Genomic DNA, 70,840 nt, shown 5'->3' on the forward strand with positions numbered 1-70,840 from the left:
GGGTACTCAATAAGCCATATACTACTTCAAAATGTTGATAGATGCATATAGGATAGCTTCAAGGATAAGACTTTATGGTTTAGTTTTAAGCACAAAGCAATTTATGCATATATTCAATTGTGTCCTCTACTGTTGATTTTAAAACAGTTTAAACAATAATGCCAAGTACAAGGTATATCTGAGGGGCTTCCGGTCCTGGGAGAGGCTACACCTCGCTCCACAGTTCATTTCATTATCTCTGGTGTACCTCTAGTACCACACAGCTCTTGACGGATTGAGCCATCAACCTCATCACACGGACATCTAGTCCACACACTCACTCATCAAAACGCACACAACCGGAGTATAATCAAGCTGGGCCTAGCCACACACGTGTGTAGATGCGCGCGAGTTGACAGGCGAGCGCACGGTGGAGTGGAGCAGCAAAGGGGATCGACGGCGAGTGATTGCGGTGGCATGACACTGGAGAGCTCGTCGGAGCGGGGTTTCCGTTGGAGTTCGATGACCACGAATACATGCTGGCACGTGATGGGGATTCTGTTTGGGGGCTTATCGACGGCGGCTCGTGGTCGGAGCGGTGTTAGTCGGCGGCCGAGGTTTGACTAGAGCGACGGAGCATGGCTAGTAGCGGATCTTCACTGTCCACGCGCGATAGATACCCACAACCTACGTCTACAGCTGCTACGCAGCATAACGGCACGAAAGCCGACTCAGAAGTGTTGCTAAGAGGTCACCGGCTGTGAGCTTAGCGTGGTGATGGGGAAAAACTCCTGGCCGCATGCTGCTAGACGACAGAAGGGCTCTAGGATGATGACACGCTAGCTAGGAGGGTGCACGAGGGGATAGGTCCATTCGCCAAGAGCCCGACTGGAGCCCGCCCATGTTGGAAGCCGAGCCGCTCCGCCGCCATTGCTCCATCGCATCACCAGTCATCATCTAGCTTCTTGCCGTCTTCGAGCTCGGTGAGCATCGACGACGACATCCTGGTACTCCTCGACTGCTTGCGTGGGGGGGGGGGAGAAACGACGATGATGGAGCTACTACGGTGAGTAATGGTGACGGTGGCGGCACGGTGGCAGTGACGAAGGTGGGGAAAGAGAGGGAGGGAGGTCGAGCAGCTCTATTTATAGAGGGAGGGGGCGCACAATAAGACGGTGCGACACATCGCGCTGTCCTAGATGAACAGGATGGCAGGCGGTGGCGATATTTCCCCCGGCGTGCACAGGCGAACAGGCCAGGGAGGCGTGTTGGTGGGCCGAGCGTGGGAAGAGGAGAACAGCCGGCTGGCCCAATCGATAGGGCCATGCAAAAGGGAAGAGGGAGAGAGATTTGGCCTAGGGAGAAAGAAAAAGGGAAAAAGAAAAAATGGTTTTGGGATAAATTCAAATGGAGTTTTTAAATTTAGATTTGACTTTGGACTTGCCTAAATTCAAATTGAAATATTTGAATTATGATTTGGATTTGGATCTTGAGATTCGAGAGAGGATTTGAATTCAATTGATTCAAGCTAAAAGAAAACTAAGAAAAAATTTGAATTTGAGAGACTTTCAATTTCAAATCTCCACTCAAAGAACAATAAAATTAATAAACCAAATGCATCTGAATCAATTAATGGCTGGAGAAGTTTTATAAGTTAATTTAATACATTTTGGAATAGTTAGCCAAGTAATACTTTTTAATGTACACATATAACATTATTCTATACCTAAGGTATAGAATATTATTCTACACCTCGAGCCGGACAACAATGTGAACTACCTAGCTTCCTACCATCCCGACCGAGCCAGCGCCCCCGCCCGATCGCGTCCTCCTCCTCTCCTCACCGCATCCTCCTCCCGCGAGCACACCTTGACCGCATGTTCCCTTGAGAAAACCAACCGAACCAGGTGCATCATCTCCAAGCTCAGTAGCAAAAAAGTTACTAGTGAATCCATGTCGTAGCAAATCCCAAGTCATTGTAAATCTCCTCAGTAGCCATCCAAGTCATAATTAAATTATTCAGTAGAAATTTGCTATGACTTGGTATTATTGAATCTAAGTAATAGAGTACTAAAGAAGGAGAATTACTGAATCCAAAAATACTGAAGAAAAGAAAAGGTAACTACTGAATCATAAAATGGAAGACCACTGAGCCCATATCATAGCAAAATTCTTCAGTAGAACCGTAGAGTACCGAAGAAAAAAAGACTACTACTCAAGCTTGCAAGGGCGACTACTGAATCCCAACCATAGCAAATTGACAAATTCTAACCCTAGACTACTGAAGGAAAAAGATTTCTACATAATGAATGGAGGATTACTTACAAAAAGATTTCTACATAATGAATGGAGGATTACTTACAAAAATAAGAACTACTAAAGCTCAAAAGGATGACTATTGAATCCAGTTCATAGCAAATTTCAATATTTAGTATAATTTTTTGATGTCTCCGGATCATAATAAATTTCTTCAGTAGAATCCTAAGCTACTAAAGAAAAGGAAGGAGGACTGCTGAAGGAAAGGAGCAAGACTACTAAAAGGAAATGTTGACTACTGAATGAAAATTAGTGAAGGACTACTGATCCATGTTATATCAAAATCTATAACAAGAAAGATACTACTCACATTTCAATAAACTACTGAAACAATCTAGAGGACTATTTAATCCACACTAGTGAAAAAATCTAGAAACTATTGAATCCATGCTATAGCAAATTCCAACATTATTTCCAAGTCATATTAATTTTCTCAGTAACTTGTTTATGAATCTTACAAATTGTTCAGTAGTTATATGGGCAGTCATATGTAAATTTATTCAATATTTTCGATGATATGGAGCTACTGAATCATTGGTAAACTTTGAGGCTCCTGTGAGCCCATGATTCGTGACCTCCTGTGAGCCTCAACGAAAATGGTCACTACAAGTGCACCCAATGGCGCATGCTGAACCAAACATTCTAGTCAACTGCAACATCCATGTTTTGTGTTGGTCCAACATCAACGAGCGGTGAGCAACTCCGTGCATAGAAACTTGAAGATGCCGTCGCAGACGCTCAGAGCTCGCTGAGGCTGGCCACCTTGGATAACCAGTACACAGAGCTTGTAGATGTTGTTGGGTAGCCATTCTGGACGCGGATCCTCAACAGGGCGCATGTGATGGCAGACACAGGACGGGCAGGCTAGATGCGTCGCGATGGGCTCAGGACATGCGGAGCGATTGAGATCCTCTGACTTCACTCATATGTGAAGTCAGTGACGTCAAGTGGATCTGAAGATCACAGATGAACAGTTCAGATTTAGTGCTACAGTATTCGATAAACAGTAAAATCGTACTACAGTACATATAATACAGTACCAACTGCAAAATATTGTTCAATCAGACTCAGGGCCTGGATTCTGAAAAGCAGCTTATAAAAGCTGGATTGTTAAAAGCTGGATTGTGAAAAGCTTTTAGACTGTAGATTCTAAAAAAATTTAATGGACATTTTAGTAAAATGGACTTTCACAATCTATCAAAAGCTGAGGAAAACCAGCTTATCAGATTCTCACAATCCAACCAGCAGATTTTAAAAAGCTATAACCAAAAGCTGTCTGTTTGTTTCAGCTTCGGATTATAAAAGCTGAAAGCCAGAATCCGAAGCTGAAACAAACAGGGCCTCAGTTTATTGTGTGCTTCTGACTTCACGTTGCTGAAGTTAAAGAATCTTGATCCAGAACAGAGGGGGCGTGTTGGAGCTACCGTCAGCCAGAATCTCCTTTTGGTGCTTGTTAATGGATCTCGTAGCTCCATCATCACTCTCGTATGAGGCGTGCCGCTGGACACATGAGGAACGAAATGAGGTGGCTCAAGAGGGGAGCGGGTCGAACTGTCTCGTGAGTTTTAAGCTTTTCATCCATCCCTACCGGATATCCCCGTCCTCAGATCCGCCGCTAAGTGATGAGTGTATGATGATGTGGTGGGCCTGCCTTGCACGCCACGTGTCGGTCGGCTGCCACCGTTCCTCATACCGGTCCGCGTTCGTATGTGGAGCCCGCGTGGATAGCTCGGGACCACCACCACGTGGCCGCCGAGAGCTTGGTGGCCAAAACAACCGATCCGTACATTGCCGGATCCGGTCCACTCGCCGATGTTCCCACCACCCGCGCGGTGCACACCAATCACGCCATTTACAAGTCTAGGGAGATTTTTTTCTCCCGCAAACACGCGACGATGTGCCTCAGTTGCGCCTCATCAGTGTGCCGCGCGGAGAGCCGTCGAGATGCTAATCCATCAACGCAGGTGCGATCTGAGCCGTCCGACACGCGGCAATCGCGAAACCGATACCAACAGAAATATTTCTTTTAAGAAGGTCGCCGAGCTGCCGGAGCAGTTAAAGTGTCAAAAGCCAGTCGGGTCTCGACAGCCGATGTGCCGGTGGGCCCAGTCCCCAACAAATAACCAGGCGGTCCACAGACGCAGTCCACCCACCCCAGATCGTCCTTACGGCCCAAATAGTCTACTTCCACGAACCTTCCTCCCCGCAACAGTCCACCCCTCCGTGAGCCCACCCCCGTACACCGGATCCATCCGAGCCGTCCACCGCAACCACCCGCGCGAGATCGTACGCCGCGGACCGTGGACAGAGCGTACGGGCCGCCGGACGCGCGCTCGGATGGGTGTCGACATTCGCGCATCCGCTTAATACAATGCCCGGCCCGGGCCAACCAGCGCCTCTCGAAAAACGCTGGCCCGCGTCCGCCTCCTCCGTCGTTTCCTCTACCCCTCGCGTCTCCCCTCCCTTCCCGTCCCGAGTCGCTCGCGGTCGCAAGTAAGCACCTTGACGAGCTCGCGCATCTCCACGACTACTCCGTGGTCCGTACACCCGCTGATCAGCCGGATTAGTCAGCCCGTTTCAATCCGTGGACTTTGATGTCGCTTTTTGAGTTCGAATTCTGATTCTTTCCGTTGTATTTCTGTGCGTTTGCAAGGTCGCGGCGTGTGTGGCTGCATGCTCTGCGCTGGTGGTGGTGGTGGTGGTGGTGTTGCGGTGCGGGGTACTTGTCGATGGTCATGGACGCTGGGCTGCACGAGCTGTGCACGCTGCTGCCTGGATTCAAGCGCGACGGCCACCTGCCAATCTACCCCCAAATCGCGGCGGCCGCCAATGGGTTCACGGCGGAGGAGCTCGAGTCGCTGCTGTTCCTGCCGCCCGATGGGATTGCCGCGGGCGGCGGCTACCTGAATGTCGCGCCTACTACTGTGGTTCCACCTGCCTCCACCAACCGCGCGTCGCCGCCGAGGGATGCCTCGGCCGCGTCGGTGGCGGCGGGGCAGCCGGACGACTCGGAGGTGTTCTCGGACATCGTGCTGGGGTACATCAACCGCATGCTCATGGCCGAGGACATCGACGAGAAGTTCGAGCACTACCCGGAGCACGCCGCGCTGCTCGCCGCCGAGAAGCCGTTCCTCGAGATCCTCGCCGACCAGCCCCCGAGCTCCGGAGGGAGCGCGGTCGAGAGCCCCGGCGGCAGCAGCGTTGCCAACTCTTGCAACAGTCTCGGCTCCTGCAACTGCGCCGCGGCGTCCGATGCTGTCGGCGCGGTGCAGACGCCGGTTTCCGAGTTCCCCACGGCCGCGTTCCTGCAGCCGCCGCAGCTGTATCGGGATCTGAACCCTGGGAGCAGCGTGGTGGAGGCTGACGGCTCGTGGCCGTACGACCCGACGGAATTCTACCAGCTGCGGATCAACCCGGTGCCTGAGACCCTGCTCTCGCAGTCGCCGTCGTTCGCGTCATCGAACGGCAGTGGTGTTACATTATCGGACGGCTTTGAGTCGTTGTTGGGCTCGCCTGGTGTCATGCCGGATGTTGGCTTGACTTATTTTGCCGTGCAGAGCCAGCAGGCTATGCAGTTCTGCCGTGGGCTTGAAGAGGCAAGCAGGTTTCTGCCTGATGAGAGCAAGCTTGTGATTGATCTTGAGACGTCGGCATCTGTTGCAAACTTGCTGGCTGATGTTAAACGAGAGAGGAACTTTGTGAAGGTGAAGACAGAAAAGGCAGATGTTGAGGCAGCGATTCGAGGAAAGAAGCATTTCTATGGTGATGACTTGGATGCAGAGGAAGGGAGGTGCAGCAAACATTCAGCACCGGCTATTGACACCGACCACCTTGTGCGGGAGATGATGGACAAGGTCTTGCTATGCAACGGTGAGACGTGCTCGAAGGGCGTCAAGGAGCTGCGTGAGGCCCTGCAGCATGATGTCGCGAAGCATTCAAATGGGGGCCATGGCAAGGGCCGTGGCAAGAAACAGCCCAAGAAAGAGGTGGTTGACTTGGAGACGCTCCTCATCCATTGTGCTCAGTCTGTGGCCACTGATGATCGACACAGTGCCACTGAGCTCCTGAAGCAGATCAGGCAGCATGCATCTCCCAATGGTGATGGTGACCAGCGTTTGGCACACTGCTTCGCCAATGGCCTTGAGGCAAGGCTCGCTGGTAACGGGAGTCAGATTTACAAGTCCTTTACAGTGACACGGTTTGCATGTACTGATTTGTTGAAAGCCTACCAGCTTTATTTGGCAGCTTGCCCATTCAAGAAGATCTCACATTTCTTTGCCAGTCAAACAATTATGAATGCTGCGGAGAAGGCCAAGAAAGTTCATATTGTTGACTTCGGCATATACTATGGTTTTCAGTGGCCGTGCCTCATTCAGCGGCTATCTACTAGGCCTGGTGGCCCTCCAAGACTTAGAATCACCGGGATCGACACGCCTCAGCCTGGTTTTCGCCCAGGAGAGCGTATAGAGGAGACAGGAAAGTATCTAAAAGATTATGCTCAGACGTTCGGTGTCCCGTTTGAGTTCCAAGCCATTGCATCTCGATTTGAGGCTGTTCAGATAGAAGATCTCCACATTGAGAAGGATGAGCTGCTGATTGTCAATTGCATGTTCAAGTTCAAGACGTTGATGGACGAGAGTGTTGTAGCTGAGAGTCCAAGGAACATGGTCTTGAACACAATCAGGAAAATGAACCCACATGTGTTCATCCATGGGATCATCAATGGATCTTACAACGCACCATTCTTCGTGTCACGCTTCCGGGAGGCCTTGTTCCACTACTCTGCTATCTTTGACATGCTGGAGACAAACATTCCGAGGGACAACGAACAGAGGCTGCTCATTGAGTCAGCCCTGTTTGGGCGAGAGGCAATCAATGTGATCTCCTGTGAGGGACTGGAGAGGATGGAGAGGCCGGATACATACAAGCAATGGCAGGTGCGGAATCAGAGGGCTGGCTTCAAGCAGCTGCCGATGAACCAAGACATCATGAAGCGTGCAAGGGAGAAGCTTAGGTGCTACCACAAGGACTTCATCATCGACGAGGACAACAGGTGGTTACTGCAAGGGTGGAAAGGGCGCATCTTGCTGGCGCTCTCGACATGGAAGCCAGATCACAGATCTTCTTCCTAGTTTCTTGAGCTTACATGATTGCAGAGTAATGTAAATGGAGACTTGTTCATATTTTTGGATGCTTGGGCTGATTGTTCCTGGACTGCAACATGTAGCTAGGTAATGCTATTTGAACTACTGATAAACTCAAAAATGTTTTCACTATCTTATATTGGTGACATGACCCATATATCTCTTTTCATGCAGATGGACCTGACTATTCCTGTGGTCTATGCGTGTTAGGTATGGCCAATATATGGTTAGTTTTGGCCAGGAACAGTTGGTGCATTCTTTGATGGAGCAGGCTAGGTATGTTAATTATGCGGTAAACCTAGGATTGTTTCATATATGGACCAGTCTTGTATTATATTTCCTCCCGATTAATCAGTGCTGTCTGAAGTTTTCGGCTTGTTTGGTTCTTCAATCTTTCATGCACCTTATAAGCTACTAGCCTTTGACTAGTTAGGCAAGTGATGCTATCATGGACTTTCTATTATCGGTGAAACATGACCAGTCAAATGGAAACACTTGACATTTGGATGAACACAGCCATGTGCGGAATTGACAATTGGGTGTGTTGAGACTGCATGGATCTGCTTCGCTCGAGGCAGAAATGGAGTCATGGCTGATGGTTACATGATTGTACCTAGAACCTTGGCCACATGTGCAGAAGACTAGCATCTCAAGCTAGAAGGATTCAAATTACTTCGTCATACTGAAACGTCTAGCCCAGACGGCAGCATATGGCCGTCGTTTGAGCATCTACAATATTGCTCGGTAGTCGGCAGTCTGAACTGTCGACACGCGTGAGATGGCACGCTTGTTTGGGCTTTGGCACCGCTGATGCCGATCGCCCGCATGGACATCACTGTCTTGTGATGAGTCCAGAGCAACTGCTGAGTTGGAGCAGCCAACTCTGCCGTATGTATCGTCGTGTCCTCTGTCGTCATCAACAGGAGAACAAACAGGGAGAAAAAGATGGGTCCAACGAATCTACGCACGCCTGCATTACAAGGAAGAAAAACGTAAAAAACAATCTAACAGCGATAGTTGCTACAGTGAGTTTTTTTAAAACGAAAAGGTAGGATATCTGTCTATTTTATTGAGTAAGGAGAGATCGAGATCGGCCACGGTTTATACAGATAGAGAGTTACATTGGCTCAATCGATGCAAGATGTTTTGCACCATCAAATGACCATAGTCTGAAGTCTTCTTTAATTTTGGCAAATGTTGCGGCCGAGGTTGAAGCCTTGTGCCTGAAGATGCGTGTGTTTTGCTCATTCCATAGGATCCAAGTGACTAGCATCAGAGTGTATTTCATGGCTTTCTTAGGAGAGCCAGTGTCCTTAGTGATAGTAGTCTACCAAGCATGCACAGTCCCAATAGGAATCCAAGAGTCTGGAGCAAGACCCGGTAAAGAGAGATACTGTGCAATGGAGTCCCAAACTTGTATGTTGAATCTGCATTCTACGAAAATGTGTAGTGTCGTCTCAAGAGTGTGCCAACATATGGAGCAATAGACATTGTTCTTCCACTATTGTCTAGCTAGTCTGTCAGAGGTTCAAAGGCGATTCTAAAGGGCGAGCCAAGCGAAGAGCTTACATTTTAGGGAGCCCAAACTAACCAGATTAGCACATGGAGGTTTGTCTTTGTTGATTCGACAAACTGTGCCTTAGGTGGAGCTTGTCGTATACTCACTTTTGCCCATTAGCTTCCAAGCGATATCATCTTGGCGGTTTGGCCGCAGTTGAGTAGCGTTCACCTGCACCCATAAGTGCACTAACTGCTGGAGTGCTTAAAGGTTCAGACGATGTGATGGGACGTCACGTAGCCATGACTCCTCTAGTAGGGTGTCTTTCACTAATTTGTTCTTGGCCTGGAGTTGTTGTAGACATCGAGTGCGATGTCCTTTGGCATTCAACCTCGAAGCTAAGCTGCCTGCCAAAAAGAAGTCTTGGAGCCATCCCTGAGTGTGATGGTAGTTGCCGCTGTAAAGAGGTGACAATCAGTTTGGTCGCACGGGATCTCTATGCCCACCCAGGGTTTATGGTCCGCCTTCCATTCTTGCCAAAGCCATCGCAGCTGAAGGGCCCTCGTGAACCCCTTCAGGTTTAGGATTCATATGCCTCCCGAAGTCGTTGGTCGTGTGCACCGCTTCCAGTTGACCTTACATCCACCCCTCCCCCCCCCCCCTTGTGATGGCCTCGTTACCAGCCCACAAGAATTATTTCCTTTTTATCGATTAACTGGAGTGTCCCCTTTGGCACCTGTATGGTGGAAGTAAATTGGCTGAGAGGATAGGACTGACTTGACCAAAGTTAGGCAGCCTGCAGATGTCAGGTTCTTTCCGCTCCATGTTGATATTTTCCTAGTTGCTTTGTCAACCAGTGGTTGAAAGTGAACTTTGCGCAGACGTCGGGTTGAGAGCGGCATGCCAAGATATTTGATCAGGAAATGATATCGCACAATAGGTAGACCTCCAAGTGCCTGATCAAGATCGACGTCCTCGCATCTTATCAGCGTGACTATTGTTTTTTGGAGGTTCATCCATAGTCCAGTGGCCTCGCCGAAGCAGTGTAAGATTCGTGATAGGGAATCAACATCCTCTCGACTTGGCGAAATGAAGATCGCTGCATCATCAGCATAAATTGAAGTTCGCAGTCTTGCAAATCTTCCTCATAATGGAGTTAGGAGGCCGACTGCTGTCGCTTTGTCCTGGATAGTATTTAGTGGGTCGACTGTTAAAATGAAAAGAAGGGGCGAGAGCGGGTCGCCTTGCCTGAGCCCACGACCATGGTGTATCGGCGGAGAGGGGATGTCGTTCGTGAGAACACGCGATGTCGTGGTTGAGAGAAGCAACATAACCCAGTCACGCCACCTTGGGGGAAACCTTTCTTCTGCATGAGGTCGAGGAGGTGGTCCCAACGGACCGAGTCGAAGGCTTTAGCGATGCCAGCTTGAAGAGTAGCGTCGGGGTTTTTGTTTGATGCAATTGGCGGCAATCAAAGAGTCAGAATCTTAGATATGATTTTGGCCACCACGTGAATCAGGCTGATAAGCCTGAAGTCTGTAACCCTCTCCGCGCTTTCTTTCTTTGGGATTAGAGTGATGTTGGCCGTATTGAGTAAGGGAATCGGTGAGTAGCAGAGGCTATGGAAGGCCTTGATGACCGCGTTTAGGTCGTCCTTGACGATGTCCCAACAAGCCTTGAAGAAGACCCCAGTGAAATCGTCCGGTCCTGGAGCCTTCTCCGATGGGAGTTCCTTGATGGCCTAGTGGATCTCATTGGTTGTGACGGGGTCTTCTAGGTGACGTAGATCATGGGACGGTAGCTATAGCATGTCCCAGTTCACGTCATGCTGGCGTCCCAGCGAACTGGCCATGACCGATGAGAAGTGTTTATAGATCTCTTGCTCTAGAGATCACCTTTAAGTGGAAGTATCTCGTGGTTGCGTCTCTCACCCAGATGTTAGTAACCCTCGATTGTTGGTATCTTTCTGTGACAACTAGGTCCAAAATTCTTCTTTTAAGTTTATGGTGAAGCTGAAACTCCAGTTGGGTGAGTGTCCGGCTCTCTTACGCAATATATAACAGTCAAATAACTTCCGCGCCATCTACAGCTTCAACTTTGCGTCAGAGATATGCTTCAACTCTAAATTCTAAGATGATGTGCTGTTGTCGTGAGCCGGTGGTAGAGGATGTGACATGGCTCTTAATGAGAAGGTTGCTCAGCCCATTCTTGCCGAACCACTTCAAAGAAGCCTGGTATTTTAACCCAGAAATTCTTGAACCTGAAGGTCCAAGGTTGCCTTGAGCCGCTTTGATTTGCAAGGAGAAGAGGACAGTGGTCAGAGAGAGAGATGTGGATAAGACATGCAGGACATGGTGTTCGAAATTCGTGTCACAAGTGGCGTTGCAGAAGACACAGTTAAGCCTAGCCAGGGTTACATTTTGTCGCTCGTTGCTTCACGTGAAGGATTCAAAACTCAAGTAAACTGAAACAAAAATAAACAACACAACATATTGGTGGTATCAGATGTAGCTTGCAACAAGTACATACCAAGAAGAGCCCAACACAACACTATCAGCATAGCAACAGGCCGTCAGCAATCACTGCAGAAAGTTACTGCAGCTCGGCGTTCGCAGTTACGGACAAGGCAGGTCGTCGTCGCCGTTGGCGCGAACGAATCAGGCGCATGCCACGACGCTGGGACGCCGAGATATAGCCGCAGCGCACGCCCAGGCGCTTAGGTGGGGTCGCCAAAAAATATGCCGTTCACACTAGGTCATCGCTCACCAGGCTGCCGGTTCACTGAACCTGCAGATCAGCGAGACATCACATCAATCTTAGCACGAGCGAGGGGATCGACACAGGAGAGATAGTTGCGCGGCACCCAGAATTTTATACGATTCCGCTAGATTTCGCAGGATCAAACTCGAGTGCTACGTGCCATGTGGTGCTGTTTTCATTCGGCGTCGTGGATTGGGCAGCCACAGATGTACTCGCAACTTGGGTGATGGGTCCCGGCGACAGTGCGTTTTAAGTAGTTGAGCACAGGTGCCATGGCGTGACACACTAAACGGCAAGCTGGACATTGCGTACAAAATGATGTCTCTAGTCGAGTCGTCTCTGTGCCGTGGTCATGTGAAGCAGGGGGGGGGGCCGAGCATTCTGTGGCCTCAACCGTCAACATGCGCGTAACATGTATAGTTTTGTCTGCCCATAGGCAACTGCGAGGCAAACAGAGAGTAAACTAGCATGTCCAGTTGTACGCGGAGTTGAAGTGTCGATGTCCCAGGAAGCCTATAGAAGCTTCGCCTCGGTCAATGGCGGAAGAATGTACTACTATCGTTGTCTTCCTTGCTCCATCCATCCTTGAAAGTGAAATGAATATTTTTACTTGTCACTCTAGTTTTAGAGTAGTAAATTTGACCATATTTTTTTTTAAAGATTCATAAATACTTAAAAATATATAATACTAATAATATTTGTTTCATAATAAATCTAATAATATAAAAGTTTTAAATATCTATAATCTTTCTAAATGCGTAAGATTAAACTCGTTACAGTAAAAAACAGTGACAAGTAAAGTGAGCGACTATATACTTAAAAAAATAGAGTGATACTGTCGCCAACTTGGCCATGACAAGACTCGTACAGTCGTACGACGCAGGCACGACCCCACGGGCGTGGTGAGGAGAGCGAGGCTTTGCAAACTGCGAGACGCTCCACGCTCGTAGCCTTCCGTTGACACCAACGGAAGCAATGTACAGCTAGTTCATTAGACGACTCGGGCCACGCCCTGAACAGAGTGAGGCGGCCCGTAATAATTGGGCAACCGTTCACTTGATTTCTGGCCATACTCCGCACGGATCTAACTTTGTGGGCTTGGATGGGACGGCCTTCCACTCGGCTGCTTCGATGACCCGAACGGCCTTCAAATAGGAGCGTGCTATCTCCCGGGCGCGCGTGAGCAGAGGAAGTCACGCTTCCTCCAGATAGCTCAAAAACTTCCCCTTTTTGGAAAGTTTTTTCGTTTTTGGAGAGTTTTCTAAAATAACTTTTCTAGCTCAAAGTTTTGAGAGGTAGTTATCGAGAAAAAAATTTGAGAAAAAAATAAATTTTTTTGAAAAGTTATCGAGAAAAAATTATCAATAAAAAGTTTTATGTGGATTGCGACTTAGACTGTTACGTGGGCCGCCGGTTGCATGCGAGTTCTGTGGGTCGCTCCCTCGGTTGCGCGCGAGTTAGGATGCTCGTGTGCAACAGTGAAATAAGAATTTCGCTTCAAATATTCCGTTGATTGGTGGATTTTTCACTTTCTACCGCTGGGGCCATAATGGCTTGTCGCCCTTCCAACGGCGATTGAAACATATACTTATGATTGTTTTAAATGGATACACATATTTACAAATATTTGATTTTAAAAATATATACAAATCAATAATTTAATGCCATGTTTTACAGGTTCCCGAGTCCCAACCAATTTACTTAATGTAGCGTGACATAACAAGGTACGCGCTGCCCACTTTTACTTGATATGACAAATTTTAGGTATGTCATACCGTCATTAGCAACTCTAAAAGAACTTAACATGGGTTACTTTCTGTATTAAACTTTTAAAATGTACTCAAGAGTTTAATACAGACTTGGTAACCCATGTTTGATTTTTTTTTAAATATGATTTTCTCTTTTATTCAAGAGAAGCCACTCGAAAAAAGTCAAATAATCTTGAACAAAAAAGACACATGAAATTCTTTGCTACTTGGTGCAAGTCACGCCATTGTTTATTGGCTGAAAAGTATCAAAACATTGCCAATACAAAGTGGCAAACGAATAGGAAAAAACACAAAGGTCAGCTAGGAACCGACTAAAATGGAAGTCGAAAGAATTGCAATTGGGAACTAACAAAGTAAACAAGAAAAAAATCCAGCATATGTGATCAAGTCTAATTCACATTTATTTTTGAAACCAATCGGCAGGAGCGAGTCTAATTAGCATTTGGGAAGATCAGACGGCGGAGGGAGCAGCTTCTGGTGCGGGAGGCTGCCATCGAGCACCAGCCATGCCATTCTGAGACCCCATGTTGTGTGCACCTCCAAATGGCAATGCATGAACCATACACCTGTGCGTTCACATGGCACGTGTAAGACAAGTGCGCATAGAATTTGTTTCCTGCATTCTTATACCTACATGCGTCGACAGTCAATCTTACCTGGGTTGTCGGCAAGGAAGCGGATGGCCACCCAGCCACCGGCCGGCACGCCGGCGGTATTCCGCTCGACGGGGTCGACGAGGTTGAACTTGGCCGGGTCGTTCGCCGGGTCGTAGTTGCCGTACCCTTGCCCGACCACGAAGAAGTTGAAGCCGTGCAGGTGCAGCGGGTGGCTCTCGACGCCGAGGATACTCGTGCCCTGCATAACCAGCTCCACGGAGGCGCCGTACGGCAGCACGACCAGCTTGGTCCCGTTGGCCACGTTCGTGTTGTTCGGCGGCGTCCCCGTGTAGTTGAACGGCGTCAGCGGCGCGACCGGGAAGTCCGACGAGTAGACGCCGCTGGACAGGCCGGTGAAGTGCGAGTGCAGCAGCGCCTTGGTGGGGAGCACGAAGGAGACGTTGTTCACGGACGCCGCGAACTGCGTCGTGTTGGTGGGCCCCTGGCACGTCGTGTTCGCGGGGCACGGGTGCGTGCCAAGCCCGACCGTGAAGAAGAACCGCTTGTCCACCGTCTGCGGCACCGCCGCCGGGTACTGCGGAGTTGCGAGGCTGCGGAGCTTGGCGGTGAAGTTGCCGACGAAGTCGGTGTCGTTGAGCTGCGGAAGGGTCGGCTTGAGGAGTGGCAATGCCTTGTTGAAGCTTGACGACGCGGAGGGGGAGTCGGGGTATTGGTACTCGAGGATGCCGGCGACGGTGGTGTTGTCAAAGGTGCCCGACCTGGCGGTGGAGTAGGGCGCGGCGGACATGTAGAAGTTGGCGCCGGGGTAGAACGGCTTGGAGGCGAGAAGGACGTTGGTGGTTTGGCCCGGGGCGATGACAAGGGTGTCGACGGTGAAGGGCTTGACGTAGACGGCGTCGACCTCGACGACGGTGAGCGAGTGGTTGGCGACGGAGAAGAAGAGCTCGTCGTTGAGTGCCGCGTTGATGAGGCGCAGCATGTACGTTTTCCCGGGCTTCACCTTCAGCTTGTATGTGTCTGCGTGTCATGCATGCAGGACACGGTAATTAGCACGTTTTACAAATTAAGCTTCGACCGATGCCGACCTGAACAAATAGAAAGCGCACCTATCTGGAGGCGTAACTAAGATTTTGTTTACGTAACACCTGCCGGACCCAGCATTCTTCAGTACACCAAATGTGTTAGGTCAAGTACAACTTACATCCCATGACAGCAACATTTGCATTATTTCCATTTCCAACAACACAATTAATGCCAAATTCTGTTTCGAGAAAGAAACTCCGAATCTTCTCGCTTTTGGTGATTTTGATCAACCAACCTTCGTGAAAACGAGCTCGATCTCTTGTATGATTGCATTTGAAAACTTAAACATGCATGGAAAAAGAAAACAGATCGTTCATAAACCTCAACTTTTCCTTTCTGTTTAGCACTAAGATTCTTGCGTGTAACTCCTCGTTCTTTGTTTACAGATGAAGCTAGCCCTCGTTTTATAAAACCACTCTCTTTATATATTTTACAAAAATAGTGCATTGAGTTTATATTTGAAAGTGTTTTCTTATGTTCACGGTTTTTTTTTTATTTTGAACAATATACTGCAAAAGAAACTAGAGATCAAAGTTTAGTTTTGAAGACAATGAACGTGTCTTATGTTTTGAAATATAAGGGGTATATGTTTTTTAATGAAGAAAGTACCACTTCTGACTTCTCTCAGACGTCTAAGATACATATATACTATCTCTTTAACACCGAAGGATTAAGTTGGAGGCTGCTAGGAGCATCGGCGCACTGTTTAAGCACTATGTTTTTTTTAAAAAAATTGGTTTTGTTTTTTTTTAGGTGTACATGGAGTTTGGCGTCAATGACCATTAGATCTGAACAAGGATGTCGATCTAGCCATCCACATGTCCCCCGCCCTCAGCCTTCGCTAGCGACAAAATCGCTGCCGCTCCCCGCTACCCGACCTCCGGTGCTCCAATGCCAAGGAGGTCCTCCGCAAGCTCCTCCATCGGATCCCTATCTTCCTGAGCCACTTCCCCAATCGAAGCTCCCACGCGCCCATCTTCATTCACGCTGGACAAGTACCACGTCCACCTCGCCGATAAACTCTAGGCCACGTGCTCTCCCTAACCCCGACTAAGCCACGTTGAACTTCGCCATGCTCTCCTGAGCATCGCATGCCCCTTCCCTCCCTCCTTCCCTTGCCACATCGTCTTGCCACCTTTCGACCTGAGCGTTGTCGCACGCTCGGTCAATTTTGACTGAGGTCAAACATTTTGACCCGATCCAATGGATCCTAGACCCACCGATCCAGACTATAGCTAGGTGGATTTGGGTAAAAAAGTATTTTAGGGTATTTTGATTTTTAGGAAATTCTAGAAAATACCGAAAGGAATATTAGTTGTATTGATAAATCGGCTGAAATAATTTAAAATGCATAGAAAAATATGTAGAGCTCAAATAAATATGAAACCAATTTTGTTGGGTTTTGTATTACTATGCCTACATGTTAAAATTATGTGCATACATGAAAATGCTACTATTTTTCCTGTAATTAAGTGAATATATTAAATATTGATAAATTTGTAACTAAATCCTGAGATGTCTAAAATTGATAAATCTAATTTTGTTAGTCTTCTTATATCATGCTCTGTACAGAAAAAATATAGTTCAATCATAAAATGCACGATGAGCATGGTGTAGCGCGCCTTCCGATACCAGAGAAACGTACCTTTTGCAGAGCAGTTGTAGAGCGGCCCTGGGAAGCCGTTGATCGTGTGAGCGTCAGAGACATTTGGGCCTCCGCCGGTCTGAAGCGCCTGACTGATCACCACCTCCGTATCCGCCATCCACCACTCACCTACCACCGAAAACGAACCGGATTTCGTGATTACAACCGGTGCACGAATTACTAGCAACAACACGATCATTTTCTCTTCGTGTTCAGCCGTTCACATCGATCGACCACTCACCGAAGATGACGGGGACTTCCTTGTGCGGCGCTGGGAACGGGTAGGGGACGCCGAGCTTGGGGAGGATGACGATGGCTCCGTAGACCGTGGCGCGGACCCAGGAGATGTGCGCGTGCCACCACAGCGTGCCGCGCTGCCCGACGATGGTGAAGTTGTACACGTAGCTCTGCCCCGTCTGGATCGGGCACTGCGTGATGTACGCCGGCCCGTCGGACCACCCGGTGCGCAGCTGCCGGATGCCGTGCCTGGCGACAACGATCGGCGAGCGTTCACGGCGCGGCAGATTACGACTCGTAAAAAGATACTTATATATATAGAGAGAACATATATTACTAGATATATGTGATTTCTCCAAATAATTGGAGAATCAAGGGATATTCAGTAATATATGTTCTATTGTGTTAAGGGATATTGTAGAATAATATATCTCCTAAAGATATGTCCTATAGAAGCCACTTCACATAAATTTACAGGGGACGATAAGAATTCTATAATTTACAGTGGCCGGTTTGTACAAATTATTTTAGTATTGTTGATACTGTTTAAAATAATATTTTAAATTAAGTTTTTACTATTCTTATGTTGTGCAAACAATACTAAATAGTATATGAATAATACCAAATAACATCCAAATAGTAATTATTGAATATAAAATTACGCGCAAGAAGTGGACTAGTGGTTGAAGTATATTATAATATTATACTTCTGCCATCTTGACTTGCCAAAGCCTAACTTTTAAATCAAAATTTGAAAAGTATTTGCCTGGGTTGTATTCTATTAATCTATTCTTATTTATTTGGAATATTATATGTATCTTCCACAGTATTATCATTTAACTTTTTTAATTCATCAACATCGATGATTTACTCATACATGACAGTCAAGAACATGCGCGTTAGTGTAACCACTTTTAGCTTTAGTTTGTAGAACACCCCGCAGAAATTCCACACACACATGAAAGCTAAAAGTGGTTGCACCAACGGGCATGTTCTTGACTGTCACGTAGGAGTACTTACCAGTGGAGGGAGATGTTGTGCTGGACGTGGTTGGTCACGCGGACGACGACGCGGTCGCCTTCTCTCGCGACGAGATTGGGGCCGGGGAACTGCCCGTTCACCGTGATGATGCTCTTGCTGGCGCACAGCCGTGTCACGTTTGCCATTGTCACCTGCAGGTTCATCAAGAGCACCGTGAGAAATCAAGACGGGCAGGCATGCATGCACGAACGCTCGCACGCGTGCTAGATTTGGCTATGCATGCACCGGTAGCTAGATAGACATTGTAGTGGCTAGCGGACGTACATTGAAGTCGTAGTGCCTCGTGATGCCTTGCGCTTGGATGATGGAGGAGAGGAGCACTAGGGTCCCCATGAGGAGAGAGCATGGAAGAGCAGAGGAGACAGCCATGGCCATGGTTTGTAGGCTCGAGCAGCGATCAGCTGGAGTCGCTCTCGAGCTCTAGAGGAGAAGATGGCTAGGCGAAGAGATGGAATGTGTGTGTTGGGACAAGCGCTAGAGTTCTCTCCATATATAGGAGATTGCAAGCGAGTGCATGGCAACTACCACCGCCATTTCTTCGTGGTTTCTACATGGTCGACAGACGCGCAGCTTGGGGCGGCGCTATTAGTTTGGTGATTCGGTAGATGAACGATCAGGGGCAGGCGAGCTGCTCGAGCTAGCTGGAGTGCTCTAGCTTTAGAGTGTGGCTAAAGTATGCGGCAACGATCTCTCTTTTGACCATGCATTCGCCGCTAGTTTAATTTGCAGTTTTGCATCCGTGGTCACGTAGCTTTCGATGCAAAAGACTTGCTGAACTGAACGGCAAACTGCGCTGAAGAGTAAAAGATTTTGTCTCGATAGTGGTAAACGGAAGAATCGGTAGATATTTAGCGAATTCCCCAATCACCAGTGAAGATCTTGTCCCACAATTGTTCCCCAAAAGAGCTTGTCCTCCACCTGTTCCTCGAAAGATCTTGTCCTACACGAATTTGGTATTTTCGTCAATTATGATGATTGATTATTGGTCCCTAAACTAGTACTAGATGGTTTTGGACCCTCAACGAAATCAGGGAGATCAAGTGTCAACATCTACAGTAATGCTTTAAAACCAAATGCAGAAAATGCTTCTTATTTGGAGTAAATTTACTCCATATCCTTGACATTTAAACCGGCAAATTATGAACACATCAACAGGCTTCTGGTGCCAAAAAAAAGTGTTCACCTGTAGAAAAGGTGTTCTAGATACTATGTGCAAATGTTACATTCCTAGTTAGGTTGTGCAGCTTAATCAGAACATCACACATATGCACGCGGCCCACGGCCACCAATTTCTTGAAAGGGAGAATTATCCTGTTACATCAATTGGAAAATAAATCTGTTCGTCGCTGTCACCAACATGGAACGTAGTTTCCTCCATTGCCTCTTCTCCAAGTTCAGAAATCGTTGATTCTCGACGCAGGTTTTCACCTACAGACAGTAAATTTCTAGGAGTATATATATGTTTAACAATTGATGCATGATCACTTGCCATGGATCCCAAGATACCCATCCAGTAGGTGCTACCTGCATGGTTGGTGTCCTAGCGTGTGTTCTTTCCTTCTACAATTCCCAACGGGGAGAAGGATGCTTGACCCAACCCGGCCGATTGAGCGATGCAGCGCTTCCCTTCTCATGCTTTGTTGACTGATGAAAAAGAAGGAACGCGGACGAACAGTAACATGTAAAATGACATCAAGAGCTCACAATGAATTTGCTCTTGCAACTTGATCGCCTCCTGAGCCCTGAGGGATTTCTTCATATTGCTTTTATGCTACATGTACAAAAATAGCAATTTGAATTGGTTGTTGGTATATGTGTTAAAGTAATTGTTTTATCTAGACAATGATAATATGATATGTTAACAACTTTATTATTGGGAGGAAAAATTCGGGAAAGGACAAGATGACTTTGAAGAAGGCAAGTCCTAATTCTGACCATATTGAACCTATCTTTGATAATCTAAAACATCAAACTTAAAACTGGTTATATCATCGCATGCTTATATACTAGCTTTAATTCAAATGTTTGCAATAGTTATGACCTATTGTTATGCCATGCCTTTGAATGCTTGATATCATTATTCTACGATAACCCTAGTTACCTCCGTCATTAGCTATATTAATGCCGGATGGTGTCTTGACAACTAGTATGCTTAGGTTGAATACCTCTCTTCGGAGATGGAGTACTGAAACAATACATGATAATTCATATAAGATGCACGTGTGTGATGTGAGTTGTTGTGATTGATATGTGTTTTGGCATGGGCAAGTTAGGTTGTCCTTGAGGAGGATGCCTGATGGGGGCACACCTACCTTTGTGGTATTCGTGCTAATGAAGATGTCAGACTCGGCTATGTAAGAACCGGATCATTGTGTCATCATGCTAAGTCACCTTTGTATAACCACATATCCCTATTATATATGGTAAAGGGATTGGCCCTTCATCTTACTCAGAGCATAAATCTACTTGAATAGTTGTGTCCACGATTATAGGCACGCGAAACTTTGGCCACACTTTGGTTAGACTTGAGGGTGTGAGTAATCATTGATGGATGAGTGTGGGTTGTGTGCCCATGTGTTGGTAATTATGCATGTGTATCGTGATATAATCAATATTGTGTCCACCAGACTTAAAAGATGGGAACTGTGCCCTGGTCCAAAACCCCTAAATATAGCTTAATAACTTGAGTTGTCAGGTACATGCTTTTAAACTAGATGACACACTTAATCAATTGCATCAAAACCAGCTTTATGCTTAAAGCTATATCGTACAACCTCAATCCTTGTTAACCATTTAAGCATCTATTAAATGCTTGAGTAGTATTATTGCTTGATAAGTACCCTTCATATTTATTCTTGCTTGTTGATTAGATGAGAAGCCCGGATACAACTTCGCTGAGGATGGAGAAGATGAGTAATGGTCTGAGGTTGCGTTCGCATCCAAGTCAAAGCGTGTGGCATTGTGCCATCTATTTAGCTTCTGTTGCTGTTGATTTGGTTGGTAGGCTGTGAATGTAATGAATCCTATGGATTAAGACCTCTATATTTGGTAGACTTATGCTATAATATCATTTAATGTATAATTGTGATGCCATTTTTATTGTAAACAACACGTATCAACTATTGATTCAGGGATTGATACATGAGGACTAGGGGAATTCGGGATTGGAGTCCTACACTGAGGCAAGAGGGGTTGCCGATGCATGCGGGGATGAGTGCAGGGTCGACACAACTGATGCCGGCATCGATGCGCAGGCAACGTGAGTATTTTGGCAAACACGGAGCATCATTTTGGGGTGAGGGGCTAGCGGGTACGAGTAGGTCGGCAACGATGAAGGAGGAGAGGATGAGCAGGGTGACGCGAGTGATGCGGGAGGTTGGTTGTGGAATGGCGGGAGATTTCAGAATATAACGTTAAATTCACATGTCTTTAGGATTTGGTATTTATATCACATGTAGTCATTGGTATATATGGTAGGATATCAAATTCGGAAACACATGTAAATTTAATATTATATTATAAAATATTCTGTGGAATGACTCACCTATCGGTGTGTCATGTGAGAGTTAGAGTGGGCTGCGGAGAGCGAACCGGGAGAGGAGTGGTCGCACGAAGGGTTAAGCAGTATAGATTAACTTGATCACAACATAGAGATCTGCAAAAGAAAAAATAAAAAAAAATTCCTTCAAGAAATTCCAATGGTGGTACATGTTATTTTGAGAAGCACACCTGTTACAAAAGATGGCAACTGATAATAAGTCAAAAAATAAAGCCGTTGCCTAAGAAGGCTCTGATCAAGGCAGCTGCCCGTGACACTGGCAGCAGCTAACCAGATGACGACTCAACAAGAAAAAGCACACCACTATAAAAGCATTGCATAACACCAACCGCAACACAAGCAAAAGCAGCGAAATATCCTATGCAAATTGGAGAACACGCGATCTCTGTTCCAAATGGTCGGTGCCAATCAATCACGGCCATTGACGGCGATCTTCAATTCCGCGCATCCTCTAACACTTGGGGAGATCGGACGGCGGAGGCAGAAGCTTCTCGTTGGGGCGGTCTCCGTCCAGCACCAGCCATGCCATTTTCAGGCCCCAGCTGACGTGAACTTCCAAGTGGCAATGCATGAACCATACCCCTGCACCGCACGTTCAAACAAACTGTTAAGATTCTGCACGAACCAAGTCACGTTTCCTTATGCAGAGCATTGCTCTGTTTAATCGGTTATGCCACGATGATCTTGAATTCTCACCTGGATTGTCTGCACGGAATCGGATGGCCACCCACCCGGCTGCCGGCACACCGGCGGTGTTCCGCTCGACGGGGTCGACGAGGTTGAACTTGGCCGGGTCGTTCACAGGGTCAAAGTTGCCGAACCCTTGCCCGACCACGAAGAAGTTGAAGCCGTGCAGGTGCAGCGGGTGGCTCTCGGCGCCGAGGATGCTCGTGCCCTGCATCACCAGCTCCACGTTGGTGCCGTACGGGAGCACGACCAGCTTGGTCCCGTTGGCCACGTTCGTGTTGTTCGGCGGCGTCCCCGTGTAGTTGAACGGCATCAGAGGCGCGGCAGGGAAGTTGGACGAGTACACCCCCTTGGACTTGCCGGTGAAGTGCGACTGCAGCAGCGCCGTCGTCGGGAGCACGAAGGAGACGTTGCTGATGGACGCCGCGAACCGGCTGCCGTTGGGCCCCTGGCACGTCCCGTTCACGGCGCACGGGTGCGTGCCGAGCCCAACCGTGAAGAAGAACCGCCTGTCCACCTCCTGCGGCACGTTGGCTGGGTACTGCGCGGTGGCGAGGCTGCGGAGCTTGGCCGTGTAGTTTGCGACGAAACTCGTGTCGTTGATCTGCGGCAGGGTCGGCTTTAACACCGGAAGGTTCTTGTTGAAGGCCGCGGGGGAGGGGGACCTGGGGTCCTCGTACTCGAGGATGCCGGCAACGGTGGTGTTGTCGAAGGTCCCGGACGCCGCCGTGGAGTAGGGCGCAGCCAGCATGTAGTAGGTCGCGCCTGGGTAGGACGGCTTGGTGGTGAGGAGCACGTTGGTGGTTTGGCCCGGGGTGATGATGATGGTCTCGACAGTGAAGGGCTTGACGTAGACCGCGTCGACGTCGACGATGGTGAGCGGGTGGCCGGCGATGGAGAAGAAGAGCTCGTCATTGAGTGCAGCGTTGATGATCCGGAGCATGTACGTCTTCCCGGGTTGCACCTTCAGCTTGAACGTGTCTGCATATAAACGAGACGATAATGCATGCGGTCAACTCACTGAACTATGCTCCTTGGCGTAATTGCACAGAGCTGTACGTGCATGCATCTAAAAAACGCAACCTTTTGCAGAGCAGTTGTAGAGCGGCCCAGGGAGGCCATTGATCGTGAAAGCATCGGAGACGTTGGGGCCTCCACCGGTCTGGAGAGCCTGGCTGATCACCGCCTCCGTGTCCGCCGTCCACCACTCACCGAACATGAGGGGGACTTCCTTGTGCGGCGCGGGGAACGGGTAGGGCACGCCGAGCTCGGGGAGGATGACGATGGGGCCGTAGACGGTGGCGCGGAGCCAGGAGATGTGCGCGTGCCACCACAGCGTGCCGCGCTGCCCGGTGATGGTGAACTTGTACACGTAGCTCTGCCCGCTCTGGATCGGGCACTGCGTGATGTACGCCGGCCCGTCCGCCCACCCGCTCCGCAGCTGCCGGATGCCGTGCCTGCATCCACGCGCGCGCACCGGCGATCAGTCAGTCGGTCACAACCAATGTGTTCGTGCTATACGAGGCGCTAGACGTACGTGCAATGTGGCATGCGTGTGTGTACGTACCAGTGGATGCTCATGTTGTAGGGGACGTGGTTGACGACCCGAACGACGACGAGGTCGCCCTCCCTCGCGAAGATCGTCGGCCCCGGGCACTGGCCGTTTACCGTCACGATGCTCTTGCTGCTGCACAACCGCGTCACGTTCGTCATTTGCACCTGCATTACCGCATGGCCGGCCCACATTGATTAATCGCACTATTAAATGCAAGAAGAAAAGAAGTCTTGTCACAGCACTTACATCGAACTGGTACTCCCTGATGGCGCCCTGCGCCACGTCGATGGAGAACAGCGCGAGCACAGTGACGAGGACAGAGCAAGGGAGAAGGTAGGAGGTAGCCATTGCAGCCGCCTTTCTTGAGCTCCCGACGATCGAACACTCGAGCAGTTGAGCTAGCTCTAGGCAGTGGATCGGTTGATGTGTTTGAGATGGCAGTGATGCCCTATATATTAGACGAGGAGAGAGAGAGAGAGCTAGCAGAGACAAGATGATTAGCCTGTACGCTTCTGAAACTTTTGGCGATGCGTAGTTCAAATGTTGTGCTGAGTTTAGTGAGCTTTATTTGGTGCAGGGTTGGTTATTGAGCACGAGGTCGCCGCAAGGCAACACTGCCGGCGGGGCCCATGCGGAATTGCTAGACTATGCTTCGGAGTGCGGCTAAAGTCAACCACTCGTCTGTTTATATGTCCTCTTGATCATCCAATCTTGGCCTTTTCATGACTTATTTAACACGCAGAATGCCCAACATTACTCTGCAATGGAAATATACTTTAACCAGGGATTAAAATTTCGCGAAATTTCACCGAAAGGTAATTTCGGTGGTGAACGAAATATTTTATTCCAAATTTTTTTTTCACTAACATGTGGAACCCACGGAGCAGAGGATGAAAAATGACCGAAATTTCACAAATTTTGGTCTTTTCACCGATGAAAAAAAATTGTAAAACGAAATTGAAATCCCTGACTGTAACACGGAAAGGATAACTGATTGATTTATTATTGACTTGAACGCGTCGAATTAATTTTGCTTTCAGGAGAAAAGAAAATAGGCAACCTATTTTACGCAAAATTAATTTATGAAGTGCGGTTTACTCAATGGGGAAAAACATGTCTCGTAAGAAATTCCACAGTTCACTTTCCAGTACTGATGTTGAACTGACTATACGCATGCTAAGCTATTTTCACGAGGTTGAGAGGTTTGCTCGGCTTACTTCACCTAACACCCAGATAATGTGTTCAATCAGTAGTAGTTGAATACAAGCTTTGGAACAAAAGGTCAGAGGCGATACCAAGTGGACCTGTTGCAGATCACAACTTCGCAGGGCTCCTAACATATCCTTACATGCCAAGGGATCACCGGAGCAAGTGAAGACAACGACCCGAGCTGGAAGATCGGACGGAAGGTAGTCTGTTCGATTGGCCACACATTCGCATCGCGGCCATATGATTGGGAAGTGTAGTATCAACCGGGAGATACGTGATCCTGAAGCCGCGCTGGTTAGCAGGTCACGGAGCTGTGTTGGAGCTGCTCATCTTGTATCCCAAAGTCTCCAAAGGAAGAGAAGGATGCCTGACCCAACTCACCTCTCGCTTTTCCTTGCTATATTATATGTCTCCAAAGGGTAGACGTAAAAAATAAGTAATATTGCATTACATAGTCTGCGTATATTATATGTTTCCTCTTTGCTGATACATAGAAAGAGGTACTATGCACCTATATTTATTTCAAAGAAAAAAATTATAAAAACTCACTTGCAAATAAAGGGGTTTTAAAAACCCACATGCATGCTAATTTCTTATTGTCTAACACCTATAACTTTTATAAGTACTCGTATTCTCTGTTGATGCACGTTTATCTGATCTTTCGAAAGATAATATGATAAGTTGATTGGTGGAGTTTCGATACTGATGATCCAAAAGCTCCGAACATAACAGATCGAGAACCATCACAACTACTATACCATTACTTCGTGGTTATCAACCGTGCCAAGACGCGGTTGACCTCGCCAATAAAGCTTTTCCTGCAAGCGAGTTAAGAACACAAGCAAGAATAGGTAGATGCAATCTGAATATTGCTAATTACCAATGAAGTACTCAAGTTGGGGTTCTACAAAATGAACAAACGCTGAAACTGTATAAAACAGAATAATTTAAGCAAAACCCTAGCCTAAACTACAACAGCTACCATGTATATATAGGGGGATGTGAGGTGGTCGAACTAGCATTATGCAGTCATGGAGAGAGGCGTACATAACATGGACTCCGATCCCGACACGATTACAAGACCCAACTAGGTCCAAAACGATGGTACAACACTTTATTTTTTTGACTCTGACTAAACTATAAGGAATATTTGGTGGAGCTCTTATCCATTGGAAAGAGCTCGTCATAAGTTTTTCAGAATGTCCAAAAACGTCTCAATTGAACTATGTATGCGAGAGTTATACCCGTTTTATTAACGTGATGTCCTAAGACTCGACCACAACCACGACCACGACTTCGACCATGACCAGAGTTCAGCCTCAAGTTCGAGTAGATTTGGCCTTCAAGGGGTGACATCCGGGTAAGCTTGTGGTGCTTCTCTCATATTCCTAAGTAACAAAACAACACAAACTTAGTAGTATTTTATTCTCTACGAAGAAAATATAAAAAATAAGGAACGAATTCACCATATGTGTATCCGAGGCAGCTATGGGCGCATCATCCTTCCCTTCTTTACAACAAACCGTCCTCCATTTGCTTATAGCATTATCTTGTCCATAAATTTCTACACAAAATAAAATACGCAAGGAACTCTCGTTATGTAATATCATAAGTTCTTTATCAAATAATTATAATTATCTTTGAAACGAATGTACCTGATCATAATTAGTTACAGCAGACAATATTGGTACAATGTATGCACATGTCACTTTTTACTCCCCTTCTTTAAAAGAAATGATACAGGCATGGCAACCTGTTATCAATTTACATCTTCTGTACAAAGAAAGATAAAGCAATGATTATGGTGCATGGTAGCATCCAACAACACTCCTATTCCTGTGAACTACTCAGTGGGTTGCAAAAAGGACTAGAAAAACTTGACATGATATTAATATTGCAACTGCAGTCCTCTAAATCTCCACTTTCAGGCACAATAGCAGAAGATTTCAGATTTGAACAAATATAAACTCGATGCACCATATATTCTAATTTATCATTGTATCTGCCAATAACAAAAAGATATTATGTGACAAACATGGCAAATCGGAATTAAGTTTTAATTTCTCTTCTAAACTATTTAGATCACAAAGAACATCAAATTTAATATAACCTAAAGTATTTAGAGAAGATAACAATTTCAGCTCTTCTTGCTCACTAGCAATACATTGAACACGTTTAATTTCAGAATAACTTTTTATTTGTAAAACAGAATTAACACGTTAATTCACAAGTTGTGGTTATGATATAAATGAAGCATTATCACACAACTCTTCTTTATTATAAGGAATAACAAGTAAATCATCATGTGACCAAGATAAATTAGTAATATGGACCACTATTGGTTGCTCTACAATATCATGAGTAGCGGGCAATTTTATCACATCAAAATAATCCTCACCTTATGTGAGTGTAGCACCTTTTTCATTAACTTTGTTCTCTTTCTCAGCTGATATAGGTGCGTTGGTATTTGTACCTTGTTGTAACATGCATGGTGCGGCAGATGTCTCCTCATTCTCCTCGTTTTTCTTCTCATTTTCCTTTTCTTGTTTGTTCGCTTTTTCCTGCAAAATATTAGTCACAGGTGGAGGGGCAACAAGTGTTTCCTCCTCTGAAAGATGCATTTCTTCTTTACAAATAGATGCATGAGATTGAGTAATAAATCTTTCTCTCATAAGAATTTCTATCTCTGTCCAAGTTCGTGGAACCTTTTTAGATGCACACAAATTCTTCCACTAAATAGATGCACAACTAGTTAAAACACAAGCGGCATTTCTAATCTTCCTCTTTTCACACAATCGGCATTGGGCAAATATTTTATATATCGCTATTTCTCAATCAATGTACTCCTCGGCACCAAAACCATCATAAGAAGGAGGTGAGGAAAGGATATTACAACCTGTGGAAGAAGATGTAGCAGTGGTGGTGGGGCTCTCAAGCAACTTCTCCTTCTCTTCATCTATTGCTTTGTTGATTTTTTTTATCATGCAAAAGGTTAGTGATAGCAGTAGACAAAGACTAGAAATATCCTCTGTTGGAACTAAGAAATTTTTGCATTTAAAAGCATAGCATGACAGCTCATTATCAACAATTTCAGCAAAGTCAGATTTAGTGGTAAACATAACACAGACTTGCTGATTTTCATATTCTTTCTCAAACTCTTTTCTCTTATTTTCAGCTATCTTTTGTTCACATTTCACAATTTCAACAGGGGTTAAAGGTTTAAAAGTTATTTTTTTCCTTTATGCATAAGAGTGTACTTATTACTTCTATCATGATGTGTTGCATCTGTGTCAAACTCCTATGGTCGTCCTAACAAAAGTGAGCATGCTTGCATGGGTAGTATATCGAAATCAACATAATCATCGTATTAACTAATAGAAAAATACACTCTAGCTGTTTGCATTACATTCACCTTAACACTGTTGTTGAACCATTGAATATGATAAGGGTGAGGATGGTTTTTTGTCGGCAAGGCAAACTTCTTGATTATATTTGAACTTATCAAGTTGTTGCAGCTTCCTCCATCAATAATGGCTCGAACACGATAATCCTTGACTATGAGGAACATCTTAAACAAATTGTGGTATTGTAGTTGTTCCGCTTGCTCAATTTGAGTGCTTAACACTTGTTGCACAATGAGGGTCCGATAATCCTCCATGACAGTGGCATCGAACACTTCCTCATGGTCGATATACATCTCACGACCATCCTCATCACCTGCATGGTTAGCTATAAGAGCATATTCATCCTCAACATCATTAGTGCTTACATATCCACCATCTTCTATTGCAATGTACGCTCGTTGACTTGGGCAATCTTTCATGACATGCCCCATTCCCTTGCATCGGTGGCATATAATCCCGGTCGATCGGCTTGCAAAAGCAACTGAAGAAGAGCTCTTGGCTGGACCCTGCACACTTACGGATTTGCTTACCTCGGGAGCATACGACGGTGTCGAAGGTACTGCTGAATGCGTCCTACTCGAGAAGAGGGCAGCAGACCGTGTAGCTGAACGTGGGGCTATTTTGACTTATCCCAGTGTTGATTTTGATGTGTTCGTGCTTCCAAAATTGCTCCTTTGCATCTGTTGTCATTCCTGCAATTATTTTTCTACCAGACATGCAAGTTGGAACAATCTAGGAATACTATTGTATTCTTTGTAATCAACTATGTCCTGAATTTCATGCCTTAACCCCCCATATAAGCGTGCCATTGCAGCCTCATCATCCTCAATAATATCACAACGCAACATACTAATTTGTAGATAATTGCAAATTCTTTAAATTCACTAGTGGCTTGCCTAACTCTATGCACTTCGGGAACTAAATGAGCAGTAAACTTCTGTTCAACTGTCATCTCCTAATCTAAATACTTTTCAGCATCATAAGTACTCGCAAAAGATGGTATGGTAAACTTAATCGTAGCAAATGGATCATCATTAACACATAGGTTATGTTGCTAAAAATTATTACCTCTCATATCTTGACGGTTGAAGTTTAATTGGTTCCGTTGTCGTGCACCAAATGCATCTTGTTCTTGCCTCAAAATTTCATCATCTGCGACAGAATCCTCTTGCTCATGGTCTGGGCCACGAGGATCCAATGGCCCATGGCTTGGTGTCTATTTAACCACTCGATCAAAGCGTGTATTGAGCATGACAATACTATCATTAAGTCGTTGCAATGTAGTGTTTGTCTCCACAAGCTTCTTAACGAAGTCGTCAGTAATAGCTTGTCGATGATCATTCAACACCATTGTGAGTTCTTCTCTCAAAACACACTCATGCCGTAGTTAGTCGAAGATAGAAAATAACAGAAGATAAATCATCCCTATCGACTACTAGGTGGTAGAGGTGGAGTCACATACTCTCAAGTGTCTTACCATGCTCTTGCAAGTGTTCTTACCAATCACTGCAGTTGGCACAACCGGTGGATGGTTCGTGATACCTTATTGGGTGCGAGTGAGGTAGTTGCAAGGGGAGAAACCGTTCTGATCAAGAGAAAGTGTAGCTTGGACAGACAATATTTAGTAGCAAGTAATAACAATAATTAAAATTAGATTAGCAAAGCTGAATAAAAGTTCACAATACTCGTCACAGTTGCTGACCCGAACACGTTCCTAGAACTAGCTCAAGCAAGCTGAAAACTATAACAGACAGAAGCACAATGGAACAAAATTCGCAATGCAAATTGATTTTTTTTAACTCTCTCTCTCTCTCTTGCACTCTTTGCTTCTTTCTTGCTTTTATTTTTTGTCACCATAAACTCAGAACTCTTCTACTACCTTTTCTAAGACCAGTGAGGCACATGGGTCACAAACTTTTTTCGGAGAGTAGGGGTATAAAGGTAATAAAAAGATACAACACAAAACTTAGTAGTATTTTATTCTCTATAAAGAAAATATAAACAATAAGGAACGAATTCACTATGTGTGTATCCGAGGGAGCTATGGGTGCATCATCCGTCGTAGCGGATCGAACGGTCTCCCAACATTCTGAACCTAGCTCATGTACCACATTAATAGGCGTGTTGACCATCCAACATGGTTTTCAGCTAGTGTCCAATGTGGCTCCAAGTGCTCCACCATTACTTAGGTACTCTGTAATCCGACATGGGTCGAATGAGTGTCACAATCTTCTTTTTCCTTCTCTGTCTCGCTCATAGCTGTAGCAAAAATGACCTCATTAGGTTATGATTATGATTTTGGTGATTAATGATAATATAGTCAATGATACTAACATATTTTTCAAGAATATATATTAGTAGGTCTCATAGATACAATACAAGAAGAAACCACCGCAGCCGGGACAAAATTGGACTGAATTAGAGAAGTTTCAGGAAGATTTGCCTCAATAGATGGTCCAGTGCTCTGGGTGTTTGAACTCACTGAAGTATATTTGTCAAATGTGAGAGAGGACTAAAGACCTCACCAGAAAGTCTGGTGTTTGAGCAAAGTGCTCACAGGAGAAATTCTTTTAGAGAAGGTGATGTGTTGAAGAATGAAGGTTAAGCCTCATTGGATAGTCCGGTGATCAGTGGAAGTTACACTGGAGCATTTCCAGAGAAAAGAAGAGAAGGCTCAACCTGCCGGATGGTCCGGTGTTGAGAAGGATGAATGCACCGGAGCATTATTACACGAGAAGTATGCAGCTGCTAAAGATCGAAGGTTCAACCCATCGGATGGTCCGATGTGAATGGAATGAATAATGGACAATAAACAGTATAAAGAAGCAGAATAAAATTCAAGGCATCGGATGGTCCGGTGATGAAAGTTGTGTAACACCAGATCATTATTTTCAAAGATGATTGCATTGGCTCGGTTGGCTGAAGTCAACTCACCGGATAATTCGATGATGAAGTGATGTGCAACGGATGGATACACCGGGGCAATTTACACAGAGAAGAAGGAAAGACTCAGATGGCTTAGGACAACTCATCGGATAGTCCGGTGATAGAGATGAAGTATACAATGGTGTGTCCTGTGTTCATAGAGGCTTGAGTGGGTTCCAATGGCTAGTTTGTGAGAGTGTACTCACCGGATGATCCAGCGTTAGTACTACTGTTCTCACCGGATCATCCAATGTTAACAGTTTTTCAGAGTCGTTGGGTTAATGGCTAGTGCGTGGGTTTGAGGCTATAAATACCCCTTCACTCAGTTATTTAAAGATGTGGCGTGCTGCTGGAGTCCAAAGAAGTTCATGTACACATGAGAAGAAATCCAAGCTACTAAAGTGCTGAAAGTGATTATCTAAGGTGATTAAGCACAAGATTAAATAGTGTTTAGTGCTTATAGGCCTAGAGAGTGTTGCTAGTTGATTGATGCCTAGAGATTGGATCAAGGTGTGATCTAACCTTGTACCAAGTGGTACATCGACACCTTCGAGTCTTGGTGACTCGTCGGCAAGCTTGTTGACCCTCCGACTTGGTGTGGAGCGGCGACAAGACGATTGTACGGGGACACGGAGACCCTTGTGTTGATGGCTCAAGCTTTGAAGTGTTCACGACAGTAAGAAATCGTAAGAGAGGCTAGTAGTGAGATCTTATCTTGGTGGCTTGGTGGCTCATCCGAGTGAATATCTTGTCTTTGTGACTTGGTGGCTCAAAAGCTATGATCGGGCACCGATTGAGAGCATATCCTTTGTGGAGCTCCAACGTTGACTAGGGGTGACATTCATACCATTGATACCACAGAAAAAATCCCTTGTGCCGAGTTTGCTCTCCCTACCTTATTTACGCTTCCGCATTTACGTTCTTACAATTTACCTTCTTAGATAGGTTGCAAGTGCTTTGATCGGTAGAGTAGACACACTAGATAAATCTAGAACATATTTAGATATAAATTGATATAGGTTTTATCTTATATTATTTTTGGAGCCAAAATAGTTGTAACTGTCCTAATTCACCTACCCCTCTTAGGACGTCCCTGATCCCTTCAATTGATATCACAATTAGGGCTCACATATAGCTTTACAATTTGTGTTAGAGCTTCACACCTTTCACAAGGTTTCACTAATTCAAGTGGCATTTGAAACTTAGTCTCGTTGTGATCGGTTATGCTTCACCGCCTAGTGAGTTGTGACGTTCAAGATTAGGATGGATTCCTATAGTGCTCCATTTTTCGATGGCATAAATTTTCCCCGGTAGAAAATTCTAATGACTTATTATTTGCAAGCTCGAAGGTTAGATGTTTGTAGAGTCATCGAAGAAGGGATGAAATCTCGCATCACCAACAAGGAGAGACAATTAGATGCATTATCAAGAGTATCATTTTATCATCTATATGTGTTGATGTATTTAATCGTGTTTATTCTCTCACCAATGCACATGATATTTGGACTAGTCTTATTGAAATACATGAAGACACAAAGGATGTGCGCAATGAGAAATATCATATATTTGTTACTAAGCTCAATATCATCAGGCAATTACCCTATGAAAATGCTAATGACATGTTCTCACGTTTGAATATTCTTGTCAATGAGACAATGTATTAGGTTTGACGCTAATTGAAGATGATCAAGTGACGAGAAGAATACTTCAAGCGCTTTTTTTGAAGTACAAGTTGATATTCTCTATCATCTACAACAACAATAACTTCAAGAAGATGACTCCAAGTAAAATGTTCGGCAAGATCATCGCCCATGAGATGATAATGACCATGGGGGTGGAAGCTTCTTCCTCAACCGACATCAAGAATCTTACTTTCACAAGCACGCAATCTCAATCCCAACACATGAAGGCAAGTATGAGGACACAAGAACAAGAGTCAAGCTCAAGCGAAGATGATGGTGATCAAGATTAAGAGAGCTATAAAAAGAATGATCAAAGTACATCAAGTGATGAAGAAATTGATCATAAGATAGCTAAGCTCTTCTTAAAGTTAGAGAAGAATATGAAGAGGATCAATGCCAAGGTTGATCATCCTATCTCTATTGAAGACTTATTCAATATAATTGATCACATCAAGAAGAATAAGAAGACCAAGATCAAAAAGAGAGAGACAATGGGGAGAGCCAAAGCACTTGCTACCATTGGGAGATGGGTAAGCGGTGATGAAGAATTAAGCTCAAGTGATTAAAGCTTCACAATCCTTCACTTCAAGAAAAGCTCTTGCACAAGGTCATCATCACATAAGTCATCATCGTGCAAGTCATCTCACAAGTGCCTTATAGCCAAATATATGGATAGCGATGTAAATGATGATGAATCCGGTGAGGATTCTCCTTCCTATAAGGAACTTCTTTATTTGATCAATGAGTAACAAAGGGCCCTTAAGAAATAATCAAAAGAGATTAAGAAATTCAATACACTTAATGATATTCTTGCTATCTTTGTTTCTAATTATGAATAATTATTGTGCAAATTTAATTTGCTAAACAAGGAGCATGAAGAGCTAAATTTGAGTGCATTGAATCTTAAATTAAGGTCCATTTGAATCAATCTACATCTCTATTTAATTACAATTACAAGGTAGATGCTTCTACTTCTTGTGATTATTTAATTGATTTATCTAGCTCACTCCTTTGCAATGAGATTTGTGTTGAGAATATTGTTGTAGAATCATCTAACAACCTTATTGCACAAGATAATGATGAGCTTAAGCAAGAAGTGGAGAAGCTCAAGAAGAACTTGACGAGTTTAAAGGGCAAAGTACATGTCCAACCTCTTCAAGATAACCGTGCTTTCATGGTGAAGAAACTTACGGAGGGGTCCACCGTGACATACTTCAAATGTCATCAAGAATGCCACATGTCCTTCTAATACAAGCAAGTGAAGAAGAAGAACAAGGAGAAGAAGAAGATGGCGAATCTCTCCAACAAAATCTCCAACCTCTACACCAAGCTAAATTATAAGATCAAGACCAATAGCAACCACTAAAAGCTAAAGAAGAAGGATAATGGCAAGGTGGTTGCACACATGGTTAGGAGAAAAGATCAGAGGTAGAACCAACCTATTTGGATGCCCAAGGAAGTCATCACCAATATAAAGGAGGCTCAATAGGTCTGGGTTCCAAAGAAGACTTGAAACCCGAAGCGGCTTTGGAGATTTGGAGGCTTGACTTACAAAATGAAGTGAGGATTGAAGCAAAGAAGCCAAGTATAGAAGATGGACGCATTGATGAAGATTATGATCATCACATACCCAACTCCCCATCCAAAGGAAAAGAGGTAAATGGTAGCTAGACTTATGTTCATACGTTTTTGTTTTGCATCTAGCTCATTTTCTTTGTCTAGGATTGCATATGCTTATTTCAAATTATTACAATGCATAGTGTAGATTTTCATATGGTATGTTGCTTGTGTTTATCTCAAACTCATGAGCAACCTACATGGTTTATTAGTTGTAGATTCTTTTTATGGTACTAGTTTTTACATTTAGTATATTTTATGTGTCATGATCTAATCTATAGGATAAATCTCTATTGTTATCAATAACAAGTGCATATATATCTCACAAGTATTCAACACTTGTATGTACATATTAAGGGGAGTATATCCTATAGGTTATAATTTTAAGATTAACATGTGTTTCTAGTGACATCTTCTGTAGTCTCATAGAGTAATCAAAATGTCCTCTGAGGTATGCAATGCTTAAATGTTTCAATTGGTATCATTGTCAAATCTTTTATTCGTTTAAGCTACATCCATGCATAATATAGTTTAAACTTTCTATCTTGACATATTGTCTAGTTGTACATATATTTATTTCTCATCATATGTATGTGCATATATAAGGGGAGTTTAGGCTATATTATGTGAGTTTCATAAATTATAACCCATGTACTTTCATAGCCTACAATTGATATCATTCTTTTGTAGTGATATCTATACAATTTGTATCCTTTTATTTGATCATGATTTGTAAAACTCTCTCCCATATACTCTAATATTTTTTCTTGAGTTCAACATGTGTTTACAACCCTTTTTGGAGATTGTTGACAAATGGGGGGGGGGGGGAGTTTGATGACCAAAGCAAGATGAACAATATGAGGAGATTGTAGCATCAAGAAATACATTTAGGAATGCCGAAGTTGAAAAGGGGGGGGGGGGGGGGGGGAAGATGCTAAGTGTCTAGGTTGATAAAAGAGAAGCTCTTGCATAAGTCGTTCAAGGGAGATAGTGGCAATGGAGAAAAGAAGAGCCACAATAAAGGGGGATTAAGTGGTAAAAAATGCATTCAAGCAATGTGGTAAGACTTTGTCCTCACTTTGATCTTTACATTTGTTATTATTTATTATTTACCACTTATTTTGGTTGGGTTGTCATCAATCATCAAAAAGAGAAAGATTGTAGTGAAAATGGCTCCATTAGGTCATAATTATGATTTTGGTGATTAATGATAATATAATCAATGAGACTAACATGTTTATCAAGAATATATGTTAGTAGGTTTTATGAATGCAATACATGAAGAAGTCATCGCAGCCGGGACAAAGTTGGACTGATTTGGAGAAGTCCGAGGAAGATTTGTCTCACTGGATGGTCCGGTGCTCTGGGTGTTTGAACTCACCGGAGTATATTTGTCAAATAAGAGAGAAGCCTGAAGACCTCACTGGAAGGTCCGGTGTTTGGACAGAGTGCTCACCGGAGCAATTCTTCTAGAGAAGGTGATGTGCTGAAGAATAAAGGTTAAGCCTCACTGGATAGTCCGGTGATCAGTGGAAGTTGCACTAGAGCATTTCCAGAGAAAATAAGAGAATGCTCAACCCACCGGATGATCCAGTGTTGAGAAGGATGAATGCACCAGAGTATTATTACCAGAGAAGGATGCAGCCGCTGAAGATCGAAGGTTCAACCCATCTGATGGTCCGGTGTTAATGGAATGAACACCGGACAACATACCGGACAATACACCGAATAATGAACATTATAAAGAAGCAAAACAAAGTTCAAGGCATCAGATGGTCTGGTGATGAAGGTTGTCTAACACCATAACATTATTTCCAGAGAGGGTTACATTGACTCGGTTGACTGAAGTCAACTCACAAGATAGACTGGTGATGAAGTGATGTGCACTGAATGGATACACAGAAGCAATTTACACGGAGAAGAAGGAAAGACTCAGATGGCTCAGGATAACTCACCGGATAGTCCGGTGATGGAGATGAAGTATACACCGATGCGTCCGGTGTTCACAAGAATTGAGTGGGGTTCCAACGATTAGTTTGTGAGAGTATACTCACCGGATGATCCGGTATTAGTACTACTGTAATCACCGGATCATCCGATGTAACATTTTTTCAGAGTCGTTGGGTTAATGGCTAGTACGCGGGTTTAAGGCTATAAATACCCCTCAACTCAGTCATTTGAAGGTGTGGCGTGCTGCTGGAGTCCAGAGAAGTTCATGTACACCTGAGAAGATATCCAAGCCACCAAAGTGCTTAAAGTGATTATCCAAGGCGATTAAGCACAAGATTAGAGAGTGTTTAGTGCTTATAGGCCTAGAGAGAGTCTTGCTAAGTAATTACTGCATAGAGAGTGGATCAATGAGTGATCCAACCTTATAACAAGTGGTACGTCGGCACCTTGTAGTCTTAGTGACTCACTGGCAAGCTTGTTGATCTTCCGACTTGGTGTGGAGCGGCGACAAGGCGATTGTGTAGAGACGCGGAGACCCTTGCCTTGGTGGCTCAAGCTCCAAAATAATCACGATGGTAAGGAACTGAAAGAGAGGCTAGTGGTAAGACCTTATCTTGGTGGCTTGATGGCTCATCCGAGTGGAGACCTTGTCTTTATGACTTGGTGGCTCAAGAGCTGTGATCGGATGCCGACTGGGAGCATATCCTTTGTGGAGCTCTAACATGAATTAGAGGTGGCATTCGTGCCATCGATACCACGAGAAAAAAATCCCATGTGTCGAGTTTGCTCTCTCTACCTTATTTACATTTCCGCATTTATATTCTTAAAATTTATCTTCTTAGATAGGTTGCAAGTGATTTAATTGGTAGAGTATGCACACTAGATAAACTTAGAACACATTTAGATAGAAATTGATATAGGTTTATCTTATGTTATTATTGGAGCCAAAATAGTACTAAATGTCCTAATTCATCCTCTTCTTAGAACATCACTGATTCCTTCTGTAGTGTTATCATTGTATTTGTTTGGAATTCTTCCTCTTGAATTGAAATTGCAGTGATCCACGTCGGGTTAAAGGGTACCCGAGTCATGGTGGAGCACCCGGAACCATGCTATAGACTAGATGAGAGCCATGCAGGTGGTCAACTCTACTATGGGAATATGAAAACCCGTAAAAGATGATCAACTCAGGGGTTTTTGAAACCCCTGAGGCCATCTCCAGCAGATACTTTAAAAATTTATTCCATATAATACTATTACAATATCCTCTAACACTATTACGGTATCTCCTATTTTTTTCATCTCCAGTAGCTACCCTATTTCCTACCCTTCATTACTATCCTCCTTCACTCGGACCCACACGCATACACCGTAAACAGTGAAAAGGGATCTCGTATCTGTCCGCAAGTTTGCAGCCGGGAGCTAGTTCACCGTATCACTGTTAACCTGAAACGGCATCTGTTGGAGTTGCTCGCGGGAGAGTTTCGATCGGCAAATACGAAGATTCGATTGGCATAGTACTTTACGGATGCGATTCGGGCTCTCCTGGAGATGGCCTGAGTCACAAGTTTTTTCTTTATTGCAATTTTCCTTATTTTAAAAGATGGGTACTCGGTCTGCGACAGAGGCTACATTTGGTGCAGGGGACTAGAGGGCACGGTCCACAGGCACTAGTGGCAATCTCCTTTTACCCTCTTTTCAATCAAATTGTGATCATTGAACTCAACCAGTAGTTACGTTAATTCATAGTTTGGTACCTAAACATTGTACAAGTGAGCTGTTTGTGTAACAGTTTAAAACTGAAATTTTAATGAAATTAGCCACTGGATTTTTTTCGAGCCTTATTTGCATTTTTGCACAATTTGAAAATGCATTTCATCATTTCCTAAGCACTTAATTAAATCAACAATACTACTCAATGACAGGATAATAATGACAGACATCGTGTCTAGAAGCATTTAGTGTTGACTAACTGTTTGTATTTCTAAGGTAGGATAATTATACAACTTCAGGACTACAAATTATCAACCATAATGCTTTCAACAGCGCTACTACAGTACCAAAGGATATTTCGATTCTAAGGGGTTGCAAACAGAAATAAACCAAACACAATTCCAGGTTTTTCTTTTACTTAAGCAAAAGTACAAATGAATGTGAGTTGCTCTCGCCGAACAATTATCCTACAGCACCGGTAAAAATGTGTATCTTCGGAAAGTAACACGAACTAAAATCATGTGTGATATCGCGCATACAACAGTAAGAATGTGAATGACGGAAGAAATTGGCATCATCCTATGCTGCGAGCACTCATATAATTACATTGGATATATTCCCTTTTGTCATTGCCATAAATTCACAATCATAACTTCCACAACCATCTTGGTGATTTGCGAAGATTCTTCCGATTTTTGCATCAGTGAAGACCGCCATGTTGATCATCCCCTGCCAGAACAAAGACTCTTAATTAGACAATGGTAGGATATACTGGGGAAAGGAATGTAGAGCTTCTACAATGATGTGTAACAACGTCGGCCACAAACTAGAGTCACAAAATGGAGAAATGCGGCTCCAAATATGGATGCGTATCAGTAAATCAGCACAACTAAAAGTACCCCTGGTTCATGACTTGGATCTACATGTCTGCCAATAGACAATGCAAAGTGGTATGATTGGTTGTCTGTACAGGATCTTATTTATATTGACTATATATATATATATATGTGGATAGTAAGTATGCTAAGTAGAGTCATATTTATTGAAAAGAAAAATATTTGGTTGGTTATATCTGTCTAGACGGGCTGAACTAAATTTGTATTTGGTTAACTGAATCTGAGGACTCATGAGTGGATGCAAGAGTTAAGATTGTAATTGATTGTTCGTATGAATGTGATTTTGTAATATTAATAAGTAGACTCGTCTGTATGAGCAGATGCAAAAACCTGTATCTGCTAGATCAGGTTACCAATGTATATTTAAATCCGTCAAACTAGATTAAAATAATAAATATGAATAACTAAATATGCTTGTCTCTCAAATTTATCAAGCAGATCCTCTGTACCGACAAGCAATCAGTCCATAATGCATCCAAACAGTCTTCAAAAGGGGACACCGAAAGGTGGACCCATGTTGTCAGCTACGGAGCCACCCATGCTTCCTCTGTGTAGTTCGTGTTGCCCCTACAACCAAACCGTCTGACTCCTCTCGCTGCCTTCCAGGTCTCCGTAGCAACACTATTGTCTCCTTTTCCACACTATGAAAACAGTGTGCCACCGTGCCAGCGGCAGTTGTCAGACGCCACTCGCCAGTGTAGGGGGTCGGCTTAGCACTTGCTATCAGGATGCCGGAAAGGCAGAAGTACCACTTGAGGTCGCCGTGGAGGGGAACAGGCAGTCATGCTGGTACGACCTCCTTTGCTGGAGCTGGATGAGCAGCAGTAGCACGAGGGTAGCGATCTGGGAGAGAGGTGATCGCTACAGCTGCGCGGATGGTGCACAGTTTTTTTTTTAAGAAGCCGGGATATTTTCATATAGATATGACAAGGATTACAATGAAGTCCATACAACTGCATCATCGTGAGCCTGGCCGGATGTCTCGGTCCACTTCGTCATCTGCGATTGGAGAAGCTACTCAGATAACCACCAACTCACTGACAGGAGATCACACTAAACTTGCAACTTGAAGCCAACACTGCCTAACGCAACTTGAAGCCAACACCCTTCCTAACAACGGGCTTCGAGAAGCCCTGAAGATTTTCATTACCACAAGTTGCACTGTGAGTATTGGTGAGCCGAGAAATGCCGTGATCTCAAGAGTAAAGTGGCGGTGGCTTGGGTATTTAGCAGTGAGTATTGGTGAACCGAGAAATGCTGTGATGCTTTGAAATAGAAGAAATTATTTGCAGACAAGTCATACGATGCTGTTGTTCCATTGCAGCTCCACGAAGAAAAAGCTAATTGGGACTATATAAAAATCAAACTCTCCTATTGGATTCATTTCATAACAAGATACCGTCTAGTAGCAAGCATTTATAAAGGATGGCAAATTGTGCAAACTCATGCTAAGCAGAGCACGAAGTTCATCGGGCAAATGTCAGGTAAGAATTCAATATTCAGACCTCATCTCAGGGCACATTCGTGGTGCAGATCGCCGAGACAAATCGTGAATCTCAGTATAGTCAATAGGAACCTCAAGTATGAAAAGTCAACAGCAGTTCCGATTCGGCATAGGAACCAAATCATCACGGAGTTCTTTTATACAGCCTTCTTATGCCAAAGAAGCAAATCTATGGGAGAAAATGCAATATACATATACAAGTTCTCAAGATTACATCGGCACAACATTGCCCAGGGATGATGGATCAGCATCGGAGACTTCAGCACTCTTGTCGCTCTCTTCATCCTGGAAACCTTGTTTGAAACGATCATAATTTGTTGGCTCGACAGTCTTAAATGGCCGTTCCCCCAGTACCCGAACTAGATCATCTTGGTGGAGGACCTCCTTCTCAAGCAGCAGCTCTGCAATTTGCGCAACCTGCTCTTTGTGTGTTTTTATCAGATCAACAGTTTTTTCATAGGCCTTAGCCACCCATTCCCTCACCTCAGTGTCAATGATGGACGCGGTCTGGCTGCTATATGGCTTGCTCATTTCAACACCACCCTCCCTTTGAGGGAAGGAAAGAAGCCCAACCTTTTCACTAAAGCCATATACTGCAACCTGGGCATAAGTCATCTTAGTAACCTTCTCCAGGTCATTTTGAGCACCAGTAGAGATCTTCCCAATCAAAACCTGAAACAAAACAATTGCATCACTTGCAAGAAAGAGAAAAACTTGGTCACACGAAATTCCAGTCAGTGTTGGGTACCTCCTCTGCAGCTCTGCCACCTAGTGTCATGCATGTCATGTCAAAAAGCTGCTCTTTTGTCATCAAAAGATTCTCGTTTGGGACATACTGAGCAAATCCTAAAGCAGCTGTTCCACGAGGAACAATTGTAACTTTAAGGAGTGGCTCTGCATACTCCAAAAACCATCCAGCTACAGCATGACCAGATTCATGGTATGCAACAGTTCGGCGCTCCAGCTTGCTAATAACCTGCAAAAAGACCAAAAGCTATAGCTACGGCCAATGTATGTGAATACCATTAGCGTATGTCCATAGCTCAACTAACCATATACCTTCTAAAAGCCTTTGAAGTTGTATATATATTCAACAAATGAATGATATTATTAGGCTTTTTCTGTATAATATGCATTAAGGTAGTTTATACTAAATACACTAATAAATTCCCATTTCCCAGATCAGGGATAGCCTATTGCAGGGTTTTCAAGTGAAACAAAAGGAAAAATAAGTAGCATAAGTATCTTAAGGAAAGTAATTAGAAGTCCAGATTCGTGGTGTTAGTATCTCAATGCTTTTCACAGCTAGTAGAACTGTAGAAGTGTGTCCTACTCTCTAGCATTGTAGTGATCAATCATGTACACAGTTATTCATACACAAACAACATCAACTAACGGCGATACTCTAACCTATAGGTCATGAAATTTGCTGTTCCCTAGACCAATCAGCAGAGTTAAAAATTGTAAGGGGGTCCAGTAAATTTGGAACGTTTTGAATGTATTTGTAGGGGCATACTCTGGTAGCACTATAGACATGCATTATCTATGTGCATGTGCCTACCAGGGGGCATGGATGTTGATGTAAGTTTGAACACATCAGCTGGATAAGAAAATTAACAAAACAGTACTTCAAAATATTACCTTATTTTTCTTCTCCAAACCTCCAATAACCCTGTCAATCGCAGCTTCAAAATGCTGGGTTGTAATCAGTGTGTCCCCACTTCTTGCAGCAATCAAAGCGGCCTCATTACAAACATTGGCAATATCAGCCCCAGCAAACCCAGGTGTCAAAGCTGCTAATCTTTGAGAATAAAATGATGGCTCCTTGTCTAGTTTAAGCTTTTTAAGGTAAATGTGAAATATTTGATCACGTCCCTTTATGTCTGGTTTATCAATACTTATCTGACGATCAAATCTTCCTGGTCTAAGCAAAGCCTTATCTAGGATGTCAGGTCTGTTGGTACCAGCAAGAACAACAACTCCAGACGTTGTTCCAAATCCATCCATCTCTACAAGCAACTGATTCAATGTGCTTTCACGCTCATCATTTCCACCAGAAAATCCCCCACGCCCCCTTGCACGACCAATCGCATCAATTTCATCAATGAATACAATACTGGGTGCACATTGTCGAGCTTCTTGAAATAGGTTCCGCACCCTAGATGGTCCAACACCAACAAACATCTCCATGAACTCTGAACCAGAAATAGACAAGAAGGGCACATCAGATTCTCCTGCGGTAGCTTTAGCAAGTAGCGTTTTTCCTGTACCAGGGGGGCCCACAAAAAGAGCACCCTTTGGTATTTTAGCTCCTAATTCTTCATATTTCTTGGGATTTTTAAGGAAATGCACAAATTCCATTATTTCTTGTTTCGCTTCATCACAACCAGCTACATCCTTAAAGAACACCTGCAACATACAACAGATGCAACGATTACTAGAGAAGCATCATATGTACATGATATTCTTCATATATGCTATTGTTTGATGATGGTGAGCCAAGCCAAGGCTCCTGCACAACTACATACCTGATAACGCTACGACAGTACAAGCTTTTCACATACCAAGGACACTATTTCAAGAGTCAGATTTTAAAATAGCCATGGAATAAATAGGAAACAGAAACTAACCTTGTTTTTTGAATTTTTGTCCATCTTTGTCACTTGAGCTTTTCTAATATTGAAAATACCACGAGCTCCTCCCCCAGGACCACCCCCAATACTAAATCCACCTTGCAACCTTTTCCCCGCCATATAAATTAATCCAACAAGAAAAACAGTTGGTGCAAACTTCATCAGTTCCTGGAACCAATTTATTTCAGAAGTATAAGTAACTGGAATATAATCATGTGGATCTCTCCCCAATGCTTCCTGGGCCTCTTCTAACTTCTCTTCAAAGGAGTCGACGCTTCCAATGTTAAAGTAATACTTGTATCTGCTAGGAGTCTCTCTGCCAGGAAGATGACTGGTTGTGATATGGATATCACCATCCTGGCTTTGGTTGCTTGAGGGTGAACTCCTGACATAAACTTTTGCAACTGATTTGTTTGAAACAACAATGTGGTCAACTAACCCTGGTTCCAATAACTTGTTCTTGAATTCCTGGAAGCTTATCTGCAAAAGTTACATGCAAATGATCCTGATAATGGACTAAAGAAATAAATAAGTAAATTAACTATCACACTGCATCAGCACTGATATGAGACTAAAAATAAAGCACCTGGATATGCTCCCCACCTCATAATCTTAATAAGGAAATGCCATCAGTTTGTGATTCTTAATTATAGGGAGGTCCTTGTGCATATAATGCTATTAAGCAATAGCATATGATGGCATCATCTCCACAAGCTCAACTATGCAGTTACCAATTTTCAGTTGTCTATGACATTAGGAATCGTGAATTAATCAGCATCCAATATATGTCTCCGATAGCTATAAACTATGAAATTTAAGGTGATATAGTTTCCCCACCAGACTGCTAGATTACATGCCTGAATAAAGTTTCAATATCTGCATGTCACCACTCAAATTGAATGCAAACAAAATGTGCGTTATCAAATTACTTATACACCACAATCGAGATATAACAACTCTTCTCTAACATTTTCAGGAAGAATGGTTTGGACCTAAAAGAAAGCATATGCAGACTGCAGTATTGTTACCAGGTAAATTAATACACAAGATTGCAGAGTTATACGAAACAAGCAAGTAATAAACTACTACAACTTATAAGTGTGTTTAATAGTAGATCTGCCAGTAAGAAGAGTACCTCCTGTGTAGATAAACCATGGGGTAAGGATGATAACATTAGGCCAAGAAAAAGTAGAGGAGCAAGGAATTCTTGGAATTTTTTGACAACATCCTCCTGGAAATTCCACTTATCTTTTGAATCGGAATCCTCTGAAGCATGAGAAAAATGCGATCGTGTTAAGTGTGTGGCTTGCAGTCCCGTATATGAGGAGCAAATGGATTGATTACACAATGAAATGTACAAATTGCAAACATGTCCTCGAAAAATCAAAATAACTTGTTCATTACACATATACACTCCCCCAGAAAACCAAATACCCGTACCGTTTTATTTGTCACATTATTTTCTTTCCCTCTTTATTCCCCATGGGTGCTAGTGGGAGGTGAGCCAGCACTAACTCCCTTTGTTACCTTTCAAGAGACTAGTTATGTAGGAAGAAGTGTATCTTATTGCAGTAGTATCTGGTATATCTATGCAATCAGATAATTATGGTAGAACAACCTAGTGCATTTTTGTCATTATCTAGCAGCCAATCTGTTTGTTGCGTTTTCATAATAAGTATACCAAAACACTGGTCATATGTCTAGAAATCCTCCTTATAAATAATAAAATCCAGTCAGGTCCGATCCAAATTATTTTACGAAAAAACAGAAAAAAAATTCTCTTCATATACACTAGTGTGCATTGAACGAACTAAATTATCACTGCTTACTTTTGGAGTCAGACTTGTCACTCTCATCCCCCGTCGGTTTCTCCTGCTTCTCCTTTGGATGGTACTTCTTGTAATCTAAGGCAGAAAGGACCACATTATGAACACAGAAGATAAGAAGATCAAATGACCAACCAAACCCGCATAGAAAGCTCACTCTTGTCGGACCCATCGGAGAACAGCCGCCGGAACTGCGAGCTGACGAGAAGGAACCTCCAGTCCCCGACCTTCCCCGCGCCGGTAGCCGCCGTGGCTCGGCTCCCCAGCGCCGACGTCAAGTAGCTGCGCACAAACCCCAATCCGCCGCCATCAGTGCCTGGCATCGGCGGCGCCGCGCGGAGCCCGGCATACCCCTCGAGCAGAGAACCCTAGTGCAACACCGGAGATGCCACGGCTGAAGAAAACCGAGCTGGCAACGTAGACGAGGGGTGCGGGCTCGAACCGAGACCTACCTGCCGCGGCCGGGAGGAGCGCGCGGACCGGACGAGGGCGCGGGAGAGGGAGGAGAGGCTCATGGCGGCGATGGCTAGGGGGGCATGGGAAGGAGGGCAAAGGCGAGCGTGCCCTAAGGTCCGGCCGGATCCCCGCGCCGCCCCGCGATCGCGTCGTGCTGCTTTTTCCCCGTGGGAGGGTGACAAACCAACGAGACGGCGGTTGGCGGCGGCGGAGGCGGACGCGTCCTCCGCTAAGCTTCGTTCGTGTCGACACGTTGAAGGGTTCCCCGCCAATCGAGGGCGTAGCAGGGATCGCGGATGCATTGAAAACTCCAGCTTCCAGAATCAGCTAGAGCTCTATCAAAAGTTTGCAGTTTTTAAGTTCTAAGTGATTTTATGAAGTGATTTTTTAAATAATTTCTAGAGTGATTCTACTGAGAGATTTTCTGAAATAGACTAAATATTATGAGTTGAAAAAATCAGCATTTCTAATTCACTTTCTCATAGATTTATTTTCTCTATATAGCTTATTCTAAATAATCATTTTCAATTGTAAAATTATTTCCTTCGTATCATCACCTCTCTAAGAATTTGGATAAGCATGACCTTAGAGGTAGAATGCACTGCGGGCTTGATGCTAATTAGAAAGATGGTGTGGTCCTTCAGCGCGCAGAAGGCTGGGCCGTTGGACCATGGTCCGTTAAAGCCCACAACTCGTCAACATAAACTCCTTCCAAGCCCAAAATAGTGGGCATATCAGATAACTGAGAATAGAAGCCCAAAAACCTGCTCTAACGGGGGCATTTTATTTTTTATCACCGTATCATCGGGTAGAGTAAATTTATTATTAAGCTCATTATTATAGACTCAGAAAGATTTATTTATCATATGCAGAAAGACTTATTTATCATACTCAGTGAAGTATTTCCACTTCGATAAAGTGACAAAAAGTTAAATATTCCACTCTAACGCGACTCAGATTTGCAACTTGTCACTGAGCAAGCACTGAGCTGGAGCTAGAGCATGAAGTTGGAAACAAAGTTTTTATTTGAGTAAATTTTAAAAAACTGTAATTATTTTGATATATATGGTAAGAAACTATAATTTTTAGTGATTATGTTAAAAATTTACAACTATTTTACCACATGTTAAAAATTATAACTTTTTACTATAGATCTACATGTCATCACCGGCAACAAGTGAGTCTACGATTAATCCTTCTATTATATGCCACAAAGAATAAAAGGCGGATCTATAGTGAGAAAGTTATAATTTTTTTACCTTATGTCAAAATAGTTGTAGGTTTTGAAATATGCACCAAAAGTTGTAGTTTTGTATAATACATGTTAAAATAATTATAGGTTTTTAAAATTTGCTCTTTTTATTTTTCTTTGACACGTTGGAACCAAATGTTGAAGAGGAAAATTACTGTTTTTTGCATCGGGGTAGCCCTTACCTTGTTTTCTGTTACTGAAAAAATGGTCGTTTGATTCATGGTTATTCAGTGAAGGGATTGTTGAATTTTTGCTCTTCTCCGATTCCATGACGCAACACAGATACTACTACAAAACTAGACTTATATATTGGTCTATCACTGTCGATTCTTTATGGACCGACAATGGCCGGTTCCTCATAGACCGATAGTGATGGGACATCATTGTCAGTTCATTAGCCGCAAAAAAGAATAAGCTATCGTGCCTTATGAACCAGCAGTGATAAGGGTCACCACTGCCGATTGATAGATTGAGCCGTCAGTGATGCACACACACCTCATTACTGCTGGTTTAATCTACTAACCGACAGTGATATCTCTACATCACTGTCGACGGATTATATGAGCTAGCAGTGATATCCTCCTCTTCCCCACCTTCTTCTACCTAGAGATAACAAAACCATTTCAATACTCTCTCCCTCATAAAATCTCCTATGGTAACAACCACTTCATCCCTTCTCCCACATTGATTCCCCCACCACTCAAGCTCAATTTTGATTAAGGAGGTCTAGATGAGCTCTCTCTAGCTATCCAAACAAAATCTCATCTTTCCTTTCCATTTGCTCATTTGTCATTTCTTCATTTTTTAGGACAAGTGAACTCTGGATTTTTTTTCCCAACAGCAAGCAAACGCCTAGCAGGACCTTTTGAGCTCAAGTAAGTTAAAATCTCTAAGATTAATCCTATATTTAGCATTTTAACTCAAAATATTACCTGAAAAATTGATCTTATCCCTATAGAAACCTAGACAAATCTTCAAAGTTGATCCTAATGAACCATAGAAATAAATTTAGAAGTTTACAATATAGAAACTTTAGGTATAAGAATATTTATTTTTGATTTTTAATGAATAGAAAAATTAGCCATGATATTTAGGTATATAGCAAAATGCAATTGTATTTTTTATATTTTATTTAATTAACAACCCCAATATAGAAACTTTAGTTATTAGCGTATTTATTTTTTATTTTTCCTTTATGAGTCCTAAATAAGGGTTGAATAATAAAGAAAAATTTTAGGGATGACACCAACAAATACACAAAAGGAAGGGGACGTGAAAGCATACAAAAAGCGACTCCTCCAACCCAGGTCAATTGCCAATAGAAGATGGTGAGGTAATTTATTTGGATTTACAATAATTTGGATTTTCAACTTCTTTGCGTGCACATGAAACTAAAATAAATATTTTACACCCCGCGATACCAACAGTGAAAGGGGTTCCACTGCTGATGGATTTATTAGGTCAGCAGTGAAACTATTTTCACTGCCAGCGGATTTATTAAGCTGGCAGTGAAAGTAGTTTCACTGCCTATTGTTCTATTGAGCCGGTAGTGAAGATACTCTTTCAAATTTAAATAAATATGTATTAGGATTTTAGGTCAATAGAATGTTAATAAATATAGATAGTACAAACTCAATCAAAAACTTTTGAGTAGTCCAGCAGTTTGTTTATTCTTACTTGGTGCAGGTCCAATTCTCTGGGTGCGCGTGAAACTAAAACATTTTTTTTTTGCACCCCGTGGCACCAATAATAAAAGGGGGTTTCACTGTCGGTGGATATATTGGACTGGCAGTGAAACTACTTTCACTGTTGTTGGACTTGTCAGCAGTGAAATTAGTTCTACTATTGGTTGTTCTATTGGGCTGGTAGTGAAGGTACTCTTTTCACTATCGGTGCTCATATTGAGCCGGCGGTGAAAACCCTCCCCTATATAATTGCTCGATGCCCGCTCTCTGACATTTATAAATTTTTTTCAGCCTATTCCCTCCGCTCCGAAACGCCTCCCGTCGCCTCCTCCCTGACGCCACCGTACCCGCCGCATTCTCCCCAACGCCGCCATCCTCAGACCCCATCGTCCCCGTCCTGGAGGCTGTCGTCCCCGAAGCCCTGTCGTCCTCGTCCTAGAGGTCGTCGTCTCCATCACCGACGCCGTCGTCCCTCATCCCGCTTGTGCCGCCGTCGTCCACGCCCACCCACCTCGCCGACCGATAGAGCAAAGGTAAATTTTATCATCACATCCCTCCCTACTATGTTAATCTGGATAAAAGGTTACATGTGCTTTATACTATGTGATAAAAAAATGCACTAAGACTGGACTTGATTTCTGAGTACACTAGCATAGACCTGGATGTTACTTGTTGTATGTTCGGTTCTGTAACTGTACACTGAGAAATTCATATTGGTTTGGCTATCCAGTTCCATACATGTTAAATTAATCCCTGGATCTGTGCTACTATGAGTTCAAAGTCTGTCTAATATATTTGATACTTGGTAAATTATTATGTTAGCTTCTCTGAGCAGTCATTTTGCAAACTGATATTCAGTTCTCCTACCTTGTCATTTTCTTATTTGTTCTGTTCAGAGTTTGTGCACTTTGTTGGCATAGCAGTCATGTCTATGATGATGTCTTAAATTTTGAAGAACTAGACCAGGTTCTATTTGCTAGCTAAAATCTCAGAACTATTGCCCTATCTATGATGTATTCACTAGAACAATTAGGGAGCAGAATTTTAATAGTTCTAGGACTAATTATTACTCAATATCTTAGAGCACTTTTACACAAATTATGTTCTTGTTGTCCATTAATTTCTGTATACATGATGAGAGATATTGTCCTTTATGGCTTGTTGTCTTTTTATCTCAAGATCATATGTAATGAATACTCTTGAATATTCTCTTGTATTTTGATATGTGGTATAATATCCATGCTTTTGAAATACTACTTGGTTTGGCTATCTAGTGCAGTACTAGTTCAGAGAGCTTTAGTGTGGTTTGTAGTATATCATTTTTGCATATTCACTAAAATTTAAGCCTGCTATGACATGGTATGTTGTTCACTGTGGTCGGTAAAGTGGAGTGTTCTCCAGTTGGGAGAAATACCACACATAAGTTAATTGATTAAAAGAAGCATGTTACAAAAGATACAAGTCCAAACTTGAAGCTGTTGCAGCATATAACAGTCAAATTATCCATATCGAGTTAAAATTAGCTAACTTCGAAAATAAGAAGAAGTGTGATGTCACATGTAAAGATGTTATCATCATTATTTTGCTATGTAAGATGATGTGACTTGTAAAATCAATATGTCAATTATCAGTACCTTTATGCCTATTTTGCTTCGTAAGATGTGACATCTTTTTGTTAAATATGGACATAATATACTCAAGTACTATTATGTATATATGTGCGATATGAATTACTATTTATTACTGAAGATGTCTTTATTATTGATTACATTACATATGTCTTATTGTATGCATGTATTGAGTGGGAGAGAGACAAAGAACTAGAGGAGAGAGAGGGAAGACAGAGAGGGAGGATAGGGCCGGAGTAGAAAGGGTGAGGCACAACACTGTCGGCTAAAACCACCAGCCGGCAATGATACTCAGGGCATCACTGCCGGCCTAATCCTTCAGCCGGCAGTGATAACTCTTTTCACTGTCGGTTCACGAAGCCGACAGTGATAATCCACAATTATCACTGCCCATTACCCACTTCTGGCTCCAAAATCAGAAGTGAAGGGGTTCTGGAGCCGACAGCGAAAGATGTTTCTGTAGTAGTGAGAGGGTGTGTATCGAGGAGGATTGCTTGATGCAAGGTACCCTACGTGCTCTTTAACCTTCTCGATCCAAATCTTCCACGCAAAAACTTACAACTATTGAGATCCTCTCATTCCATAGGTTTTGAAATCATGGTGACTTTAAAACGTTACGAGCCGTTCGTTCCATCTTAGATGGATGGATAAGATTATATACTATAATACTTTTATAAATAGTATAATCGATACAGTGTTATAGCTCCACCCACATGTTCCCGTTCCCCTATGACTTCACAAGATCCATCCCGCAACGGAAACGTCGTAGTGTTCTTCCTGTTGAAAGGTCGGGTTTTGTTGTCAGGAAAAGCAGAAAGAACAGTCTCTAGCAACACCAAAGATCATAACACTGAAGGCCAGAACATAGACACGTTGCCTTTGATTTCATCGTACACGTCCCTGCGTACGAGTAATTGATAAGTTAACGGTATGTATTTATCAATCGAATGAACCGGTCGATTTCCAAGCCATCCCATCGGAGACGCGCGCATACCTGGAACACTTGTTAATTGGCATCATCAGTCAATCCATGGCGCGGCTAGAAACTGTGAAACGGATTACAGACTACGAGGCACTGTTGAGAAAGGACATGTATTGTAATGGTGAAAGCGGTGATGATCGATGGCGATGGCTACTGCGCACTGCCGACCAATTGTTACCTGAATAATCATCAGCAAAGTATATAATGTTGGAATAAAAAAAGAGAAAAACTTCTTAGAGGAAACAGCAGCTAGGACACGCGTTGGCACTTGTAATGTATACGTATACTTGTTGTGCCTAGCTTTCAACACTGTACCATATAGTCTGGTTAACATGACAAATGCTTAGCATTTTTTTTATTGGCACTGCACCAATTTAGGTTGCTTGAAGCCATTGTTCAAGTCCCAGGAAGGGTTCACTAGGGTTATTTTTGCCTACGATATAAACTGGGCCGAATCTGACCTTCTGATCCTTCTACTAGCTACGTATAAGCATCTAGTCGCATGTTGCTCGATCCTGCACGTTCCAGCGAAAAGCTCATCCAATTCTTAGTCAAGTTACCGGCAGCTACAGAAGCAGAGGTTCCGGGGACCACAGGGAGTAGAAATCAGGGCATGACCAGGTCGTAGGCGGCAAGACACAAGGCAACACCGTAGCAGGTTGCGGTGCCGGCACGGAAGCGGTGGAGCCGCCGTCCCAGGAGCCCGCGTCCTCCGCGCGTCCGTTTTCACGGCCCCACAGCTTGCCAGCAACGCCCACTCCTCGCGCCTCCGCGTCGCATGTTTGGCTTGGTGGTCGTAGCCCGTCGGCCGCGCCGCCGCTTCCTCCGCCGTCGTCTGCGAGAGCGTCGGCTGACGTCGGCGTGGGCGCTTTGGCCTTCCTCGCCGCCGCCACTACGGACAGGTCCATCGACGCCCACTGGCGGCCCGGGAAGAGCGGCTGCGGGCCGTGCTGGTGCAACCCCTCGTACGTGACGATGAGCATCTCCGGGTCGTCGATGGACTTCTCCACGTGCTTCTTGGCGCCGCACTGGTAGCTGGTGCACTTGTAATAGCTCCTGCATGCACTATTATCAGCCAACAACGTACGGAATGGAACCAAATTTGAAACTTAAGATCGTCAAACAGCGCTTGTAAGAACGCCAAAGGATGCTACCTAGATGCATGCACGCATATGCACAGCCATCTATGCTATGGCCCATGAGTTGCTGGACCTGAAAAATACTGTTTTATCTTTAATTTTGTTATCCGAAACCAACCTTTTTTTTTAGTTAATGCGACATAGATGGTTGTTGTTTGTTAGTGGTTGCCGGTCGGCGACTTATACACCTGGCTATCATGTACGGAATATTCATGTTCGACGAAACATCGTTCGAGACAGTTCGTCCATTCCTGCTGAATTAATTGTGGGTGATAAGACCTGCAAATGGACGATCCCAATCAGCTAGCAGCCGGCGGTTTTGTCTGAACATGACAAGGTCATGGCTGGTTCTATGGCAATATGATCGCCTTCCACATACATTGTTACCGTTTTACACATGGCCCCGACGACATCGCATGACACATGGCCGACAACAGGCGCGCGCGTGCAGCCGTGGACGCACGCACGGACTACAGGATGAGCGATCGATCAGCACGTACCCCAGCCCAGCTATTGGGGTTAGCTAGCTAAGCACGGCCGGCGTACGCATGCGCGCGCGCATTGCAGCTGGTTCCGTGACGTGCTTTACACATCTTGGGTTTTGTTTGTTTAGACGCGTCCCATGCCAAGCTTCGAATGAGTGACGAAAGTAGCGCGCATCCGCATGTAAAAATTTCCTAACCCATCGACCACCATGTCACAAATTTGATTGTTTACAAAGTCGCAAATTAATGAAGTCCCGTGGCAGTTTATGAACGATGATGGGTATGATGGCTAATGACAAAAAATAATTAAGAATATGTCAGAAGGAGATATGAACTAGCTAGCTAGCTAGATGCGTCGAGTATCGGTGGGCACCTGGGGTGAAGGTTGTTCTTGATGGACTTCTGCCCGTACTTCCTCCACTTGAACCCGTCGCTGGGCGTCTTGCCGCCGCAGCTCCTCACCTTCGTCGCGTACTTGCTCTCCGGCGCTCGACTCGCCACTCCGCACCTGCCACTTTTGAAGCAAATTAATCAAAACCATGCATGCTTGGATTATGCATCAGCCTCCTTGCATCACAGACACCGGGACACGTACTCCATCAAGGGTTAACCCAGGTATACATGCACGGATGCACTATTGCACTTACGAATCCTGAGAGCTGTAGCGGCGGCCGGTCGAGGGATACGGCCGCGACGACAGCGCCTTCTCGACGTCCCGGATCGTCGGGCCGGAGTACACCGAGCACAGAACTCTGTTCACCGCCGCCGGCTGCGGCAGCTCGTGCTCAGCCGCGCGCGCGGTGCTGCTGCTATCGCCGCCGCCGCCGCTGTTGCACGGCGCGGGAGCAGCTGCCGCCCCCGTGTCACACGAGCAGTGCTCCGAGTCGCCGGCCGGCAGGGCGCCGAGGAGGCCTTCATCCGTGAGGAGCTCGCTTATGAGCTGCTCGTCGAAATCGACCGGCCAGATGCCCACGCCGTCGGCGGCCGGATCAGCTTGCAGCACATCCATCGTTGGTTGGTGGAAGCTAAGGCGCACCGTGGCTTGTGCAGGCGTTGGCCATATAACGAAGTTATGGAACGGCTTATATAGACACTCCGTTGGAGATTCCGGATGGCTTCGAGGTTTGGGAGAAAGTCAACCCGCTTTGAAGCTGTAGCTGTGTATGGTCCTGTTTGGAGAGTTTCTGGCAGCTTCTGCTTTTCAGAAAAGCTGAGAAGCTCCCCCAAACAGGCTAGTTGTTAAGGAGCTTTTCTGAGAAGCAAAAGCTGGTTTCTGGTGAAATGAACTAAAAGCTGAAAAGCTGGCTGAGGGTAGCTTTTCTGAAAAACTGATATGCTGAGAAGCTAAAAATTAAACCTATAAGCCAAACCGCTTATCTCAGAAGCCATAAGCAGCTTTTAAAAAAACAGCCTTTCAGAAAAAGCTCATAAGCTCCAGCTCCCCCAAACAGGGCCTATGTGGACTGTGGAGTAAGCTTGTCTTTTCCTCACTGTGTGAAAGAAAACTACTACCCATTCAACCATAAATATATATTATTTTAAAAATATTCAGATAATTTTTTTTAAACTTTGATTAAAATAGCTTTCAAATATTTAGTTTGAAAATCTTAAAATTATATGTGTAGATTTGTCTTTAAAAAATCTTTCATAATATTACTAATTCAATGAATTTTATAAATATATTTTAACAGTAAATAGTGGTTAAATTCATACATTAATGACCGTGTCTTATTTAAAATCGGAGCGAGTATGTACTATGTATATGGGAATGTGGGACAATGAATTTTTAATGTGATGCGCATTAGTTTTATTGTAGATTTTGCAGTATCGATCATACCATCACGAGCTTGCATGAATAACAAGTCAAAAGGGATAAGTAAATTTTCCCCTAAGGGGATGGGGGGAGTTCCTTAATTTTATGAAGAGAGCTGTGATTTGATACTTGCAGGCTTGAATTTTAGTGGACAAAGTCTTAAAATTCATAAAGCACACACTGGTACAAATTAAAAGCAGGTTGAAAAAACGGTAATAACAGTTTACCATGTCTGAAGCAAGGTTTAAAAATTCGTTTGGAACCCAAAAACCGCCCCCAATGATTTTATGATATTCCCCAAAACTAGAAAATTCGGTCAAATTGGGACAAATGGAGAATTCAGACAAATTTACTCGATCAAATTTATAAATTAGAGGCAAAATTCGGGCAAACCGGCAATTGGTAACCGCTAGAATTCCATCAAAAATCGTCCACATTTGTGATAAAAAAAAACCACTCGAATTCCATCGAAAAACGTTCAGTTTTATTGAATTTCAGTAAAGTTCAGGAAAAAAAAATAGCTCAACTTTGTAAAATCGATTTCCAATTTATCTGAGCTTGAAATAAAGTGAAACATTGTTTTTATTTTCCTTGTAATATGATCTACATGATAAAAGTATTTATACTCATGAAAAAGTTTTATATTTTCTATAAGAAAATATATTTACTAAACTAGTTAAATGCATAGTTAATTTTTTGCTAATCTAAAAATCATAAACCAATTTTTTTAGTCTTCTTACATAATCCTATGTCTTTTAAAAATACATGAACTCATAAAATAGTTATTGTAATATGCAGGATTGTATAAATATGTAGCAACAAGATTAATTCATAACTAACCCATCACACCTTAAAAATTAGTGAAGCCATTTTTCTTAGTTTACTGTATACTATAATTTATGTAGAAAAAATAACGATAGACATGAATAAGGTAAATTACAATGCTATTTCTTAACATGTTCATTTTATGCTTGTGAACTTTGCAAAAATTATGGAGAAATTACTAAAACTCTAAATGAAGTGAAACAAAATTTAAAGATCTTCTTAAGATACTCTCTACACAAGAAAAATATGTGTTTATATTTTTATTTTTTTCTTAATGTGATGGGCCAAATCATCATATTCATACGTTCTATTTCGGTATTTTTTTTCTTTTATTTTTAAACTTTCTCCATATAAAATATGAAGGAAACGATATTATTTTTGATATTTTTCAAAAAAAGGTCTTATAATTGTATCTAGTTTTTCTTTAAAAAATATTAATTTAAATTCGAAAACCAGCCGAATTTAGAATTCGGTACAGACTGATTTAACCAGTTTTCACGAATATCGAATGATTTTCAATGATTTTTGAACCCTGCTTTGAAGTGGCGGAGCCGCCACTACTACAGAACACCACATATGTAGCGTCTCATCAATACCGCTTCGACAGTAATCGGCACTGAGACGTATCAGTGTCGGTTCTTAAACCCCCACGCGCAAAAAATAGCTGAGGAGATAATAACCGACACTGATAGTCACTATCAGTGTCGGTTCTTGGCTATAACCGGTACTGATACATCAGTGTCGATTTCAGCCACGAACCAGCACTGATAGTGACTGTATCAGTGCCAGTTCTAGATACGAGCCGGCACTGATCATCAGTATCAGTGCCGGTTCTACCCACGAACCGGCACTGATAATTATTACTGTCACAATTCATCTTAAAAAATTCATAACTTTTTCACACGAAATCGGATGGGAAATTTTTTTTTATGAAAATTATAGCTCTCGATGAGATCTACAACCTTTTTTAATTTAAGGTCATTTAAATGCCCAAACAATTATAATAAAGTTACAGCAGTTGTCGATGACAGCTCATATTAAAAAATTCATAACTTTTTCACACAAAGTCGGATGGGAAAAATCTTTATATGAAAATTGTAGCTCTCGAAGAGATATACAACTCTGTAGTTGATCACTTTTTTATTTGAGATCATCTAGATATCCAAATAGCTATTCAAATGTTCGGTTAAAAGTTGTCAAAAATATTTATTTTGCTACTATATTCACGAACAAACGATGGTTGAGATAGTTAGAGGGGTTATATGTACGTACAGACTGTGAGGTCTTGAGTTCGACTCTTTGTTACCATATGCGAGCAAATATCACGTAACTTTCCGAATATAGGGCGTGAAAAAAATATTAAAACTTTTTTCGGTCCGAAAAATATTGAATCGAGACCGAGTACCAGTACCAGTTGGTGGCTCCAACTGACACTGATAGTGATTTTTAGTACCGATTCTGTATCCGTCACTAACTATCAGTACCGAGTAATCAGTGTCGGTTAAAAATCTATCACTGATGATGATTTTAAACCGATACTGATAAAATATTTTGGTATAGCACGTGGAGGAACATTTTTCTCTTTCCCCAATGTGGTTGATATATGTATGCTTCTAAATGCCAAAATCAATCGCTAACAGGTTATAAATGCTGCTATGTTGCTACATCACGCATGACTAGATGTGAAGTGATTACTAATTAATGTACAGGTGGGTGAAAAGGAATGATTTTACGTTCAGAAATTACTGTTCACGTATGTGAATAGTATCTTATCCTATTAACAATTTGTTAGAGTTATAACTATATAAAAGGGCCTTGTTTAGTTGGGCTACCTAATTTTAAAAAGTGTTTTTAAAAACTATTTATAAAAAATTATTTTTGAATTGGCTTTCGATAAAGATGAAATATATAATATATGTAATACCCTTAAAAAAATCATCCCTTAGAATTAAAAAACTTATCTAACCTAGCTTCTGGCTTATAATAATAATAACAATTTTTACTATTCAGAAACTATTTTTAGAAGCAGACTATTTAGTGCCTGTTTGTTTCAGGTTACTTCTATCAAAAGCTCAGAAGCCAAAAGCCCAAACAAACGGGTTTGCTGAAAAGTGGCTTCTGGAGAAATCAGAAGCTCCCTTCTGAGGAAATGAACTAGAAGCTGAGAGTAGCTTTTTCGAGAAGTAGTGTGCTGAGAAGCAAAAAATTGTTAAAATCTAACAACTAAAATCCAAAAGAAGCTTTTAAAAAAACAAAAAACAGAGCTTTTCAGAGAAGCCAGAATCAAAAGCCCAAACAAACAGACCCTTCTGGCTTCTGAGCTTGTGATAGAAGTAGAAGCTAGAAGCAGCCTCAAACAAATAGACCCTTAGTTCAGCTTTCTGCTTTTGAGTAGTAAAAGACAACAAAAGCTCACCCTTTGGAATCAAGAAAAAAATAATTAACCTAAATCTTCATAATCTATAGTCTTAATTCTTCCTCTAACAGCCGATACCGGTTAGCCATTGTCTCGGCAATGCTTATCTCCTAATCATAGGTGGATTCGGGGGAACACTTGAGATCCCCTAGTTCTCCTATAATTTTTAGTATAGAGAAAAGTAAGAAGAGAAAGAAGAGAAGATAAAAGAGGAAAAAGAAAAAATTAAGCCCCTTTTATTTGTTAGCTCTTTATCTGTCACTGCCCTTAGTGATCATAGGATCATCATATATGATCACTGTTGTCAACTAATTACATGGCAAATCCTGCTATATGAGTGTTTGATGTAAAAGAGGTACGGTCTCTCAGTCTGCCTCTACATAAACATGGTATTTGCTATGTTTCTATAGAACCAGACTCATTGTTGTATGCAAACCGCTACCTAGCTAACGATATTATTAGTGTATGATTAGCTAATGATATTATTAGTATATAATTATTGTATATTAGAGATATTAATATATTTTGAAGATATTAAGGCTCAATAATATAAACTAAGAACTATAAGAAATATAGTTACGTAAAATAAATATTATATAACATTTTAAACAGATATATATACAACCAAGTAAAATGACATTGCAAGCACCTAATCTGACTAAGATGAGTATGACTTACGTATACATGCCAGACTAAAGTATGCGACTAAATGGACTCTAAGCTGCTAACGGCGGTTGAACAATAAAACGAAGTACGTGCTTACTGTTTTGCCGCATTGAAGCATCAGATACCTTCGTCGCCGGTGTGGAGGTCACTTCTTCAGGGCTAGTAATACGGTCGAGTAGGTAGGTACGTACCATTTCACAGTCTTCACGGAAACTTCCACTCTGACTTCGCTAAAGAAAGGCAGAGGCCAACAATACAATAAACAGGAATTTATAAGAGTGTAAAAAAATATTGTACAGTGAAGTACTGTTGCATAAGTACTGTTTACGGTACTCTGGGATGATTTTGCGGTAACATGAGTTATGATACTGTATCATTAAATATGGACTATCCATTTCTAATGCAACGGATCATATCGGGGTAAAATCATAGTACTATCCGCCTCCGACTTTGCTAAGTCAGAGGAGCCGATTCTGTATTCTTGCAGTCCAACTAGCATCGGGAGAAGCTAGCTGTGATGATCAATTAATTGGAACAAGATTAGACATAAGGATTATATATTGTGTGTCTAGTTTTAACTCTAATTAATATTGTGCCACCTTTAACTATAATTAAAAAATAGTAGAGTTATAGTCCGTACGATATAGAGTTATAATCAGACGTAAATAAAAATTGAGTTATAATTGCGTTATGGATGAATAGAACTCCTAACGAAATTCTTGCTTAATGATGTACAAACTAAGTAACACGATATTAATCATAGTACAATCTAAAACGTAACTTATTAGCTTTGTAATTATATACTTCTAGACACATGATTGTAACAGGTTTACCTATAAGATTGTGACTTATAGTTATTTGAGTTGTAATTAGAGTGTGGCGTAATAGTAAAATACAATGCACCTAGATGTAGGATAAACTCGTCGTATGTGTGCGTATATATATTATATGTCTAAGATCAAATCTAGTTACTGTTGTAACATAGAGTTAGTTTTAACTAGAGTTGTAACGTAGAGTTACTTTTTAGATTATAACTTTACTGTATAGATTACTAGAGTTGTATAGTAGAGTTACAATCCGCAAGATAGGAAGTTATAAATAGATGTAAATCGAAAAAAAATTGAGTTTTAATTGCGTTATGAATGAACGTAACTTCTAATGAATTTCTTGCTTAATGATATACGACCTAATCAACATGATTGTAATAGTAGTATAATCTAAAATGTAACTTATTAGCTTCTCATGTTGCAATTATGTACTTTTGGACGTGCGGTTGTAACTGACAATATATATATATTCCGATTGTTTTTGGATTTTTTCGGAGCTTACATGGAAATGGAACGAAAACGAGAAAATAATTTGACAACGGGGTGGAAAATAGTTTTGTTGTTTTCTCGACCATATTGTCGATATTTTATTTTTAATCAGGAATTTCCTATCAAAGTTTCTAATTTTACAATTGAGTTCAAACTTCATAAATCACAATGTAGTCCATAGGCTAAGCCCAGCCGGTAAGCCCAAACTTCACCCTAACTCAAACTTCATCCAGACCTTAGTGGTCCAGTCTTAGTTTGAGATCATCACATGGTTTATCTGTGTATGGTATGAATTATTTTTATTGGTACAAATTAATTATGTATCGCGTCAATGCTTGAAATCATGGCTATGGGTCAGTGTTCATAGTTTGAATTATCGGTTCTCGATCGATGCCGGCGTGTTTCCGTTCGGATTGATTTGTTTTCGATATCCCGATATTCCTGAGTTCGTATCTGTTTCTAGCTTTTTCATTTTTTATTCTGTTTCGATGACAAAATATGAAAATAAAAATGGTTAGAACTTTTTCCGATTATTCCCCTTTGTTTTCATCTCTAAAGCCTTGTTTGGCAAGTGGGGGAGATTGTACACTTGTAAAACCATCCAGGAGGGATTGGGTTGATCCCCTCCCTCATTAGAAGTTTAATCCCTTATCCATTCGCATCGTTTGGATTAAATTTGGATTGGCGTGGATTGGTTCTAGGCAACTGTGTTGTACTGTGGCACTAGTTACTTTGTGATGTATGGCTAGTTCAAATATTGTAAGACAAAATGCATACTACCTCGATCAGTCTAGAAATATGTTACTGGTAAGTAGTCAAATTTTAAAGCATAGGTCCATACGCATCACCACGTCTCAAGCATGTACCATATGTGACACAACATTTATAGTTTCTATACAGATATGACAAGTTATATATGTCATAGGATTAGAACAATGCAATAATTTTACTAAAGCTGGCAAAGATTAATACTTGTTCCACGTCTAAGACAAGATGTCATCATCAAAAAGTTATAATTTGAAGTCTTCTTGGTGGTCCATTCTAATGAATTTTCTGAGGATTGGGAATCATTCACAGGAATAGCTTATTTTCTCCTAGAATGCACCTTTGTAGTACCTGAGCCAAAGATATATCACAGTCATTCAGCTAAATATAGTTCATAAATTATTCTTGTAGAACACAAACATCAGCCATTTAGCTCAGAAAACAACATTGGGAATAGAAAAAAGAATCTGTCATTCTAAAAGAAATAACATAGAGGCCATATATGATCATGATCAAATAACATGTTTAACACAAATGCATGCCTTTCCATTGTCAAATACCACTAGCCAAAAATGAGATCCATACAAACAAATCTAGTTCTGTTGCCAGAAAATTTCTATCCTTCACAGGTACTCAAAGCGATGTAAGAAAAGTTTCTATCCTTCACAAGTACTGAAAACGATGTAAGGTGCAAAATGTGGGATCCATGCAATGTAAAATAGCATTTCTTAGGGGAATGACAATCACATAATTAAGACAACTAAATAGGTGCATATGTAGTAATCAAAGAGGTTTAGGAACTAAATAGTTTGCATCCAACCTTTTTATAGTCTCTGACATGTTGTTCAGTCATTAGAACATAAGAAGACTGCAGATCCTTCCTTGCAGGCTACTATGCTCTGTATATACTAAATTTCTCTCAAATTGAAGCAACTAAACAGAAACAAGATCTCTTAAGTTGAAGGAACTAAGTTAAACTGAATATATACTAAACTGAACAAAACCTATATTCATGAAGCAAGTGAACTGAACTCTAGTCATGATGGCAAAAGTATGATAACTCTGGTCCTGAACCAAAATTGTTGAATTAGCTCAACAATTTAATTTCAGAGCAGCAGAGGCAACCAACAAACAAAAATCACTAGTCACCACCTATTGGTAAGCTGCACACTGCAGCTGGTGAACTAGGGGATGCGGATGATGGCTGAAGTAAGGTCCTTGAACTATGCCTGCATCCGCAGCATATTCTAAAACTACATTTACCTAAAAGGAATATTTCAAGCAGAATTTTACCTTTTCATCCTAGAAGTATGTAAACACAAACAATGTCAAGTAGATGCAGCCTGCTTTGGAAGGAGAAGAATTAGAAGATGAAAAGGAAACTAAAAGAAGACATAAGACATGCATCATAGCTGGAATATTTCCACTTACTATTTTTTTCTCAGCCATATCAAAGCACGAGGAAGGTTCTGCACTCATAAAAATATCTCTGTTATGCGCATCCTTGAAAACATCGTAAGCATCAGCTCTCTCTTCACCTGACACTCCTTCCATTGTATTCTAAAGAGCATTGCACTTTCTGATGGAGAAATCATCTTCTTCTGCCTTAGTTCTAGCGCCTTCTTGCACTGCAGCTTCCTTCTCTACGTGCTTTGTTTTAGTTTCCAGGTACTTCCCCATCATATTAGTCATATCAGCTACATCTCCATCATATTAAGCAAGTTCTCTCTCTCTTTGAGTAACAACCCCTTTGTCCCTTAAGGTACAGTAGGCCTCCTTGAGGAAGTAGCAGCATGTCTTTGATATGGTTGATGCACCATCCTCACCTCATCATCATCATCATGATGCTCATCTACAGAAGTAAGGTCCTCAGCTGAAAGTGCCTCCTCATCATTGAGTTGTGTCACACCAGGTTCACTTTGTGTTTGCTCAACAGAGATAAAATTCATGTTTCCCTTAGCAGTGTGGCCAGCACGAAGGAGTTAAGTTCCATGGATACAGATTTAGTTAAATCAAACATGCTTGATTGGTAAGAAAGTGAAAGTTCCAGCATTGATAACTTACCATCATAAAACTCTCCTAAAGCATCATATAAGAGGAAAGGTTTAGTACGGAACTTCCTAGCTTTAGGAAAGGACTGCAGGATATAATAAATGGGTTAAGAATCAGAGTTCAAGAATCTTGAGCTACAATATCAGTTAAAACAAGGCATCGAACAAATAATTATATTACCGTGATGATGTTATCCCATAAGGGTGATCCAACCTCTATCATGCAAAGGAGGTCATTCCATGATGCCCCACTTTATTTCCTTGCCTCTTTTAGCTTCTTGTAATCCCTCTTGAGTTCCTTCTCTTTATCCTGAATCTGAACCTTTGAAAATGACACATATGAGAACCTTTCATGGAAAGCTCTCACGATGCGATTCTATGCCTCTGATAACCATCCATTCTGCCCTCTGTAGCATGGATTGTTGTGTTCATGGAGTAGGTCCACTAAAGTCTTTTCTAACCCAGCATTCCATAATGCTCTAGAACGGTCCACTGTTACACAAAATTGCATTAATTTTAGAAATGTTCAGATAGTTCTCATGACAAAAACTTCAGTATTTCCAAGAAAAAACAAAATCTATACCTTTTGGTGAGAGCACCTTTTTCTTCTGTGAATGTGCTATCTTTGGTGATGCATCTTTCTTCTGTATACGAGCACACCTTGGCGGGGACTTCTTTTGCATAGATGCCGCTTGAATCAAGTTTATCCTTGGAGAACCTCTTCCAAACATCACTCTTGTAATATTTATATGAATGTATTCAAATGAAAGAAAAATAGAATAATTATTTATCATAATTATATAAGCTGATAAGCATTTAACACTTAAATTTGTACATCCAAAATAGGTGAAAATAAACAAACCGTTCATAAATATTACATCTGATTGGAAAAGAAGTGCAAATATAGAGAAAAAAATCCATAATTATTATATAAACCCATCTATCATGACTGGTTATTACAAGTATAATCCTCTCACATCTTCATTGCAAATATATCTCTAACAACATTTTCATTATCAATTTGACTGCTAAGAGACACCACATCATTGTTGTAGCTATTGTCTCCTCCGGGAAGATCAACAAAGCTCTCAGGTGATATGTTATTTGGTTGGTTATGTAGCCACCCATTGTCACTATTATGCATTCAGATAAGGTTGTGGAAGACCGCAGCGGCTGCTGGTATCTTAACTTCATTCTCAATAGGATTCAATGTTCCCACCTTCATAATAGGAAAACACTTCTTCAAAACACCAATTGCCCTCTCTATATGATTCCTCGATTCATCAATACAACATGGAGATGGTTGAGCAATTCCTTGTGGTTGCTTGGTTATTGGTGGCTACGCCCGAACTCCTTCAAATTATATCGTACACTGCGATAAGGAGCAAGGAAAGATGGTGTGTTAGCATAGCCACCATCGACGAGAAAAAAATTGCCCTGGTACATTGTAACATCCAAGCGTAGTAGATCGAAGGACCTTAGCATCAATAGCAGAACCTTCCCAACCACATGAAATAAAGGTGAAGTTCAAGTCAATGTCGCAGCCTAACATGACATTCTGGCTCAATGTGCCCTTTCTATTCCTATAAGGATCTTGCTTGGCTTCAGATATGGTGATAGGAATGTGGGTGCCATCGATGGCACCAACACAGTTCTGAAAGAGTAAAATTTCCATATGATTATACGAATTTTAGGAGAAATGAGTAAAGAATAGCTAATACAAGTGTGGACTTGGTCACCTTAAAGTAAGAGAAGAATCACTGGTATGTACTAATCTTCCAATGAGTATCAGTTGTACGGGTAGGCTTCACAAATCTATAGGTGAGAGCAGGAATTATATTGAAAACTGCCTTAATATACCGGTGGATGGTTTTCTCTGCCATGCTTAGATTCATATTCCAGATCCTCATAGCTAGTATTGTGAGATAGCATAAACATGAACATTCCTAATTTCTCCTCAACTCTGACTCCTCTTGTATCACGTAAGAAATTCTATGTTCTAAGAAAGATCGCAATCTCTCTAAAGATATTAGGTTCCATACGAAATGCAACACAACAGTCCCTCTCATGTTCCTTAAGTATTTCCTTTAGACGCTCCTTGTCGGGCAACCTAGATGTATGCCTTGGTCTTTTTTCTCTTCTTTCACTATTACTCAAAAGATATATAGCAGGTAAAAGAAAAAAAACATTCTCTCATTATCATCTTCCTCCCTCTTCCTAGTTATACCCTCCTCCATTCTCGAGCTCATTTTGCTACAAAATAATTAGCATTTATTTTCTACCCCAAATAATTTAAGTAAACAAAAAATAATCATATCCTTTATCAGTTACATCACTAACTTAATGACACAACATATGTAAAAATCAACCAATTTTGTGAACTAAAAGGAGGGGCAGATTAAATAACAATTGATTATTTGATTTTCTGTCCCTTTCCACTACATCTGAAAGCCAGGTGTGCTCTTAACATTCCGTAATGCTAGTCCTATCCAGTCCTATAACAATAGTGTTAAGATGTGCTAGTGCCATTACTATAGCAATGTGACCTCATCACGAATTTCGTGAAAAACCAAACTGAACCAAAGGAAAAATCGAACTAAACAACCAAACCCTAATCCATTCCAAATCCGTTGTAACCAAACCTAAACATCTCGACCATCTGTACCATCCTCATGTGCTAGATCTGTGAGACAAAGGCTAAATCGCCACCACTAACTATGCCAAATCCTAGTGGGAAGGGGGTAGAGGAGGAAGAAGGAGGAGGGGGGGGGGGCAAGGGAAGTAAGAGCTATGAGCACCATCCACTAGGGGGGAAAACACCGGAGTTGAGCAATACCGTCACGGGGTCACTCGAAAGTCCTTGAGGCACGCCTAGAGCTCCTCCTTGCTCGTGCCCAGCAGATCTAGCATAGGAGCAGGGGATTCAACACTTAAAACCCTAACATGAAGGGGAGGGGAAGGAGGGGGAGGAGGGAAAATAGCAGCCACCGAGGAGGAGTGAGCGTCGCCAGACTCACCTGCGAGGCACGTATGTCGCACGAGAGAGAGCAACACGAGAGCGAGTTCTGTTCCTGGCCTCGACTAGGGATGCACGTTTCTCCCATGGATATGATCGGTGTGGATTGGGTTGTAATCATTCCAAACCACGTTGTTGCCAAATACACATGCAGCCTACTACATGGGGTTTTTCCCGACGTGGGTCTGGTTCCACAGGTGGTGGGGATCGGGCCTTGATCCACACTAATCCATAGCCTCCAAAACGAGCCCTAAGGCCTTGTTAGGATAGTGGGGGAGATTGTACACGTGTAAAACTATTTAAGGAGGAATTGATTTATTTTAGATATTTTCGAGTTCATATGTGTTTCTGATTTTCTGATTTTCGATTCCGTTTTGATAGAAAAAATATGAAAATAAAAATAGTTGGGATTTTTTTTAATATTTTGTTCATTTTCATCCTTAATTAAACAGACCGTCGTAATAATTTTTCTCACTCAGTCGGCTCAACTGTTAGAAAGGGATACACGAAGATGGCGCTTGTTCCGTCGACCCATACGCGCGCGCTCAAGGTTCGCATTTCCCACCCAACCTGATGGATGTCCCGCCAAGTGAAGAGAGGTTGACAGGGATGTGCACCAGCAGATTATGATGCGTGGGTGGTGGGTCCAACTTAGTAAAATATTGGAGCACGTGAAGAGGAGTTAGCTTCCAATAAACTTGTCTACAGATGACATAGACAGCGTTATAGCCAAGTACCTGTCTCAAAGCAATGGACTTGCTCTTAGCCGCCGATGTTTTTACACTGTAGTCCGGCGCTGCCTGGCTGCCTGCCTAGAACACGGCACGGGATAGACTGTAGCAACGACTATGATGATTATAAAGGTGAATAGACGTTTCAATAAATTTTTTTTAAAATAGATAATTTTTTTTATTTTTCACTTAACGCATTTCAAAACGTTCAAGCAGAAACAAAAGAATTAGAGAAACAAAGCAAGAAGACTAGTTCTATAACAACATGACTCTACGGATGGAATATGAACCATATGTTTCATTCAAGACTATTTTATGTATCTTTGTGTACAAAAACTCGTAACTTTTAAAAAACTAGAGAAGATAAACACCGGACAATGTTATCCTCCAAGATGATAGTCTAGTGGCAAAAGGACTCAAGACCCGCTCAAATATATATGGGTGGCACAAGGGGGCTCAAGTGGCTGGTTTAAAGCTCTATCTAGCCTTACTCCTCTATTTATATGCCTAAGAAACTTGATCCTTAAGTTTACCAGCTTTTCCCCAAAATACCCCTCTCTTATAGTGCACTCATACCTAACACTAAGGGTATTTTGATCCATTTTCTTCTCATTCATCGGACAGCGTGGCGCCTTCACGACTTAGCTTCGCCTCGACGCAAGCTTCGCGATGGTGTCATATACTCCTCCAGTCTTCCCACGATTTTGAGGCCAAACCGCGAAACCGCCTGCATGCTTCTCAAAGCGTGACTCGCAGTCTTGCTTACACCTTAAGCAAACGTTTCGATGTCGACGCGTGTACTCCATCATGTGATGCTGACCGCTGGCAAGTTTCTCCCGCTCCTGATCCTTCGGGACGCCTTGTCACTTGCACCGGCATTCCCTTTGCTTGACTTTGTCAACACGCCGTCTCCATCCGCCTTCAGTGCTTTGCTTGACCTCCACATGTTCAGCTAGGATCACCCTTAACTCCGCTCGGCCTCCTTGATCGTTTGGCACCAAGCACTATGCTTATCCCGATCATCCCGTCGTCGACCGTCAAGTTGCATACATTACCTGCACACCATAAAACAAGCAAACACATATCTCCAACTCCAATTCCAATTAGTCTATAATCAATATGCTCAAATGAAATCTCAAATCAATTCAAATCACATTAAAGCTCATGCAAAAACGAAGATCATCAAATCCCCCAAATAAATGACAATACCAATCACTCATTAAAAAAAAACTAAAACAAATTTCAACTTGATTTTTCAATACCACGTAAATCCTGCATGAATGAACACCACTTCCTGCATAACCTCCATGTTCAAAACATGCCTGAATAATTGCAAATCTTAACAGAATCGAGTTACATGTCGTCTGTACGTAAGCAGAAGCTTGATGAGGTGTGCTGATCAGGTACGTACATATAGAAATCATTTGCTACGCTAGCTCTGAATTCGCACGGCGATAGCAAGTACCTGCAATTTGGAATGTTGTCAAAGTAGTAGTAGTACTAATTAACGCTGTCCTACAGACAGAAAACACGCTAGGCATTTCAATTTGAACGTCAAGCCGTCCTTCCAGGCATTTAACCATGTCCGACAACGTTACCCAGATTCGCTATCCGGCACGGGTACCATTCAACCGGCTTGTGAGTTGCCGAGGGTCGATGTCATTACCGCCTTCCTTGCCTGCCTGCATCTTGACCGTGCTGCACCTGCACCCCGGCCTGCGGAGCCGTGCATATCCAGAGGATTGAGCTGCCCCTCGAGACGTCGAGGGTTCACTTCTTCAGAGGACTATATATCCTAGCAGCATGCTGCAGGAGTGCAGGCCAATAATATTCCATTGCAATTAGTTACTCCATATGATTAGAAATATAAGTTATTTGGGATGCTGACACGGTTTACATAGTAGAATTTTGACAAGTAATTATTTATATAAAATACTATATTTAAAATAAAAATGATTATATGTTAAGAAAACACCCTTTATAATGAATCAATTAACATCAATCTTGCGTTGTCAATCTACTTAATTCGTTATATATTGATAGTCAATGTTTGAAAAAATTGGTCGATAGAAATCCTAAAACAACTTATATTTTCGATTGAAAGGAATAGTATGATTACTCAAGCCAGCTTCACGGTGCATTCCCTTGAATTCCTAGCCCATTCTTCTCCTAAGAGTAAGCCCACCAGCAGCAATTCAGTTCGGCTCCACTGAAGTTGACATCAACCAATCAACCTGTCAGCGATCAACGCAAGCGAACAGGTCAACTGCAGTCTGCTGGGCGCGGCATGGGCTAAGCCCGTTCGAGTCATTCCATCGGCGTCTCACCGGTGCACCATTATGCCACACAGGTGCGACCAAATATAATACTCCTACTAGTATGACCTCTGGAAAGGTTTGTTGGCTGGCTTCGTGCAAGGAGTTGGGAAAAGTTCAGGCATGGTCGGCTCCAGGCGAGACCTTGGACTGACCTTTGTCTCAGCTAGTTCATACAATGTCCAGATACCTCCACTCTTCAGGATTAGACATCTACTAGTACGAGATGAATTACTATGAATAGACATATGCACTGTTTGGTCAAACGAAAAGTTTCAACAATTAGGTTCAAACAAACAAAGTGTGCTTGCCATTCCTGCAGTTTAAACTAGCATCGAGTAGTTTTTTTTTCCGTTTTGGAGAGGATATCATAGGATCGGTTTGTTTTTTACTGCAATTCTAGCCATTCAGATTTTAATTTTCACAATCTAAAATTTAGATTGCTAGAATATGAATTATACAATCTAAAATCAACATCATCAAATCATTATAATCACTCCCCTCTCACTCCCTCTCCTACAAACTTGCTCTCTCTCGAGAGTCTATCTTTGCTTCTGCCATTGGAGGCGGAGCGCGATGGCGACGGCGACGGCAGCAGTGCCGGTAGCGAGGCTCGGGCTCAGGGTCGACAGAGAGGACTGAGGAGGACTTGAAGGCGGTTATGCGGCGGGCGAAGCTTGTTGAAAATCGGTGGCATACAGATCGAGCAGCAGCACGAGGGCTCACAACGCCAACATGCTGGGGACTTGCACAGACGAAAGGGGTGACAAGGTTACAATAAACCGTCGTGAAGCTCGTGGAGGTGGCGATTCAGCCAGAGGAGCTTCGAGGTGTGACGACAACGACAGACCCAATCGGTCAAAACAAAGGAGGCCACCATGGATAGCCTTACATGGCGTGTCGCGGTGGCAGCTGGTAGTTCAGACAGACTCATGGGATCATGTAGACGGTGTCAGAGTGAGCAATCGAATGGCGGTGGCTCCCGGCAGCGACGCGATGATGAACGACGGCAATGATGGCTCACCTCAACAACTTGCAAGGAAATCGGGGCATTGGGGAGCACCATGACGTCATGAAAATCATAAATGCACAAGGAATCATGAATGCACAAAGAATCAATTTGTTTATTTTTTAATTCTGATTTTAAAGCTAGAATCCATAATTAGAATAAAAAACAAACAGATTCGTACACTAGATATTTCATATTTCCTTCAAATAAGAATGCCATGTCCTGAGAGACGGAATGGGCCCAGCCCAAACGCCAGTAGCGCTGTACAACTGGGCTGGGCCAATGGAAAGTAACGGGCCACGTATCAAAAGAGAAAAAGGCCTATTTACAGTAAAGGCCTACATGGCCCGAACCGTCTCCGCGTTCCGTCAACGCGCCGCGCCGCGCCGCAGTTTCACACGAGGCCATCGGAGCTCCTCCCGATGCGGGACCCACGTGCCCCAGGGATCCGAAGCGGAAGGGATCATTCCCAGCAGTCCCAGCCTCTCCGCCAGCACCCGGTCCACATGGAACGTCCACCTGGGGCCGCCAGCCTTCTCGCCGCGGCGCACCAAGACCGCGACCACGCCGTGAGGCGGGTTCGTGGATATGGGGGCGGCGCCGGTGCGGGGACCCCACCGTATTCGGTCGCCCATCAATACCCGTACACCTGGCACGCCTAACAGTCCACGTAACGCAGTGGGATCCAATGCGACGTGTCCCCGATTCTCACACGAGGACCCTTACTAGAAGAGTTTATTCGCAGAAACGCCCTCATCTCGTGTTCCAGGAAGGACCGATCCGTGATATCATAAAATTTTGGTATCTGAATGAAAGAGTTTTAAACTGAAACAGTGCCTCGGGGCTTCCCGCCCCTCCGCGCATATTTTCCCGCTTAATTCCCACTCCTTGGATCCGACGGCGCGGGACCCGCCACGTCACCAATGCCGCCCCGCCTTGCGCTGCACGGAGCCGTCCAGTTCCGTCCTTCGGAAGCCCGATCCTCGCAGCGCAGCCGCCTTTCCTTTATAAGCTCCGCCGGCCGCGTCTCTTCCCTCCCAA

General features: G+C 43.0%; 5 protein-coding genes across 7 annotated transcripts; 1 reads left to right on the forward strand and 4 right to left on the reverse strand.

The window, feature by feature from the left end:
* Positions 1-4,651: 4,651 nt before the first annotated feature.
* Positions 4,652-7,815, forward strand: LOC133924272 (scarecrow-like protein 34). Of its 2 annotated transcripts, none has more exons than XM_062369736.1 (3): positions 4,652-4,788; positions 4,949-7,526; positions 7,614-7,815. In XM_062369736.1, exons 1-2 carry the CDS (start codon positions 4,667-4,669, stop codon positions 7,425-7,427), a joined length of 2,601 nt encoding a protein of 866 aa, XP_062225720.1. In that variant the 5' UTR covers positions 4,652-4,666; the 3' UTR covers positions 7,428-7,526; positions 7,614-7,815. The 2 variants fall into 2 exon arrangements, with proteins under 2 accessions (XP_062225720.1, XP_062225729.1); XM_062369745.1 differs by having other exon boundaries at positions 4,678-4,832.
* Positions 7,816-13,672: 5,857 nt separating this feature from the next.
* LOC133924283 (laccase-4-like) lies at positions 13,673-18,732 on the reverse strand. Its single transcript, XM_062369755.1, has 6 exons — positions 18,354-18,732; positions 18,069-18,220; positions 17,053-17,297; positions 16,812-16,940; positions 14,123-15,100; positions 13,673-14,032 (listed from the first exon to the last, which is right to left on the reverse strand). Exons 1-6 carry the CDS (start codon positions 18,462-18,464, stop codon positions 13,902-13,904), a joined length of 1,746 nt encoding a protein of 581 aa, XP_062225739.1. The 5' UTR covers positions 18,465-18,732; the 3' UTR covers positions 13,673-13,901.
* Positions 18,733-21,745: 3,013 nt separating this feature from the next.
* LOC133924292 (laccase-12-like) lies at positions 21,746-24,442 on the reverse strand. The gene is made up of 5 exons (XM_062369765.1): positions 24,137-24,442; positions 23,903-24,054; positions 23,419-23,792; positions 22,345-23,316; positions 21,746-22,230 (listed from the first exon to the last, which is right to left on the reverse strand). The coding sequence occupies exons 1-5, from the start codon at positions 24,236-24,238 to the stop codon at positions 22,100-22,102; spliced, it is 1,731 nt and encodes a 576-aa protein (XP_062225749.1). The 5' UTR covers positions 24,239-24,442; the 3' UTR covers positions 21,746-22,099.
* Positions 24,443-40,814: 16,372 nt separating this feature from the next.
* Positions 40,815-46,018, reverse strand: LOC133924301 (ATP-dependent zinc metalloprotease FTSH 3, mitochondrial-like). The gene is made up of 8 exons (XM_062369776.1): positions 45,702-46,018; positions 45,407-45,617; positions 45,253-45,327; positions 44,559-44,689; positions 43,421-43,903; positions 42,432-43,199; positions 41,539-41,766; positions 40,815-41,462 (listed from the first exon to the last, which is right to left on the reverse strand). Exons 1-8 carry the CDS (start codon positions 46,005-46,007, stop codon positions 41,001-41,003), a joined length of 2,664 nt encoding a protein of 887 aa, XP_062225760.1. The 5' UTR covers positions 46,008-46,018; the 3' UTR covers positions 40,815-41,000.
* A 5,388-nt stretch (positions 46,019-51,406) lies between these two features.
* LOC133924310 (WRKY transcription factor WRKY28-like) lies at positions 51,407-53,922 on the reverse strand. 2 transcript variants are annotated; one of them, XM_062369795.1, is made up of 3 exons: positions 53,524-53,922; positions 53,250-53,384; positions 51,407-52,308 (listed from the first exon to the last, which is right to left on the reverse strand). In XM_062369795.1, exons 1-3 carry the CDS (start codon positions 53,883-53,885, stop codon positions 51,819-51,821), a joined length of 987 nt encoding a protein of 328 aa, XP_062225779.1. In that variant the 5' UTR covers positions 53,886-53,922; the 3' UTR covers positions 51,407-51,818. The 2 variants fall into 2 exon arrangements, with proteins under 2 accessions (XP_062225779.1, XP_062225771.1); XM_062369787.1 differs by having other exon boundaries at positions 53,250-53,390.
* Between the last annotated feature and the right edge of the window lie 16,918 nt (positions 53,923-70,840).

This window comes from Phragmites australis, chromosome 1 (genome assembly GCF_958298935.1).
Source record: "Phragmites australis chromosome 1, lpPhrAust1.1, whole genome shotgun sequence".
Lineage (NCBI taxonomy): Eukaryota > Viridiplantae > Streptophyta > Magnoliopsida > Poales > Poaceae > Phragmites > Phragmites australis.

Coding starts and splice junctions, on each gene's coding strand:
- LOC133924272 (XM_062369736.1), top strand. CDS start 4,667: ATGCCCGGCCCGGGCCAACCAGCGCCTCTCGAAAAACGCTGGCCCGCG. Junction 4,789..4,948: donor CGAGTCGCTCGCGGTCGCAA/GTAAGCACCTTG, acceptor TGCGTTTGCAAG/GTCGCGGCGTGTGTGGCTGC.
- LOC133924283 (XM_062369755.1), bottom strand. CDS start 18,464: ATGGCCATGGCTGTCTCCTCTGCTCTTCCATGCTCTCTCCTCATGGGG. Junction 16,941..17,052: donor GGAAGTCCCCGTCATCTTCG/GTGAGTGGTCGA, acceptor TTTCGGTGGTAG/GTGAGTGGTGGATGGCGGAT. Junction 14,033..14,122: donor CTTCCTTGCCGACAACCCAG/GTAAGATTGACT, acceptor GTGAACGCACAG/GTGTATGGTTCATGCATTGC.
- LOC133924292 (XM_062369765.1), bottom strand. CDS start 24,238: ATGGCTACCTCCTACCTTCTCCCTTGCTCTGTCCTCGTCACTGTGCTC. Junction 24,055..24,136: donor TCAGGGAGTACCAGTTCGAT/GTAAGTGCTGTG, acceptor GCGGTAATGCAG/GTGCAAATGACGAACGTGAC. Junction 22,231..22,344: donor ATTCCGTGCAGACAATCCAG/GTGAGAATTCAA, acceptor CGTGCGGTGCAG/GGGTATGGTTCATGCATTGC.
- LOC133924301 (XM_062369776.1), bottom strand. CDS start 46,007: ATGCATCCGCGATCCCTGCTACGCCCTCGATTGGCGGGGAACCCTTCA. Junction 45,328..45,406: donor CTCCGATGGGTCCGACAAGA/GTGAGCTTTCTA, acceptor TTTCTGCCTTAG/ATTACAAGAAGTACCATCCA. Junction 41,767..42,431: donor GTTTGGAGAAGAAAAATAAG/GTAATATTTTGA, acceptor GTCTTTTTGCAG/GTTATTAGCAAGCTGGAGCG.
- LOC133924310 (XM_062369787.1), bottom strand. CDS start 53,885: ATGGATGTGCTGCAAGCTGATCCGGCCGCCGACGGCGTGGGCATCTGG. Junction 53,391..53,523: donor CGCTACAGCTCTCAGGATTC/GTAAGTGCAATA, acceptor TTGCTTCAAAAG/TGGCAGGTGCGGAGTGGCGA. Junction 52,309..53,249: donor AAGAACAACCTTCACCCCAG/GTGCCCACCGAT, acceptor TAGTGCATGCAG/GAGCTATTACAAGTGCACCA.